Source organism: Lissotriton helveticus, chromosome 12 (genome assembly GCF_964261635.1).
Source record: "Lissotriton helveticus chromosome 12, aLisHel1.1, whole genome shotgun sequence".
In the NCBI taxonomy this organism is placed as follows: domain Eukaryota; kingdom Metazoa; phylum Chordata; class Amphibia; order Caudata; family Salamandridae; genus Lissotriton; species Lissotriton helveticus.
In genome coordinates, this window is record NC_136073.1 from 9,894,137 (window position 1) to 9,964,653 (window position 70,517).

Genomic DNA, 70,517 nt, shown 5'->3' on the forward strand with positions numbered 1-70,517 from the left:
GCTGCTGATTTTAACCATGTGACTTCTTTAAGGATGGCCCAATATGCGGATTTTGACCTCAAGAGTTCTCTTGCAATGACCCCTATGTTGACTTTGACCCCCAAGAGTTCCTCTGCAGTGACAGAGTTTTTGATTTTGACCCAAAGAGTAAGTAAGTAAGTAATCTCTTTATTGCATGATTAATAGAAAAACCTTTGCAATCAACCACATAGTAAAACACGTGTGCAAAATGCATAAATGCCCCTTTTTGTAATAGAAGAGTTAGTTAAAATTAATTTAGAAATCACAATATGTCCATAAAATTACAAGGGGAACGTAAAAACGGGCATACAGTTCAGGCAATAAGGTGCGATGGGTGTCATGAAAAAGTGCAAGGTGTCAGATTTAGGAACCATCCTCCTAAAGAGTTCCTAGGGCCTTGCGTATTTTTATAAAATTGGCTTTAAGAGTCATGACTGGACTAGCACGGAAGTCTAAAGATGCTCATCCAAAAGTGCATGTGCAGTAGGTACCACAGTAGGGTGCACAGACATAATATCGACTCCAAAATATCGTATGAACAGAATATCGAGGAAAAAATATCGTTTGGACAAAATATCGACTGGACAGAATATCGACAGCCAAAATATCGTTTTTAAGGTAAGTGCATTAATATCGACTGTAAATAATATAGAAAGTGAAAATATGTAAGTATATACTATAGATAGTAAAATAAATTGTTTTTATTTTTAGGGTTCAGGGTCAGTTTTGGGTTTTTGGGTAAAGGGGTATTTTTAGGGTTCAGGGTCAGTTTTGGGTTTTTGGGTAAAGGGGTATTTTTAGGGTTCAGGGTCAGTTTTCAGTTTTTGGGTAAAGGGGTATTTTTAGGGTTCAGGGTCAGTTTTCAGTTTTTGGGTAAAGGGGTATTTTTAGGGTTCAGGGTCAGTTTTCAGTTTTTGGGTATTATTTTATTATATTTTATTACTATATATATATGTTTAATAAATATGAAATAAAAAAATATTTATTTAACTTTCATTAATTATTTAATTATTATAAGTTAATTTAAGTAATTTTAAGTATATTTTAGTAATTAATTATTAATATTAATTTAATTTAACACTGTTTTTAGTAAATACGATATTTTTTACAACTATATTTTTGTAAACGATATTTTGTACTCGATATTTTTGTACTTACCTGTTTGTACATACAAACTCAATATTTTTGCTGTAGATATTTTTTCCTCGATATTTTGGGTAGTCGATATTTTGGTAGTCGATATTCTTTCAGTGATCCACCACAGTAGATCTCTTTTAAGAAAGATTCCAGCGAGTAACTCAGAAATCGATGGACCTGGATTGAGGACCGATTTATTCGAGTACTGCCGGGGTCAGCTTTGTTTTTTCTGCGCTCATAAAGCGGACGAAGCTGCAGGCCCACCGCACGTCACCTCCCTCGAAGCCGGCTTTCACCGCCTGTCTACATGTTCGTATCTGGCTTTCAATCAGGCGCGGCTTTAATAGCTGTCTTCGTTCCTCGTCTAAGCCCTTGCAGATTCACAGTAGGTGTAAGACATCCTCTTTGGTGTCGTCGCATAGTCTACAATGATTAGTTGTGCCTGTGCGTTTCCATGGAAGGAGGTGCCTCTTAACGGGTAAGATTCCCAACCGCAGAAGCAAAAAACTTTCCTTCATGCGTCTCGAGAAGCCTGTTCCTAGGAATGTTTGTGGCTTGCACCTCGAGTAACTCTGAATTACAAACCATCCGTGAGCCCTCCTGCTTTGTGCTGCTTTGTCTTCTTCAACGGATACAATCTTTACTAATTTATTTACAATATCCTTGAAGATTTTGTGGGGCATACTGGTTTTCCATATGTCCTGTAAAGCAAGAAGCCTAATTGCGACTGAAGGTAGGCCATGGCAAGACTGCCTTTTTTTCTTATTGTCTCCTTCCATAAGTATGAGCTCAATGTGCCGGGCTCGGCGCCCTTTATTTTGTGCCAGTATTTGGCGTAACCACCTTTCTGTATTATTTGCTGCTTTTGGATTCTGAACTCTAGCCTTATTTGTGCCGGCGAAGTGTATTGTGGGAGATTGAATATTATTCTCACGGCCTTGTTGACCACCTTATCCAAAGTGATCTCATCTCTCACTCTCATCGATTCACTACCATAAGTGATTGTAGGTAGAAGCCTAGCTCAAAGCACTTCTATTAGAGGGATAAGATTTGGGCCGGTTATTTTGTGCTTGACGTTTCTTAATGAAACTGCCAATGAGGTCCCTCTACCTTTGATAGCCGCCTTTTGTTTGAGGTACGTGCCATTCCTGTCAAAGATTATTCCCAGATATCTATATTCGTTGACCGTCTCCAACAGCCGGCCCCCGATCAACCATCGGGATTGATGTTTGTTGCTCCGCTGGTTTAATACCATGACTTTAGATTTTTCAAGGTTTATACTTAACCCGTTCATGTCTGCGAAGCTGCCTGTTGTGTTTATCAGGTGCTGCAGGCCGACTGGATTTTGGCTGATCAGTATAAGATCAACGGCATACAGTAAGTTTGAAAGTGTTAAGTCGCCCAGGTTCGGAGCATGATGGTTTCAGTTACCAGTTCAGTAGAGAGATCAGAGAAAAAGAGGTTTAAGAAGGTCAGGGCGAGGACGTAGCCCTGCTTCAACCCTTTGGTGGTTGGTATTCTCCTTGAGAGACAGTCCCCGACGCCCAGCTTAATTTGGACCCATGTCTTCGAGTGGAGTAGAATGAACTGATTCAGGAGGTTTGGAACTATTTCCCACCCGGATAGTTTAGCCCAGAGCTTCACCCTGTCAATACGTTGAAAGCAGCTTTGTAATCGATGAAGCAGACAAATAGTGAAATAGTGGCTTGTTGATGGTTGTGGTAGCGTCTATTGAAAGCGAAAGGGCAAGAATATTTGTCAATGTCCCCATGCTTTTTTGAAAGCCTGTTTGATTGATGGGGATTAGGGCTTTTTCCAGTACCCACGCCATGACTTCGTCCAATAAAAGGCCTGCATAATATTTGGCCTCGATGTCGATTAGTGTGATGAGCCTGTAATTCTTCGGCTCAGTCTTGCTGCCTTTCTTGTGGATCGGTGAAATAATTGATCCCTTCCAGGAATCTGGAATTCTTTCAGCGTCCATGATATTATTAAAAAGGGGTAGTAGAGCTTCAGCCCAGTAATTTGGATCCTGCTTATAAATAATTGGTGGTAAACCGTTGGGCCAAGGTGCTCCCTCCTTTCGGCTTTTCGAGATTCTATTCGCAATCTGTTTGTTTGAGAAGAGGGGAGCGAGTACCAGACCGTGATGTTCTGTAGGCTGCTGGTTGCGTTGGCGCACTAAAGTGGTGCTTGCAGGCCTTTAGCCTCCTTAGTTCAGACTGTCCATTATCGGCTGGACCATTGTGCCGGAGACTGCGCAGTGTTCTATTCATTTCGCTCTTTATTTGTCTCAGTTCGGCATTTAGAGTTGTCGAAAGATTGATTCGTGGATTTCTTGCCGGCCTGCAGAATGCTTCCCGTTTGCTTTTTGACCCCGTTTTTTCTTTCATTGACTCTGTTTTAAAGTTAGATGGATCAAAGCTTTTGGTACATTTTTCCCACAATATTATGCTGTTCCCACACGCCAGTGCGCTTTCCTCCCACCCTGTTTTGGTCCTGCCAAAAGTTTTCCTGGATCGCTCGTTTTACATTTGATTCTCCTGTGCTTTAGCGCGACATTTGAAGTTGCCTCAACAGTCGGATGGGTGAGTGCCGTTCCGTGAGCGGCGAGTATGAGCCCTTGTGGTTGATGGTCACTGTGATCCTGCGTCCCAATCCTGAAATCTTTTATTGAACTGAAGAGTGATAGAGATGAAAAGGTGTAGTCTATTGCAGTATTTGTGAAGGAGTTGTGGAAGGTTGCGGCTTGAGGGCGGTCCCCTGCAAATCGACAGTTTAATGCTACCAGGGACAGACTTTCTAGCTCATTCAACAGGTCTTTAGAGATCTTAGGGGCATATTACCAAGCAATAGCGATAATTATCGCTAAGCTTGGTTAGAGGCCATAATTATATCGCCGCGCTCCGACCATTTTTACCGTGAGATACCTTGATATTATCAAGGTTTATCTCAAAAGTGGTAAAAATCGTGCGAAATGCATGAATATCGCTGATAAATCAGCGATATTCATGCATTATCGTGACAATGCTCTCAGCCATGTAATCCACCTTCCATTGGATAACATGGCTAAGAACTGCTCTGGGCTGGCGTTAGCTTTTGGAGATAATCGCGCTTAGCGTGATTATTTCCAAAAGTTGGTAATAGGAGATAGCGATGTTAGCGACTGTTTCCAGTCGCTAACATCTTGGCACGCCCACTTTGCATGTCATTAGCGATAATTATCGCTGACATGCAAATTGGGCCCCTAAATGCCCGCTATCGCCTATTAGCTGTCGCTAACTGATGTTAGCGACAGCTAGGTAATAGGGCGATAAAATTATCGCCGCTTTAGCGGGAAAAATCCTCACTAAAGCAGCAATAAGGCCCTTGGTAATATGCCCCTTAGTTTGCTTGCCCCACTTGCACTCGTTTTGGAGTGGGACCCCCCATGCTGATTGTCGGTCTTCTGCCAAGTCGGCACATCCTGAAAGGAACATGTTAAAGTCTCCTGAGACGATGTAGTTTAAAGTTGCCTCTTCGATAATTAGTTTTGTTAGTTTGGCAACCAGGAGTTTTGCGCCGTTTTATTTTTTTTTGCGATGGTGTAGATAGATATTGACAAGTATTGACTGTTGATTGTCTTTGAGTCTTGCTATTTCCATCTGTATTGTCTTTATTCCGTTTGTTGGGGTGTTTTTACTTGTTACTTCCTTAACTGTCGCTATGGTTTTGATCGAGGCGTATGTCGTAAGGCCTCCTTTCAGATGGCCACATTTCTAGCTTCTGGTTGCTGGGGGATGATTTGCTTTGTAACCCTGTAGGTGAAATGGGTCTCCCAGCCACGTTTCTTGGAGGAGTATTAGAGCGAATTGTTGGAGGTACGTCAGTAGGGCCTTATCCCAGGTTTTGGTTCAAAGGCCATTTATATTCCAGGAGCATAGTTTTAGGTTTGGAATATTTTTTTCCTGAATTGCTCTCTGGCACGGATTCTTGGGTCTGGTGCTTATAGCTTTTGCTATTCAGGTCCAATCATTTGAAATATCTTTTCCACTGTTATCCCGTGAACTCAGGGTGTTAGAGATGTTGCTCTTCATGGCATCTACAGAGGTACTGCGTGCCCCTTTAGCACAGAGCTAGTAGGCCCGGAACTTCTCTTATTGCTTGACCTGCTGTCATTAGGCTCTTGTTGGAGTCGAAGTAGTGGTTCTGGATAACGGACTGCGTGGTGAAACATTTTCCGGATCCCCCAGGCTTCTAGTTGGTGCTCCTCCTTAAGAACTTTCTCCGCTATTTCCCGGGTTGCCCACGCTGTTTTAGTTATCTCTTGCTCCAACAGATGTTTAGACGTTTCAAATTCTACAGATTCCAGATCCAGTTTTTGATTTTTACCCCAATGGTTCTCTTGCAATTACCCCTATGTTGATTTTGACCCCCAAGAGTTCTCTTGCAATGACCCCTATGTTGACTTTGACCCCCAAGAGTTCTCTTGCAATAACCCCTATGTTGATTTTGACCCCAAGAGTTCTCTTGCAATTACCCCTATGTTGTCTTTGACCCCAAAGAGTTCTCTTGCAATGACCCCTATGTTGATTTTGACCCCAAAGAATTCTCTTGCAATGACCCCTATGTTGACTTTGACCCCAAGAGTTCTCTTGCAATTACCCCTATGTTGACTTTGACCCCAAAGAGTTCTTTTGCAATGACCCCTATGTTGATTTTGACCCCAAAGAATTCTCTTGCAATGACCCCTGTGTTGACTTTGACCCCAAGAGTTATCTTACAATAAATCCTATGTTGATTTTGACCCCAAGAGTTCTCTTACAATAAACCCCATGTTGATTTTGACCCCAAGCGTTCTCTTGCAATGACCTCTATGTTGATTTTGACCCCAAGAGTTCTCTTACAATAAACCCTATGTTGATTTTGACCCCAAGAGTTCTCTTACAATAAACCCTATGTTGATTTTGACCCCAAGCGTTCTCTTGCAATGACCTCTATGTTGATTTTGACCCAAAGAGTTCTCTTACAATAAACCCTATGTTGATTTTGACCCCCAAGAGTTCTCTTGCAATGACTCCTATGTTGATTTTGACCCCTAGAGTTCTATTGCAATGACCCTATGTTGATTTTGACCCCAAGAGTACTCTTGCAATGACTCCTATGTTGATTTTGACCCCAAGAGTTCTCTTGCAATGACCCCATGTTAATTTTGACCCCATGAGTTCTCTTGCAATGACCCCTATGTTGATTTTAACCCCCAAGAGTTCTCTTGCAATGACCCCATGTTGAATTTGACCACAAGAATTCTATTGCAATGACCCCTATGTTGATGATTTTGACCCCAAGAGTTCTCATGCAATGACCCTTATGTTGATTTTGACCCCAGGAGTTCTCTTGCAATGACCCCATGTTGATTTTGACCCCAGGAGTTCTCTTGCAATTACCTCTATGTTGATTTTGACCCCCAAGAGTTCTCTTGCAATGACCCCTATGTTGATTTTGACCCCAAGAGTTCTCTTGCAATGACCCCTATGTTGATTTTGACCCCAAGAGTTCTCTTGCAATGACCCCTATGTTGATTTTGACCCCCAAGAGTACTCTTGCAATGACCCCTATGTTGATTTTGACCCCAAGAGTTCTCTTGCAATGACCCCTATGTTGATTTTGACCCCAAGAGTTCTCTTGCAATGACCCCTATGTTGACTTTGACCCCCAAGAGTTCTCTTGCAATAACCCCTATGTTGATTTTGAACCCAAGAGTTCTCTTGCAATTACCCCTATGTTGACTTTGACCCCAAAGAGTTCTTTTGCAATGACCCCTATGTTGATTTTGACCCCAAAGAATTCTCTTGCAATGACCCCTGTGTTGACTTTGACCCCAAGAGTTATCTTACAATAAATCCTATGTTGATTTTGACCCCAAGAGTTCTCTTACAATAAACCCTATGTTGATTTTGACCCCAAGCGTTCTCTTGCAATGACCTCTATGTTGATTTTGACCCCAAGAGTTCTCTTACAATAAACCCTATGTTGATTTTGACCCCCAAGAGTTCTCTTGCAATGACTCCTATGTTGATTTTGACCCCTAGAGTTCTATTGCAATGACCCTATGTTGATTTTGACCCCAAGAGTTCTCTTGCAATGACTCCTATGTTGATTTTGACCCCAAGAGTTCTCTTGCAATGACCCCATGTTAATTTTGACCCCACAAGTTCTCTTGCAATGACCCCTATGTTGATTTTAACCCCCAAGAGTTCTCTTGCAATGACCCCATGTTGATTTTGACCTCAAGAGTTCTATTGCAATGACCCCTATGTTGATGATTTTGACCCCAAGAGTTCTCATGCAATGACCCCTATGTTGATTTTGACCCCAGGAGTTCTCTTGCAATGACCCCATGTTGATTTTGACCCCAGGAGTTCTCTTGCAATTACCTCTATGTTGATTTTGACCCCCAAGAGTTCTCTTGCAATGACCCCTATGTTGATTTTGACCCCAAGAGTTCTCTTGCAATGACCCCTATGTTGATTTTGACCCCAAGAGTTCTCTTGCAATGACCCCTATGTTGATTTTGACCCCCAAGAGTACTCTTGCAATGACCCCTATGTTGATTTTGACCCCAAGAGTTCTCTTGCAATGACCCCTATGTTGATTTTGACCCCAAGAGTTCTCTTGCAATGACCCCTATGTTGATGATTTTGACCCCAGGAGTTCTCTTGCAATGACCGTTATGTTGATTTTGACCCCTAAGAGTTCTCTTGCAATGACCCCTATGTTGATTTTGACCCCCAAGAGTTCTCTTGCAATGACCCCTGTGTTGTCTTTGACCCCAGGAGTTCTCTTGCAATGACCCCTATGTTGACTTTGACCCCAAGAGTTCTCTTACAATGACCCTATGTTGATTTTGACCCCCAAGAGTTCTCTTGCAATGACCCCTAGGTTGATTTTGACCCCAAGAGTTCTCTTGCAATGCCCGTATGTTGACTTTGACCCAAGAGTTCTCTTGCAATGACCCCTATGTTGAATTTGACCCCAAGAGTTCTCTTGCAATGACCCCTATGTTGATTTTAACTTCAAGAGTACTCTTGCAATGATCCCGATGTTGATTTTGACCCCAAGAGTACTATTGCACTGACCTCTATGTAGATTTTGACCCCAAGAGTTCTCTTGCAATGACCCCTATGTTGACTTTGACCCCCAAGAGTTCCCTTGCAATGACCCCTGTGTTGATTTTGACCCTAAGAGTTCTCTTGTAATTACCCCTATGTTGATTTTGACCCCAAGAGTTCTCTTGCAATGACCCCTATGTTGATGATTTTGACCCCAGGAGTTCTCTTGCAATGACCGCTATGTTGATTTTGACCCCTAAGAGTTCTCTTGCAATGACCCCTATGTTGATTTTGACCCCCAAGAGTTCTCTTGCAATGACCCCTGTGTTGTCTTTGACCCCAGGAGTTCTCTTGCAATGACCCCTATGTTGACTTTGACCCCAAGAGTTCTCTTACAATGACCCTATGTTGATTTTGACCCCCAAGAGTTCTCTTGCAATGACCCCTAGGTTGATTTTGACCCCAAGAGTTCTCTTGCAATGCCCGTATGTTGACTTTGACCCAAGAGTTCTCTTGCAATGACCCCTATGTTGAATTTGACCCCAAGAGTTCTCTTGCAATGACCCCTATGTTGATTTTAACTTCAAGAGTACTCTTGCAATGATCCCGATGTTGATTTTGACCCCAAGAGTACTATTGCACTGACCTCTATGTAGATTTTGACCCCAAGAGTTCTCTTGCAATGACCCCTATGTTGACTTTGACCCCCAAGAGTTCACTTGCAATGACCCCTGTGTTGATTTTGACCCTAAGAGTTCTCTTGTAATTACCCCTATGTTGATTTTGACCCCCAAGAGTTCTCTTGCAATGACCCTTATGTTGATTTTGACCCCCAAGAGTTCTCTTACAATGACCCCTATGTTGATTTTGACCCCCAAGAGTTCTCTTGCAATGACCCCTATGTTGATTTTGACCCCCAAGAATTCTCTTGCAATGACTCCTATGTTGATTTTGACCCCCAAGAGTTCTCTTGCAATTACCCCTATGTTGAATTTGACCCCTAAGAGTTCTCTCGCAATGACCCCTATGTTGATTTTGTCCCCCAAGAGTTCTCTTGCAATGACCCCTATGTTGATTTTGACCCCAAGATTGCTCTCACAGTGACCTCCATGTTGATTTTCACCCCCAAGAGTTCTCTTGCAATGACCCCTATGTTGATTTTGACCCCCAAGAGTTCTCTTTCAATGACCCCTATGTTGATTTTGACCCCCAAGAGTTCTCTTGCAATGACTCCTATGTTGATTTTGACCCCCAAGAGTTCTCTTGCAATGACCCCTATGTTTATTTTGACCCCGAGAGTTCTCTTGCAATTACCCCTATGTTGATTTTGACCCCAAGAGTTCTCTTGCAATGCCCCTATGTTGACTTTGACCCCAAGAGTTCTCTTGCAATGACCCCTATGTTGATTTTCACCCTCAAGAATTCTCTTACAATGACCCGTATGTTGACTTTGACCCCTAAGAGTTCTCTTGCAATTACCCCTATGTTGATTTTGACCCCAAGATTGCTCTCACAGTGACCTCTATGTTGATTTTCACCCCCAAGAGTTCTCTTGCAATGACCCCTATGTTGATTTTGACCCCAGACAGTTCTCTTGCAATGACTCCTATGTTGATTTTGACCCCCAAGAGTTCTCTTGCAATGACTCCTATGTTGATTTTGACCCCCAAGAGTTCTCTTGCAATGACCCCTATGTTGATTTTGACCCCGAGAGTTCTCTTGCAATTACCCCTATGTTGATTTTGACACCAAGAGTTCTCTTGCAATGCCCCTATGTTGACTTTGATCCCAAGAGTTGTCTTGCAATGACCCCTATGTTGATTTTCACCCTCAAGAATTCTCTTACAATGACCCGTATGTTGACTTTGACCCCTAAGAGTTCTCTTGCAATGACCCCTATGTTGATTTTGACCCCAAGATTGCTCTCACAGTGACCTCTATGTTGATTTTCACCCCCAAGAGTTCTCTTGCAATGACCCCTATGTTGATTTTGACCCCCAAGAGTTCTCTTGCAATGACTCCTATGTTGATTTTGACCCCCAAGAGTTCTCTTGCAATGACTCCTATGTTGATTTTGACCCCCAAGAGTTCTCTTGCAATGACTCCTATGTTGATTTTGACCCCCAAGAGTTCTCTTACAATTACTCCTATGTTGATTTTCACCCCCAAGAGTTCTCTTGCAATGACTCCTATGTTGATTTTCACCCCAAGAGTTCTCTTGCAATGACCCCTATGTTGATTTTGACCCCCAAGAGTTCTCTTGCAATGACTCCTATGTTGATTTTGACCCCCAAGAGTTCTCTTGCAATGACCTCTATGTTGACTTTGACCTCTAAGAGTTCTCTTGCAATTACCCCTATGTTCATTTGACCCCAAGAGTTCTCTTGCAATGACTCCTATGTTGATTTTGACCCCCAAGAGTTCTCTTGCAATGACCCCTATGTTGATTTTGACCCCGATTGCTCTTTTGATGACTCGATGTGGTGGCGCATGGACCGGAGGGGTCACTCAAGCACCGTGTTGATATTTCTGCAGATTCAGTGAGCAGAGACCCCCGGTACTCGCGGCTCGGGCGCCATGATCTCACCCAAGGAGAAAGCCAAGGGGAGCGCGCCGAAGGACAGCATGACGCTTCTACCCTGCTTCTACTTTGTGGAGGTAAGAGACCCCCATGGGGTCACCTACAAGGCGGGAGCCTGGCATCGGGGCAGAGCTGTGAAGGGTGAGGGGCGGGTCTACAGGGCAGGGCATGTGGGTGACCTCTAGAGGGTCCTGGGGATATTTAATGTGCTGGGATTTAAAAGGAAGAGTTGTAAAGGTGACGTGTTCAGCACCTAAGATACAGGGAAGGTGGATCAATGCAAATGTTTTGCATTAGGCTAGTTAAGGGGTTCGGGAACTTAGTATGAGAGAGTTCTGGGCAGATGTTTGCATAATTCAGTAAGATAGAGAGGGGAAGAGTCTCTATAAGTGCATAAGGGAGAGAGATAAGGTATCAGATGAGTCTAGGAAGAAGGACGTTTGTAGAAAGGCTTGTTTGAGTGGTAAACGAGGTTTGAGAGGGTTCAAGGAGGGGTAGAGGAGGGTAGAGTCTAGAAAGGGTTATTCTGGGGATAGTAGTAGAATGGGGGTTGAGATGAGTCAGAGGGTGGAAGTAGAGGATATACTGAGAGGGGTATAGGGTGAGAAATATGGTAGTGCAGTATAGTAGCAGATGTGTTATCTAACAAAGATCAAAGGGGCAGATGTTTTATCTAATAAAGATCAAAGGAGCAGATGTTGTATATATTAGAGAGCAGAGGGTTGAATGTTTTATCTAATAAAGATCAAAGGGGCAGATGTTTTATCTAATAAAGATCAAAGGGGCAGATGTTTTATCTAATAAAGATCAAAGGGGCAGATGTTTTATCTAATAAAGATCAAAGGGGCAGATGTTTTATCTAACAAAGATCAAAGGGGTACGTGTTTTATATACTAGAGAGCAGAGGGTTGAATGTTTTATCTAATAAAGATCAAAGGGGCAGATGTTTTATCTAATAAAGATCAACGGGGCAGATGTTTTATCTAACAAAGATCAAAGGGGTACGTGTTTTATATACTAGAGAGCAGAGGGTTGAATGTTTTATCTAATAAAGATCAAAGGGGCAGATGTTTTATCTAATAAAGATCAAAGGGGCAGATGTTTTATCTAACAAAGATCAAAGAGGTACGTGTTTTATATACTAGAGAGCAGAGGGTTGAATGTTTTATCTAATAAAGATCAAAGGGGCAGATGTTTTATCTAATAAAGATCAACGGGGCAGATGTTTTATCTAACAAAGATCAAAGAGGTACGTGTTTTATATACTAGAGAGCAGAGGGTTGAATGTTTTATCTAATAAAGATCAAAGAGGCAGATGTTTTATCTAATAAAGATCAAAGGGGCAGATGTTTTATCTAACAAAGATCAAAGGGGTACGTGTTTTATATACTAGAGAGCAGAGGGTTGAATGTTTTATCTAATAAAGATCAAAGGGGCAGATGTTTTATCTAATAAAGATCAAAGGGGCAGATGTTTTATCTAACAAAGATCAAAGGGGTACGTGTTTTATATACTAGAGAGCAGAGGGTTGAATGTTTTATCTAATAAAGATCAAAGGGGCAGATGTTTTATCTAATAAAGATCAAAGGGGCAGATGTTTTATCTAACAAAGATCAAAGGGGTACGTGTTTTATATACTAGAGAGCAGATGGGTTGAATGTTTTATCTAATAAAGATCAAAGGGGCAGATGTTTTATCTAATAAAGATCAAAGGGGCAGATGTTTTATCTAACAAAGATCAAAGGGGTACTTGTTTTATATACTAGAGAGCAGGGGGTTGAATGTTTTATCTAATAAAGATCAAAGGGGCAGATGTTTTATCTAATAAAGATCAAAGGGGCAGATGTTTTATCTAACAAAGATCAAAGGGGTAGGTGGTTTATCTACGAGAGAGCTGAGGTGCAGATGTTTTATCTACGAGAGAGCTGAGGGGCAGATGTTTGATCTAATACAGATATGAGGGGACAGATGTTTTATGTGAGAGATCAGACTAGCATCTGTTTCATCTAATAAATAATAGAAAGGCATATGTTTTATCTACTAGAGAGCAGAGGGTCAGATGTTTTATCTACTAGCGATCATAAGAGCAGATGTTTTATCTAATAGAAAGCTGAGGGGCAAATGGTCGATCTAATAAAGATCAGAAGGGCAGATGTTTTATGTACTAGAGTTCGGAGGGGCAGATGTTTTATGTACTAGAGTTCGGAGGGGAAGATGTTTTATGTACTAGAGTTCGGAGGGGCAGACGGTTTGTCTCCTAGAGAGCTGAGGGGCAGATGTTTTATGTACTAGAGTTCGGAGGGGCAGATGGTTTGTCTCCTAGAGATCAGAAGGGCAGATGTTTTATGTACTAGAGTTCGGGGGGGCAGATGTTTTATGTACTAGAGTTCGGAGGGGCAGATGTTTTATGTACTAGAGTTCGGAGGGGCAGATGTTTTATGTACTAGAGTTCGGAGGAGCAGATGTTTTATGTACTAGAGTTCGGAGAGGCAGATGGTTTGTGTCCAAGAGAGCTGAGGGGCAGATGTTTTATCTACTAAAGAGCTGAGGTCAGATATTTTACATGATGATCTGAGGAGACAGATGTGTTATGTGAGAGATCAGAGTAGCAGGTGTTTTATCAGAGATCAGAGTGGCAGGTGTTTTATCAGAGATCAGAGTGGCAGGTGTTTTATCAGAGATCAGAGTGGCAGGTGTTTTATCAGAGATCAGAGTAGCAGGTGTTTTATCAGAGATCAGAGTGGCAGGTGTTTTATCAGAGATCAGAGTAGCAGGTGTTTTATCAGAGATCAGAGTAGCAGGTGTTTTATCAGAGATCAGAGTGGCAGGTGTTTTATCAGAGATCAGAGTGGCAGGTGTTTTATCAGAGATCAGAGTAGCAGGTGTTTTATCAGAGATCAGAGTTGCAGGTGTTCTATCTACTACAGAGTGGAAGGCCATACATTTTATCTACTCAAGGTCTGTGGGGCAGGTATTTTATCTAATGATATGAGGGTCCAGAGGGGGCTCTTCCATTCTAAGTGCAGGGATTTTATATGCTGGAGTTCTGAGGTGCAAATATTTCATACATTATTCTGAGATTCTGATATTTTACAGGATACAGTTGTGTTGGGCCAGTGTTTTATAGGACAGCACTCTGAGGGGTACATTGTCGGCACTTTAGGGTTCCGGGGAGCACATCTTTGACAAGAGTGCGTCATGGTGGTTAGATGTACGCAAGTGAAAGTTCTAGGGCCAATTTGCGCTCTCCTCTCTTCCTGGTCGACTCCGCTGTTCTTCCTTTCATGGTCCATGCTCCCCTCCGTCCACATCCGCAGCCTGCCCCCTTTCTAATATTAGTCTTCCTGGTCCATGTCTGTTTGCATCAGCCCACGGCTCCCCTAGCTACTGTGGCCCCGGCTGGTCCAGGACCTGCTGCTCTTCCATCCATGGTCAATGACTCAATGGTCATTTCACTTCCTGGTCTTCGTCTCTGTGCCCTCCATCACTTTCCAATCCATGACTCTCCCTTCCTGCTCAATGTCCTGTCCTCCACACCGTCACTGCTTTTACTTTCTTCCTCATCACTCTCCCCATGTGCCCCTGTCTCATTACTCTTTGTCCCTTTCTGCCTCATGACTCTCTGGTCCCTTCTGCCTCACGACTCTCTGTTCCTTCCTGTCTCATGATGCTTTGTTCCTTCCTGCCTCACGACTCTCTGGGGCATATTATCAAGGGCCTTATCGCCGTTTCAGCTGGACTTTTTCCAGCGAAAGCGGCGATAATTTTATTGCCGTATTAGCAAGCTGTCGCTAACAACAGTTAGCGACAGTTTCTAGGCGATAGCGAGCGGTTTGGGGCCCGCTTTGCATGTCAGCGATATTTATCGCTAATATAATATATAATATAATATAATATATAATCAACATTAGTAAAGCGCGAACAATCACCCGTAAGGGTCTCCAAGCGCTGGGGGCCGTCAGGAAGATTAGGCTAGCTATTGCCGAGAGTCAAGTGGTGCTGGACTAATCTGCTGCTGGCCCCGGGGATCAAACCGTGATCCCCAGATTCCAGCGTCAGTCGCCCTGCCGCGGCGCCACACCTCTCTCTCCCTTTAATGACATGCAAAGTGGGCGTACCCAAACTGTTAGCGACTGAAAGCAGTTGCTAACATCGCTATTGCCTATTATCAACGCGGGCAAAGCGATAAAAAAATGCGTGCTAAGCGCGAATATCGCCAAAAACTAACGCCTGCTCAGACCACTTCTTAACCTGTATATCCAATGGAAGTTGGATATTCAGGTTAAGACCCTATTGGTGTTAATGCCTGAATATCGCTGGATTTGCAGCGATATTCACGCATTGAGCCGCTATCGCCGGATATGTTATCGCATTTGAGATAAACGTTGCTAATAGCACGTTATCTCTGCGATAAAAAAAATATCACTAAGCTCATTTAGCGATAAATATCGCTAGTTGTTGAGAATATGCCCCTCTGTTCCTTCCTGTCCCATGACTCCCTGTTCCTCCCTGCCTCATGACTCTCTGGGGCATATTACCAAGGCGGCAATATGAAATTTTCGTCGCTTTTGCGGCTGTTTTCGGCCGAAAAGCAGCGATAATTTCATCGCCTTATCAGCAAAGACACACTATCGCATGTTTTGCTGATTTTACGTCCTTTTCAACAACGCCCAGCTTTGCATCTCTAATGAGATGCAAAGTGGGCGTTCCAGGGCAAAATAATAGGAGAAATGTCGCTAAAGCTAAGCGACATTTCTCCAATTATCAAGCTGCACGCTCACAAGCAGAGCGTTAGGAAAAGTAGCGCTAACGACAGTTAACGCTCCTTTCCTAACGCTTCCTTGTGACCTGATTTAGCCATGTAATCCAATGGGAAGTGGATTACATGGCTAAGATTGTCCTGCCTTATCAACAAGGTCATCGCCATTTTCAATGGAATAACGCTGGAAAACCAGCTACATTCCATTGAAAACTGCGATAATCCGCGCTATCGCTGGGATTTTTATCTCCATGGCGTTAAGCGTTGTTAATACAACTCTAACATGGAGATTATCTCATTATTGTCCCATGCCTCTCTGTTCCTTCCTGTCTCATGACTCTCTGTTCCTCCCTGTCGAATGACTCTCTGGTCCCATCTGTCTCATGACTCTCAGCTCCTTTCTGTCTCATGACTCTCTGTTCCTTTTTGTCTCATGACTCTCTGTTCCTTTCCGTCCCATGACTCTCTGTTCCTTCCTGTCGAATGACTCTCTGTCCCTTCTGTCTCATGACTCTCTGTTCCTTCCTGCCCCATGACTCTCTGTCCCTTCCTGTCCCATGACTCTCTGTTCCTTTTTGTCTCATGACTCTCTGTTCCTTTTTGTCTCATGACTCTCTGTTCCTTTCCGTCCCATGACTCTCTGTTCCTTCCTGTCTCATGACTCTCTGGTCCCTTCTGTCCCATGACTCTCTGTTCCTTCCTGCCCCATGACTCTCTGTCCCTTCCTGTCCCATGACTCTCTTTCCTTTTTGTCTCATGACTCTCTGTTCCTTTTTGTCTCATGACTCTCTGTTCCTTTTTGTCTCATGACTCTCTGTTCCTTTCCGTCCCATGACTCTCTGTTCCTTCCTGTCTCATGACTCTCTGGTCCCTTCTGTCCCATGACTCTCTGTTCCTTTTTGTCTCATGACTCTCTGTTCCTTTCTGTCTCATGACTCTCTGTTCCCTCCTGTCTCATGACTCTCTGTTCCCTCCTGTCTCATGACACTCTGTTCCTTTCCGTCCTATGACTCTCTGGTCCATTCAGTCTCATGACTCTCTGTTCCTTCCTGTCGTATGACTCTCTGTTCCTCCCTGTCTCATGACTCTCTGTTCCTCCTTGTCTCATGGCTCTCTGTTCCTTCCTGTCTCATGACTCTTTGTTCCTTCCTGTCTCATGACTCTCTGGTCCCTTCTGTCCCATGACTCTCTGTTACTTTTTGTCTCATGACTCTCTGGTCCCTTCTGTCTGATGACTCTCTGTTCCTTTCTGTCTCATGACTCTCTGTTCCTTTTTGTCTCATGACTCTCTGTTCCTTCCTGTCTCATGACTCTCTGTTCCTTTCTGTCTCATGACTCTCTGTTCCTTCCTGTCTCATGACTCTCTGGTCCTTACTGTCTCATGACTCTCTGGTCCCTTCTGTCCCATGACTCTCTGTTCCTTTTTGTCTCATGACTCTCTGTTCCTTCCTGTCTCATGACTCTCTGGTCCCTTCTGTCTCATGACTCTCTGGTCCCTTCTGTCTCATGACTCTCTGTTCCTTCCTGTCTCATGACTCTCTGTCCCTTCCTGTTCCATGACTCTCTGTTCCTTCCTGTCTCAAGACTCTCTGTTCCTTCCTGTCGAATGACTCTCTGGTCCCTTCTGTCTCATGACTCTCTGTCCCTTCTGTCTCATGACTCTCTGTTCCTTTCGGTCTCATGACTCTCTGTTCCTTTCTGTCTCATGACTCTCTGTTCCTTTCTGTCTCATGACTCTCTGCTCCTTTCCGTCCCATGACTCTCTGTCCCTTCTGTCTCATGACTCTCTGTTCCTTTCTGTCTCATGACTCTCTGTTCCTTTCTGTCTCATGACTCTCTGTTCCTTTCGGTCTCATGACTCTCTGTTCCTCCCTGTCTCATGACTCTCTGTTCCTTTCGGTCTCATGACTCTCTGTTCCTTCCTGTCGAATGACTCTCTGGTCCCTTCTGTCTCATGACTCTCTGTTCCTTTTTGTCTCATGACTCTCTGTTCCTTTCTGTCTCATGACTCTCTGTTCCTTTCCGTCCCATGACTCTCTGTTCTTTTCTGTCTCATGACTCCCTGTTCCTTTCTGTCTCATGACTCTCTGTTCCTTCCTGTCTCACGACTCTCTGTTCCTTTCTGTCTCATGCCTCTCTGTTCCTTCCTGTCTCATGACTCTCTGTTCCTTCCTGTCTCCTGGCTCTCTGTTCCTCCCTGTCTCATGCCTCTCTGTTCCTTCTATCTATGCCTCTCTGTTCCTTCCTGTCTCATGGCTCTCTGTTCCTTCCTGTCTCATGCCTCTCTGTTCCTCCCTGTCTCATGCCTCTCTGTTCCTTCCTGTCTCATGCCTCTCTGTTCCTTTCTGTCTCATGACTCTCTGTTCCTTTCTGTCTCATGACTCTCTGTTCCTCCCTGTCTCATGACTCTCTGTTCCTTCCTGTCTCATGCCTCTCTGTTCCTTTCTGTCTCATGACTCTCTGTTCCTTTCTGTCTCATGACTCTCTGTTCCTCCCTGTCTCATGACTCTCTGTTTCTCCCTATCTCATGACTCTCTGTTCCTTTCTGTCTCATGACTCTCTGTTCCTTTCTGTCTCATGCCTCTCTGTTCCTTCCTGTCTCATGCCTCTCTGTTCCTTCCTGTCTCATAACTCTCTGTTCCTTCCTGCCTCACGACTCTTTGGTCCTTCCTGTCTCATGACTCTCTGGTCCCTTCTGTCTCATGACTCTCTGTTCCTTTCTGTTTCATGACTCTCTGTTCCTTTCTGCCTCATGACTCTCTGTTCCTTCCTGTCTCATGACTCTCTGTTCCTTCCAGCTACATGACTCTCTGGTCCTTTCCGTCTCATGACTCTCTGGTCCTCCCTGCCTCATGACTCTCTGTTCCTTCCTGTCTCATGACTCTCTGGTCCCTTCTGTCTCATGACTCTCTGTTCCTTCCTGCCCTATGACTCTCTATTCCTTTCTGTCTCATGACTCTCTGTTCCTTCCTGTCTCATGACTCTCTGTTCCTTCCTGTCTCATGACTCTCTGTTCCTTTTTGTCTCATGACTCTCTGTTACTTCCTGTCTCATGACTCTCTGTTCCTTCCTGCTACATGACTCTCTGTTCCTTTCCGTCTCATGACTCTCTGTGCCTCCCTGTCTCATGACTCTCTGTTCCTTTCTGTCTCATGACTCTCTGTTCCCTTCTGTCTCATGCCTCTCTGTTCCTTCCTGTCTCATGACTCTCTGGTCCCTTCTGTCTCATGACTCTCTGTTCCTTCCTGCCCCATGACACTCTATTCCTTTCTGTCTCATGACTCTCTGTTCCTTCCTGTCTCATGACTCTCTGTTCCTTCCTGTCTCATGACTCTCTGTTCCTTTCTGTCTCATTACTCTCTGTTCCTTCCTGTCTCACGACTCTCTGTTTCTTCCTGCCCCATGACTCTCTGTTCCTTTCTGTCTCATGACTCTCTGTTCCTTCCTGTCTCATGATGCGCTGTTCCTTCCTGTCGTATGACTCTCTGTTCCTTCCTGTCTCATGACTCTCTGGTCCCTTCTGTCTCATGACTCTCTGTTCCTTCCTGCCCCATGACTCTCTGTTCCTTTCTGTCCCATGACTCTCTGTTCCCTTCTGTCTCATGACTCTCTGTTCCTTCCTGTCTCATGATGCTCTGTTCCTTCCTGTCGTATGACTCTCTGTTCCTTCCTGCCTCATGACTCTGTTCCTTCCTGCCTCATGACTCTCTGTCCCTTCCTGTCCCATGACTCTCTGTTCCCTTCTGTCTCATGACTCTCTGTTCCTCCCTGTCTCATGACTCTCTGTTCCTTTCTGTTTCATGACTCTCTGTTCCTTCCTGCCGCATGACTCTCTGTTCCTTCCTGTCTCATGACTCTCTGTTCCCTCCTGTCCCATGACTCTCTGTTCCCTTCTGTCTCATGACTCTCTGTTCCTTCCTGTCTCATGACTCTCTGTTCCTTCCTGTCTCATGACTCTCTGTTCCTTTCTGTCTCATGACTCTCTGTTCCTTTCTGTCTCATGACTCTCTGTTCCTTCCTGTCTCATGACTCTCTGTTCCTTCCTGCCCCATGACTCTCTGTTCCTGCCTGTCTCATGACTCTCTGTTCCTTTCTGTCTCATGACTCTCTGTTCCTTTCTGTCTCATGACTCTCTGTTCCTTCCTGTCTCATGACTCTCTGTTCCTTCCTGCCCCATGACTCTCTGTTCCTTCCTGTCTCATGACTCTCTGTTCCTTACTGTCTCATGACTCTCTGTGCCTCCCTGTCTCATGACTCTCTGTTCCTTTCTGTCTCATTACTCTCTGTCCCTTCTGTATCACGACTCTCTGTTCCTTCCTGTCTCATGGCTCTCTGTTCCTTTCTGTCTCATGACTCTCTGTTTCTTTCTGTCTCATGACTCTCTGTTCCTTCCTGTCTCATGACTCTCTTTTCCTTCCTGCCCCATGACTCTCTGTTCCTTTCTGTCCCATGACTCTCTGTTCCTTTCTGTCTCATTACTCTCTGTCCCTTCTGTATCATGACTCTCTGTTCCCTTCTGTCTCATGACTCTCTGTTCCTCCCTGTCTCATGACTCTCTGTTCCTTTCTGTTTCATGACTCTCTGTTCCTTCCTGTCTCATGACTCTCTGTTCCTTTCTGTCTCATGACTCTCTGTTCCTTCCTGTCTCATGACTCTCTGTTCCTTCCTGCCCCATGACTCTCTGTTCCTTCCTGTCTCATGACTCTCTGTTCCTTACTGTCTCATGACTCTCTGTTCCTTCCTGTCTCATGACTCTCTGTTCCTGTCTGTCTCATTACTCTCTGTCCCTTCTGTATCATGACTCTCTGTTCCTTCCTGTCTCATGGCTCTCTGTTCCTTTCTGTCTCATGACTCTCTGTTTCTTTCTGTCTCATGACTCTCTGTTCCTTCCTGTCTCATGACTCTCTTTTCCTTCCTGCCCCATGACTCTCTGTTCCTTCCTGCCCCATGACTCTCTGTTCCTTTCTGTCCCATGACTCTCTGTTCCCTTCTGTCTCATGACTCTCTGTTCCTTCCTGTCTCATGATGCTCTGTTTCTTCCTGTCGTATGACTCTCTGTTCCCTCCTGTCTCATGACTCTCTGTTGCTTCCTGTCTCATGACTCTCTGTTCCTTCCTGTCTCATGACTCTCTGTTCCTTTCTGTCTCATGACTCTCTGTGCCTTCCTGTCTCATGACTCTCTGTTCCTTCTGTCTCATGACTCTCTGTTCCTTCCTGTCTCATGACTCTCTGTTCCTTTCTGTCTCATGACTCTCTGTTCCTTTCTGTCTCATGACTCTCTGGTCCCTTCTGTCTCATGACTCTCTGTTCCTTTCTGTCTCATGACTCTCTGTTTCTTCCTGCCCCATGACCCTCTGTTCGTTTCTGTCTCATGACTCTCTGTTCCTTTCTGTCTCATGACTCTCTGTTCCTTCCTGTCTCATGACTCTCTGTGCCTCCCTGTCTCATGACTCTCTGTTCCTTTCTGTCTCATGACTCTCTGTTCCCTTCTGTCTCATGACTCTCTGTTCCTTTCTGTCTCATGACTCTCTGTCCCTTCCTGTCCCATGACTCTCTCTTCCCTTCTGTCTCATGACTCTCTGTTCCTTTCTGTTTCATGACTCTCTGTTCCTTCCTGTCTCATGACTCTCTGTTCCTTTCTGTCTCATGACTCTCTGTTCCTTCCTGTCTCGTGACTCTCTGTTCCTTCCTGTCTCATGACTCTCTGTTCCTTCCTGTCTCGTGACTCTCTGTTCCTTCCTGTCTCGTGACTCTCTGTGCCTCCCTGTCTCATCACTCTCTGTTCCTTTCTGTCTCATGACTCTCTTGTCCCTTCTGTATCATGACTCTCTGTTCCTTCCTGTCTCATGACTCTCTGTTCCCTCCTGTCTCATGACTCTCTGTTCCTTACTGTCTCATGACTCTCTGTTTCTTCCTGCCCCATGACTCTCTGTTCCTTTCTGTCTCATGACTCTCTGTTCCTTCCTGTCTCATGATGCTCTGTTCCTTCCTGTCGTATGACTCTCTGTTCCTTCCTGTCTCATGACTCTCTTTTCCTTCCTGCCCCATGACTCTCTGTTCCTTTCTGTCCCATGACTCTCTGTTCCCTTCTGTCTCATGACTCTCTGTTCCTTTCTGTCTCATGCCTCTCTGTTCCTTCCTGTCTCATGACTCTCTGTTCCTTCCTGCCTCATGACTCTCTGTTCCTTCCTGTCGTATGACTCTCTGTTCCCTTCTGTCTCATGACTCTCTGTTCCTTTCTGCCTCATGACTCTCTGTCCCTTCCTGTCCCATGACTCTCTGGTCCCTTCTGTCTCATGACTCTCTGTTCCTTCCTGCCCCATGACTCTCTATTCCTTTCTGTCTCATGACTCTCTGTTCCTTCCCGTCTCATGACTCTCTGTTCCTTCCTGCCCCATGACTCTCTGTTCCTTTCTGTTTCATGACTCTCTGTTCCTTCCTGTCTCATGACTCTCTGTCCCTTTCTGTCTCATGACTCTCTGTTCCTTCCTGTCTCATGACTCTCTGTGCCTTTCTGCCTCATGACTCTCTGGTCCCTTCTGTCTCATGACTCTCTGTTCCTTTCTGTCTCATGACTCTCTGTTTCTTCCTGCCCCATGACCCTCTGTTCGTTTCTGTCTCATGACTCTCTGTTCCTTTCTGTTTCATGACTCTCTGTTCCTTCCTGTCTCATGACTCTCTGTTCCTTTCTGTCTCATGACTCTCTGTTCCTTCCTGTCTCATGACTCTCTGTTCCTTCCTGTCTCATGACTCTCTGCTCCTTCCTGTCTCATGACTCTATGTTCCTTCCTGTCTCATGACTCTCTGTTCCCTCCTGTCTCATGACTCTCTGTTCCTTACTGTCTCATGACTCTCTGTTCCCTCCTGTCTCATGACTCTCTGTTCCTTTTTGTCTCATGACTCTCTGTTCCTTCCTGTCTCATGGCTCTCTGTTCCTTTCTGTCTCATGACTCTCTGTTCCTTCCTGTCTCATGATGCTCTGGTCCCTTCTGTCTCATGACTCTCTGTTCCTTCCTGTCTCATGACTCTCTGTTCCTTCCTGTCTCATGACTCTCTGTTCCTTCCTGTCTCATGACTCTCTGTTCCTTTCTGTCTCATGACTCTCTGTGCCTTCCTGTCTCATGACTCTCTGTTCCTTCTGTCTCATGACTCTCTGTTCCTTCCTGTCTCATGACTCTCTGTTCCTTTCTGTCTCATGACTCTCTGTTCCTTTCTGTCTCATGACTCTCTGGTCCTTCTGTCTCATGACTCTCTGTTCCTTTCTGTCTCATGACTCTCTGTTCCTTTCTGTCTCATGACTCTCTGTTTCTTCCTGCCCCATGACCCTCTGTTCGTTTCTGTCTCATGACTCTCTGTTCCTTTCTGTCTCATGACTCTCTGTTCCTTCCTGTCTCATGACTCTCTGTGCCTCCCTGTCTCATGACTCTCTGTTCCTTTCTGTCTCATGACTCTCTGTTCCCTTCTGTCTCATGACTCTCTGTTCCTTTCTGTCTCATGACTCTCTGTCCCTTCCTGTCCCATGACTCTCTCTTCCCTTCTGTCTCATGACTCTCTGTTCCTTTCTGTTTCATGACTCTCTGTTCCTTCCTGTCTCATGACTCTCTGTTCCTTTCTGTCTCATGACTCTCTGTTCCTTCCTGTCTCATGACTCTCTGTTCCTTTCTGTCTCATGACTCTCTGTTCCTTCCTGTCTCATGACTCTCTGTTCCTTTCTGTCTCATGACTCTCTGTTCCTTTCTGTCTCATGACTCTCTTGTCCCTTCTGTATCATGACTCTCTGTTCCTTCCTGTCTCATGACTCTCTGTTCCCTCCTGTCTCATGACTCTCTGTTCCTTACTGTCTCATGACTCTCTGTTCCTTCCTGTCTCATGACTCTCTGTTCCTTTCTGTCTCATGACTCTCTATTCCTTCCTGTCTCAGGACTCTCTGTTTCTTCCTGCCCCATGACTCTCTGTTCCTTTCTGTCTCACGACTCTCTGTTCCTTCCTGTCTCATGATGCTCTGTTCCTTCCTGTCTCAGGACTCTCTGTTTCTTCCTGCCCCATGACTCTCTGTTCCTTTCTGTCTCATGACTCTCTGTTCCTTCCTGTCTCATGACTCTCTGTTCCTTTCTGTCTCATGACTCTCTGTTCCTTCCTGTCTCAGGACTCTCTGTTTCTTCCTGCCCCATGACTCTCTGTTCCTTTCTGTCTCATGACTCTCTGTTCCTTCCTGTCTCATGACTCTCTGTTCCTTTCTGTCTCATGACTCTCTGTGCCTTCCTGTCTCATGACTCTCTGTTCCTTCTGTCTCATGACTCTCTGTTCCTTCCTGTCTCATGACTCTCTGTTCCTTTCTGTCTCATGACTCTCTGTTCCTTTCTGTCTCATGACTCTCTGGTCCTTCTGTCTCATGACTCTCTGTTCCTTTCTGTCTCATGACTCTCTGTTCCTTTCTGTCTCATGACTCTCTGTTTCTTCCTGCCCCATGACCCTCTGTTCGTTTCTGTCTCATGACTCTCTGTTCCTTTCTGTCTCATGACTCTCTGTTCCTTCCTGTCTCATGACTCTCTGTGCCTCCCTGTCTCATGACTCTCTGTTCCTTTCTGTCTCATGACTCTCTGTTCCCTTCTGTCTCATGACTCTCTGTTCCTTTCTGTCTCATGACTCTCTGTCCCTTCCTGTCCCATGACTCTCTCTTCCCTTCTGTCTCATGACTCTCTGTTCCTTTCTGTTTCATGACTCTCTGTTCCTTCCTGTCTCATGACTCTCTGTTCCTTTCTGTCTCATGACTCTCTGTTCCTTCCTGTCTCATGACTCTCTGTTCCTTTCTGTCTCATGACTCTCTGTTCCTTCCTGTCTCATGACTCTCTGTTCCTTTCTGTCTCATGACTCTCTGTTCCTTTCTGTCTCATGACTCTCTTGTCCCTTCTGTATCATGACTCTCTGTTCCTTCCTGTCTCATGACTCTCTGTTCCCTCCTGTCTCATGACTCTCTGTTCCTTACTGTCTCATGACTCTCTGTTCCTTCCTGTCTCATGACTCTCTGTTCCTTTCTGTCTCATGACTCTCTGTTCCTTCCTGTCTCAGGACTCTCTGTTTCTTCCTGCCCCATGACTCTCTGTTCCTTTCTGTCTCACGACTCTCTGTTCCTTCCTGTCTCATGATGCTCTGTTCCTTCCTGTCTCAGGACTCTCTGTTTCTTCCTGCCCCATGACTCTCTGTTCCTTTCTGTCTCATGACTCTCTGTTCCTTCCTGTCTCATGACTCTCTGTTCCTTTCTGTCTCATGACTCTCTGTTCCTTCCTGTCTCAGGACTCTCTGTTTCTTCCTGCCCCATGACTCTCTGTTCCTTTCTGTCTCATGACTCTCTGTTCCTTCCTGTCTCATGACTCTCTGTTCCTTCCTGTCTCATGACTCTCTGTTCCTTCCTGCCTCATGACTCTCTGTCCCTTCCTGTCGTATGACTCTCTGTTCCCTTCTGTCTCATGACTCTCTGTTCCCTTCTGTCTCATGACTCTCTGTTCCTTTCTGTCTCATGACTCTCTGTCCCTTCCTGTCCCATGACTCTCTCTTCCCTTCTGTCTCATGACTCTCTGTTCCTTTCTGTTTCATGACTCTCTGTTCCTTCCTGTCTCATGACTCTCTGTTCCTTTCTGTCTCATGACTCTCTGTTCCTTCCTGTCTCGTGACTCTCTGTTCCTTCCTGTCTCATGACTCTCTGTTCCTTCCTGTCTCGTGACTCTCTGTTCCTTCCTGTCTCGTGACTCTCTGTGCCTCCCTGTCTCATCACTCTCTGTTCCTTTCTGTCTCATGACTCTCTTGTCCCTTCTGTATCATGACTCTCTGTTCCTTCCTGTCTCATGACTCTCTGTTCCCTCCTGTCTCATGACTCTCTGTTCCTTACTGTCTCATGACTCTCTGTTTCTTCCTGCCCCATGACTCTCTGTTCCTTTCTGTCTCATGACTCTCTGTTCCTTCCTGTCTCATGATGCTCTGTTCCTTCCTGTCGTATGACTCTCTGTTCCTTCCTGTCTCATGACTCTCTTTTCCTTCCTGCCCCATGACTCTCTGTTCCTTTCTGTCCCATGACTCTCTGTTCCCTTCTGTCTCATGACTCTCTGTTCCTTTCTGTCTCATGCCTCTCTGTTCCTTCCTGTCTCATGACTCTCTGTTCCTTCCTGCCTCATGACTCTCTGTTCCTTCCTGTCGTATGACTCTCTGTTCCCTTCTGTCTCATGACTCTCTGTTCCTTTTTGTCTCATGACTCTCTGTTCCTTCCTGTCTCATGGCTCTCTGTTCCTTTCTGTCTCATGACTCTCTGTTCCTTCCTGTCTCATGATGCTCTGGTCCCTTCTGTCTCATGACTCTCTGTTCCTTCCTGTCTCATGACTCTCTGTTCCTTCCTGTCTCATGACTCTCTGTTCCTTCCTGTCTCATGACTCTCTGTTCCTTCCTGTCTCATGACTCTCTGTTCCTTTCTGTCTCATGACTCTCTGGTCCTTCTGTCTCATGACTCTCTGTTCCTTTCTGTCTCATGACTCTCTGTTCCTTTCTGTCTCATGACTCTCTGTTTCTTCCTGCCCCATGACCCTCTGTTCGTTTCTGTCTCATGACTCTCTGTTCCTTTCTGTCTCATGACTCTCTGTTCCTTCCTGTCTCATGACTCTCTGTGCCTCCCTGTCTCATGACTCTCTGTTCCTTTCTGTCTCATGACTCTCTGTTCCCTTCTGTCTCATGACTCTCTGTTCCTTTCTGTCTCATGACTCTCTGTCCCTTCCTGTCCCATGACTCTCTCTTCCCTTCTGTCTCATGACTCTCTGTTCCTTTCTGTTTCATGACTCTCTGTTCCTTCCTGTCTCATGACTCTCTGTTCCTTTCTGTCTCATGACTCTCTGTTCCTTCCTGTCTCATGACTCTCTGTTCCTTTCTGTCTCATGACTCTCTGTTCCTTCCTGTCTCATGACTCTCTGTTCCTTTCTGTCTCATGACTCTCTGTTCCTTTCTGTCTCATGACTCTCTTGTCCCTTCTGTATCATGACTCTCTGTTCCTTCCTGTCTCATGACTCTCTGTTCCCTCCTGTCTCATGACTCTCTGTTCCTTACTGTCTCATGACTCTCTGTTCCTTCCTGTCTCATGACTCTCTGTTCCTTTCTGTCTCATGACTCTCTGTTCCTTCCTGTCTCAGGACTCTCTGTTTCTTCCTGCCCCATGACTCTCTGTTCCTTTCTGTCTCACGACTCTCTGTTCCTTCCTGTCTCATGATGCTCTGTTCCTTCCTGTCTCAGGACTCTCTGTTTCTTCCTGCCCCATGACTCTCTGTTCCTTTCTGTCTCATGACTCTCTGTTCCTTCCTGTCTCATGACTCTCTGTTCCTTTCTGTCTCATGACTCTCTGTTCCTTCCTGTCTCAGGACTCTCTGTTTCTTCCTGCCCCATGACTCTCTGTTCCTTTCTGTCTCATGACTCTCTGTTCCTTCCTGTCTCATGACTCTCTGTTCCTTCCTGTCTCATGACTCTCTGTTCCTTCCTGCCTCATGACTCTCTGTCCCTTCCTGTCGTATGACTCTCTGTTCCCTTCTGTCTCATGACTCTCTGTTCCCTTCTGTCTCATGACTCTCTGTTCCTTTCTGTCTCATGACTCTCTGTCCCTTCCTGTCCCATGACTCTCTCTTCCCTTCTGTCTCATGACTCTCTGTTCCTTTCTGTTTCATGACTCTCTGTTCCTTCCTGTCTCATGACTCTCTGTTCCTTTCTGTCTCATGACTCTCTGTTCCTTCCTGTCTCGTGACTCTCTGTTCCTTCCTGTCTCATGACTCTCTGTTCCTTCCTGTCTCGTGACTCTCTGTTCCTTCCTGTCTCGTGACTCTCTGTGCCTCCCTGTCTCATCACTCTCTGTTCCTTTCTGTCTCATGACTCTCTTGTCCCTTCTGTATCATGACTCTCTGTTCCTTCCTGTCTCATGACTCTCTGTTCCCTCCTGTCTCATGACTCTCTGTTCCTTACTGTCTCATGACTCTCTGTTTCTTCCTGCCCCATGACTCTCTGTTCCTTTCTGTCTCATGACTCTCTGTTCCTTCCTGTCTCATGATGCTCTGTTCCTTCCTGTCGTATGACTCTCTGTTCCTTCCTGTCTCATGACTCTCTTTTCCTTCCTGCCCCATGACTCTCTGTTCCTTTCTGTCCCATGACTCTCTGTTCCCTTCTGTCTCATGACTCTCTGTTCCTTTCTGTCTCATGCCTCTCTGTTCCTTCCTGTCTCATGACTCTCTGTTCCTTCCTGCCTCATGACTCTCTGTTCCTTCCTGTCGTATGACTCTCTGTTCCCTTCTGTCTCATGACTCTCTGTTCCTTTTTGTCTCATGACTCTCTGTTCCTTCCTGTCTCATGGCTCTCTGTTCCTTTCTGTCTCATGACTCTCTGTTCCTTCCTGTCTCATGATGCTCTGGTCCCTTCTGTCTCATGACTCTCTGTTCCTTCCTGTCTCATGACTCTCTGTTCCTTCCTGTCTCATGACTCTCTGTTCCTTCCTGTCTCATGACTCTCTGTTCCTTTCTGTCTCATGACTCTCTGTGCCTTCCTGTCTCATGACTCTCTGTTCCTTCTGTCTCATGACTCTCTGTTCCTTCCTGTCTCATGACTCTCTGTTCCTTTCTGTCTCATGACTCTCTGTTCCTTTCTGTCTCATGACTCTCTGGTCCTTCTGTCTCATGACTCTCTGTTCCTTTCTGTCTCATGACTCTCTGTTCCTTTCTGTCTCATGACTCTCTGTTTCTTCCTGCCCCATGACCCTCTGTTCGTTTCTGTCTCATGACTCTCTGTTCCTTCCTGTCTCATGACTCTCTGTTCCTTCCTGTCTCATGACTCTCTGTGCCTCCCTGTCTCATGACTCTCTGTTCCTTTCTGTCTCATGACTCTCTGTTCCCTTCTGTCTCATGACTCTCTGTTCCTTTCTGTCTCATGACTCTCTGTCCCTTCCTGTCCCATGACTCTCTCTTCCCTTCTGTCTCATGACTCTCTGTTCCTTTCTGTTTCATGACTCTCTGTTCCTTCCTGTCTCATGACTCTCTGTTCCTTTCTGTCTCATGACTCTCTGTTCCTTCCTGTCTCATGACTCTCTGTTCCTTCCTGTCTCATGACTCTCTGTTCCTTTCTGTCTCATTTTATTTATTTATTTATTTTTAAAATTTCTAGAGCGCGCAAATACCTTCCGGTGTCTCGGCGCTGGTGTGTACAGATTACAGGGTTGTGAGCAGATGTTACTGGTTAAAAAGCCATGTCTTGAGATGTTTTCGAAAGGAAAACAGCGAGGTATGTTCCTTGATTTGAGAGGGAATCTGATTCCACAGCTTAGATGCAGCCACTATAAATCGTCTGTCTCCCCAAGTTACCTTTTTTGTTGGGGGAATTTGGAGCTGTTGGGTTGTGGATGATCGCAGAGTTCGACTGGGTCTGTAAAATTTAAAGGCGCTTTTAAAGAAGTCGGGACCGGTATTGTTCAAAGCCTTGTAGGTAATACACATGGCCTTGAACTTTATCCTGCTTCTTATGGGAAGCCAATGAAGCTCTCTAATTATAGGAGAGATAGAGGCGTATTTTGGTATCCCCAGGAGGACCCTTGCAGCCGCATTTTGAACAAGCTGTAGCTTATTCACCACTTGTTCCTGTGCGTTAAGCAGTAGGCCATTGCAGTAGTCCACCTTGGATAATACCAGGGAGGACATCAGGGTTTTGCCAGCCGTGGGAGGAAGAAACGGGAGCAGTTTCTTCACCATTCTCAAGGTGAAAAAAGAGGCCAAGACCACGGCGTTAGCATGACCAAGGAACGTCAGCTTACTGTCGAAAAGCACGCCCAGGTTTTTCACCTTGGCAACTGGCAGTGGAGGCGTACCCAGTTCTGAAGGCCACCAGACCGGGGACCAAGACGGAGTTAGTTCGCCAAAAACCAGTACCTCCGTCTTGTCGGAGTTCAGCTTTAAACAGTTCCGGTTCATCCATGTACTGATCGCATTCATGCCTGCCTGAAAGTTGGCTGCCACAGCTTCTCCGTTTTTATGTATCTCCAGGATCAACTGTGTGTCATCGGCGTACGATGTAAGCCCTATGCCGAATGACTTTATTACCCTCGCCAAGTCCGACACATAGATGTTGAAAAGTGTCGGACTTAGCGAGGAGCCCTGGGGGACACCGCAAGGAAGAGAGAAGTCGGGGGAGCTAAAGTTTCCCATCTTCACGGATTGTATCCTGTTGGCCAGGAAGGATGCAAGCGTTGCTCTGGCCCTGCCCTGGATGCCGAGAGCTGCGACACGGTCGATCAGAATAGAATGATCGACCGTGTCGAAGGCGGCGGATAGATCCAGTAGTATTAAAATAGCAGTGCCACCCCTGTCCATGATAGTCCTGACCTCCTCAGCCGCTTTAATCAGGGCCGTCTCCGTCCCATGGCCCTTCCGGAATCCGAACTGTGTGTTATCCAGCAGGTCGTTCTGGTCAATAAAGGTTGACAGCTGTTGATTCATCGCCTTTTCGATAATTTTCGAAGGGTAGGGGAGGGAGGCAATTGGACGGTAGTTTTTGGGCTCTAAAGGATTTAGTGCGGGTTTTTTCAAGAGAGGTGTTACAGTTGATTTTTTCCAAATTACGGGAAATATACCTGTCTGAAATATGGCTCTACAGATGTTGGTGAGTACTGGGGCTATTAGGTCAGGGACTGATTTAATGATACGTGGGGGGCAGGGGTCCAAAGGGGATCCTGACTTTACCGTATTTATGAGCTCTATCATGGATGCCGGTGGTATGAAGGCCTCTAGGGTTGGTTTTGATGAGCAACGGGGAGTCTCCGGAGGGACTGTATTTGTAGTTGATGTTGTGGTGAATTCGTTGAAGATATCATTGACCTTGGCCTGAAAGAAGTCTGCCACCTTGTTGCAAAATGATTGAGATGGTTCAACAGAGGGTGGGGCAGGAGGATTGGCTAGGTCTTTTACCACCTGATACAGCTGCTTGTTTGAATTTAGAGCGTTTGCTATTTGTGTGCTGTAGAAGGAGCATTTCTCCGCAGTGATCATCTTTCTGTAACTAATCAATGCGTTCTTATATGTCTCTTTGTCGAGGTCGGCATAGTTCCTACACCAACGCCGCTCCAAATTTCTGCAGCGTTGCCTCTCGAGCCGTAATGACTCCGAGAACCAAGCCGCCGAAGGTTTGATGCGGTTAGGCTTCGTTTTTTTTAGAGGGGCTAGGCGATCTAGTGCCTTAAGTAGCCAGCATTGATAGTTTAGAGAGGCTTCGTGAGGATCGGACCTATCTTCGGGTGTCGAGGATTCCAAGATGTTATGTAGAGTAGTAACGTCAATATTTTTCCAGTCGCGACACAAGATCGGCGGACAGGTACTAGAGATCGTGAATTTGACAGCTAGGTGATCTGTCCAGGTGAGAGGGAGCACTGTGGGAACAGTAATGTGGGTATTGTTAGTAAATAAGGCATCTAAAGTATGCCCTGCTTGGTGGGTGGCTGAACTGACCTGCTGTTCTAAGCCAGCGGCCAAAAAGTCGGAAATCAGCGTGTGCGATTCCTTGTCTTTCTCATTCTCCAAGTGGAAGTTAAAATCTCCCAAAATAGTGTAGTCTTGATTGGCAGCTATTGGTTCTAGTAGCGGGTTGAGTGATTTTAGGAAGAGTGTGCGTGAAGTGGGTGGTCGGTAAAGGAGGACTCCTTTAAAGGTTTGTGTAGGAGAAAGAGAGATAGAAAAGGCGAGGGCTTCTGCACAGTTGTAATCGAGTGGTTCGGTTTTTATGGGGAGTTTAGTTCGATGTATGATGGCTAGCCCCCCCCTCTTTTCCCTGACGATCTATCTAATCTTATCGCTTGATAACCGGCTGGAGTGGCGATGTTGAAGTCTGGGCCAGATGCAGGGTCTGCCCAGGTCTCGGTGATAAACATGATGTCGGTATTTTGACTGGTTATCAGATCTGCAACGTCGTTCCTATGTTTTATGAGAGATCGTGCATTTATCAAAATGCAGTTTATATAGGTAGCGCTATCATCTCCTGGGCGTACAGCCGCGGGGTGCTGGGAGATGGATGGTATGATTGTGTAGTCGCAATTTGGGCAGATGGAGTGTGGAAAGTTGTACAGTGAACAAAAGTCGAAATGGGGGCAATCCCTGTCCTGTGTATTGTTTCCTATAGTCAGGAGCTGAGACCTGGAGTAAATGAGTACCTTAGAAGTTTGTTGGGCAGAGGGGGTGGCACACAGCGCGGACCCAGCGCGGACTGGCGCAGACTGGCGCGGCTTCGGCGCGGAGACGGCGCTCCCGCTACGCTCTACCGCTGCGCTGCCGGCAGGCCATTTGAAATCCTGAGCCCCACCCCCAGCTGAGACACTAGCTCCCTTGTGATTGGCGAGCCTGCGCTGAGGCGCGATGGAGCTGACCCTGCCCTCCACGCAAACGGCACAGAGCCGCGATGGAACGGGGCTAAGGGTGGGCACAATAATACAACACAAGGTGAGTTCAGCGAGTGGTTTAAAAAATACAATTATTAAATCAATTGCATGGGTGACATAACGTTTTTTAAAAGCTAGTGCATTCACGCGTTTTTCTATGGCCGATCACAAACAGAGGAGGATCCCCTTGCAATCTGTAGTAGCACAACAGACCAGACAGAGCGCTGCCACCACCCTGCTAGTTAGTCGAGCGGCTCGATGTTGCTTCGACTTAAATCCTGAGCCCCGCCCCCAGCTGAGACACTAGCTCCATTGTGATTGGCGAGCCAGCGCTGAGGCGCGATGGAGCTGACCCTGCCCTCCACGCAAACGGCACAGAGCCGCGATGGAACGGGGCTAAGGGTGGGCACAATAATACAACACAAGGTGAGTTCAGCGAGTGGTTTAAAAAATACAATTATTAAATCAATTGCATGGGTGACATAACGTTTTTTAAAAGCTAGTGCATTCACGCGTTTTTCTATGGCCGATCACACACAGAGGAGGATCCCCTCACAATCTGTAGTAGCACAACAGACCAGACAGAGCGCTGCCACCACCCTGCTAGTTAGTCGAGCGGCTCGATGTTGCTTCGACTTAAATCCTGAGCCCCGCCCCCAGCTGAGACACTAGCTCCCTTGTGATTGGCGAGCCAGCGCTGAGGCGCGATGGAGCTGACCCTGCCCTCCACGCAAACGGCACAGAGCCGCGATGGAACGGGGCTAAGGGTGGGCACAATAATACAACACAAGGTGAGTTCAGCGAGTGGTTTAAAAAATACAATTATTAAATCAATTGCATGGGTGACATAACGTTTTTTAAAAGCTAGTGCATTCACTCGTTTTTCTATGGCCGATCACAAACAGAGGAGGATCCCCTCGCAATCTGTAGTAGCACAACAGACCAGACAGAGCGCTGCCACCACCCTGCTAGTTAGTCCATTACTCTCTGTTCCTTCCTGTCTCATGACTCTCTGTTTCTTCCTGCCCCATGACTCTCTGTTCCTTTCTGTCTCATGCCTCTCTGTTCCTTCCTGCCTCATGACTCTCTGTTCCTTCCTGTCTCATGACTCTCTGTTCCTTTCTGTCTCATGACTCTCTGTTCCTTTCTGTCTCATGACTCTCTGTTCCTTCCTGTCTCATGACTCTCTGTTCCTTCCTGTCTCATGACTCTCTGTTCCTTTCTGTCACATGACTCTCTGTGCCTCCCTGTCTCATGACTCTCTGTTCCTTTCTGTCTCATGACTCTCTGTTCCTTCCTGTCTCATGACTCTCTGTTCCTTCCTGCCCCATGACTCTCTGTTCCTTTATGTCTCATGACTCTCTGTTCCTTTCTGTCTCATGACTCTCTGTTCCTTCCTGTCTCATGACTCTCTGTTCCTTTCTGTCTCATGACTCTCTGTGCCTCCCTGTCTCATGACTCTCTGTTCCTTTCTGTCTCATGACTCTCTGTTCCTTCCTGTCTCATGACTCTCTGTTCCTTCCTGCCCCATGACTCTCTGTTCCTCCCTGTCTCATGACTCTCTGTTCCTTTCTGTCTCATTACTCTCTGTTCCTTCCTGTCTCAGGACTCTCTGTTTCTTCCTGCCCCATGACTCTCTGTTCCTTTCTGTCTCATGCCTCTCTGTTCCTTCCTGCCTCATGACTCTCTGTTCCTTCCTGTCTCATGACTCTCTGTTCCTTTCTGTCTCATGACTCTCTGTTCCTTTCTGTCTCATGACTCTCTGTTCCTTTCTGTCTCATGACTCTCTGTTCCTTCCTGTCTCATGACTCTCTGTTCCTTTCTGTCTCATGACTCTCTGTGCCTCCCTGTCTCATGACTCTCTGTTCCTTTCTGTCTCATGACTCTATGTTCCTTCCTGTCTCATGACTCTCTGTTCCTTCCTGCCCCATGACTCTCTGTTCCTTCCTGCCCCATGACTCTCTGTTCCTTCCTGTCTCATGACTCTCTGTTTCTTCCTGCCCCATGACTCTCTGTTCCTTTCTGTCTCATGCCTCTCTGTTCCTTCCTGCCTCATGACTCTCTGTTCCTTCCTGCCCCATGACTCTCTGTTCCTTCCTGCCCCATGACTCTCTGTTCCTTTCTGTCTCATGACTCTCTGTTCCTTTCTGTCTCATGACTCTCTGTTCCTTCCTGTCTCATGACTCTCTGTTCCTTTCTGTCTCATGACTCTGTGTGCCTCCCTTTCTCATGACTCTCTGGTCCCTTCTGTCTCATGACTCTCTGTTCCTTCCTGTCTCATGACTCTCTGTGCCTCCCTGTCTCATGACTCTCTGTTGCTTTCTGTCTCATGCCTCTCTGTTTCTTCCTGTCTATGACTCTCGGTTCCTTCCTGTCTCATGACTCTCTGTTCCTCCCTGTCTCATGACTCTCTGTTCCTTCCTGTCTCGTGACTCTCTGTGCCTCCCTGTCTCATGACTCTCTGTTCCTCTCTGTCTCATGACTCTCTGTTCCTCCCTGTCTCATGACTCTCTGTTCCTTTCTGTCTCATCCCTCTCTGTTCCTTCCTGTCTCATGACTCCCTGTTCCTTACTGTCTCATGACTCTCTGTTCCTTCCTGTCTCATGAATCTCTGTTCCTCCCTGTCTCATGACTCTCTGTTCCTTCCTGTCTCATGACTCTCTGTGCCTCCCTGTCTCATGACTCTCTGTTCCTTTCTGTCTCATGCCTCTCTGTTCCTTCCTGTCTCATGACTCTCTGTTCCTTCCTGTCTCATGACTCTCTGTTCCCTCCTGTCTCATGACTCTCTGTTCCTTTCTGTCTCATGACTCTCTGTTCCTTCCTGTCTCATGACTCTCTGTTCCTCCCTGTCTCATGACTCTCTGTTCCTTCCTGTCTCATGACTCTCTGTTCCTTTCTGTCTCATGACTCTCTGTTCCTTCCTGTCTCATGACTCTCTGTGTCTCCCTGTCTCATGACTCTCTATTCCTTTCTGTTTCATGCCTCTCTGTTCCTTCCTGTCTCATGACTCTCTGTTCCTTACTGTCTCATGACTCTTTGTTCCCTCCTGTCTCATGACTCTCTGTTCCTCCCTGTCTCATGCCTCTCTGTTACTTCCTGTCTCATGACTCTCTGTTCCTTACTGTCTCATGACTCTCTGTTCCTTTCCGTCCCATGACTCTCTGTTCCTTCCTGTCTCATGACTCTCTGTTCCTTCCTGCCTCAGGACTCTCTGTTCCCTTCTGTCTCATGACTCTCTGTTCCCTCCTGTCTCATGACTCTCTGTTCCTTCCTGTCTCATGACTCTCTGTGCCTTCCTGTCTCATGACTCTCTGTTCCTTCCTGTCTCATGACTCTCTGTTCCCTTCTGTCTCATGACTCTCTGTTCCCTTCTGTCTCATTACTCTCTGTTCCTTTCTGTCTCATGACTCTCTGTTCCTCCCTGTCTCATGCCTCTCTGTTCCTTTCTGTCTCATGCCTCTCTGTTCCTCCCTGTCTCATGACTCTCTGTTCCCTTCTGTCTCATGACTCTCTGTTCCTTTCTGTCTCATGAGTCTCTGTTCCTTTCTGTCTCATGCCTCTCTGTTCCTTTCTGTCTCATGACTCTCTGTTCCTTTCTGTCTCATGACTCTCTGTGCCTCCCTGACCCATGGCTCTCTGTTCCTTTCTGTCTCATTCCTCTCTGTGCCTCCCTGACCCTTGGCTCTCTGTTCCTTCTGTCTCATGCCTCTCTGTTCCTTTCTGTCTCATGCCTCTCTGTGCCTCCCTGACCCATGGCTCTCTGTTCCTTCTGTCTCATGGCTCTCTGTTCCTTCTATCTCATGCCTCTCTGTTCCTTCTATCTCATGCCTCTCTGTTCCTTTCTGTCTCATTCCTCTCTGTGCCTCCCTGTCCAATGGCTCTCTGTTCCTTCTGTCCCATGGCTCTCTGTTCCTTCTGTCCCATGGCTCTCTGTTCCTCCCTGTCTCATGACTCTCTGTTCCTTCTGGATCACTGAAAGAATATCGACTACCAAAATATCGACTACCCAAAATATCGAGGAAAAAATATCTACAGCAAAAATATCGAGTGTGTATGTACAAACAGGTAAGTACAAAAATATCGAGTACAAAATATCGTTTACAAAAATATAGTTGTAAAAAATATCGTATTTACTAAAAACAGTGTTAAATTAAATTAATATTAATAATTAATTACTAAAATATACTTAAAATTACTTAAATTAACTTATAATAATTAAATAATTAATGAAAGTTAAATAAATATTTTTTTATTTCATATTTATTAAACATATATATATAGTAATAAAATATAATAAAATAATACCCAATAACTGAAAACTGACCCTGAACCCTAAAAATACCCCTTTACCCAAAAACTGAAAACTGACCCTGAACCCTAAAAATACCCCTTTACCCAAAAACTGAAAACTGACCCTGAACCCTAAAAATACCCCTTTACCCAAAAACTGAAAACTGACCCTGAACCCTAAAAATACCCCTTTACCCAAAAACTGAAAACTGACCCTGAACCCTAAAACTACCCCTTTACCCAAAAACTGAAAACTGACCCTAAACCCTAAAAATACCCCTTTACCCAAAAACTGAAAACTGACCCTGAACCCTTAAAATACCCCTTTACCCAAAAACCCAAAACTGACCCTGAACCCTAAAAATACCCCTTTACCCAAAAACCCAAAACTGACCCTGAACCCTAAAAATAAAAACGATATTACTTCACTTACCTTAAAAACGATATTACTTCACTTACCTTAAAAACGATATTTTGGCTGTCGATATTCTGTCCTGTCGATATTTTCTCCAAACGATATTTTGGAGTCGATATTATGTCCAAACGATATTTTGGAGTCGATATTATGTCTGTGTACCGTTCCTTCTATCTCATGCCTCTCTGTTCCTTTCTGTCTCATGCCTCTCTGTTCCTTTCTGTCTCATGACTCTCTGTTCCTTTCTGTCTCATGACTCTCTGTTCCTTTCTGTCTCATGCCTCTCTGTTCCTTTCTGTCTCATGACTCTCTGTTCGTTCTATCTCATGCCTCTCTGTTCCTTTCTGTCTCATGCTTCTCTGTTCCTTTCTGTCTCATGACTCTCTGTTCCTTTCTGTCTCATGACTCTCTGTTCCTTTCTGTCTCATGCCTCTCTGTTCCTCCCTGTCTCATGACTCTCTGTTCCTTCTATCTCATGCCTCTCTGTTCCTTTCTGTCTCATCACTCTCTGTTCTTTCCTGTCTCATGACTCTCTGTTCCTCCCTGTCTCATGACTCTCTGTTCCTTCTATCTCATGCCTCTCTGTTCCTTTCTGTCTCATGACTCTCTGTTCCTCCCTGTCTCATGACTCTCTGTTCCTTTCTGTCTCATGACTCTCTGTTCCTTTCTGTCTCATCACTCTCTGTTCCTTCCTGTCTCATGACTCTCTGTTCCTCCCTGTCTCATGACTCTCTGTTCCTTCTATCTCATGCCTCTCTGTTCCTTTCTGTCTCATGACTCTCTGTTCCTCCCTGTCTCATGACTCTCTGTTCCTTTCTATCTCATGACTCTCTGTTCCTCCATGTCTCGTGCCTCTCTGTTCCTTTCTGTCTCATGGCTCTCTGTTCCTTTCTGTCTCATGCCTCTCTGTTCCTTACTGTCTCATGACTCTCTGTTCCTTTCTGTCTCATGACTCTCTGTTCCTTCTATCTCATGACTCTCTGTTCCTTTCTATCTCATGCCTCTCTGTTCCTTTCTGTCTCATGCCTCTCTGTTCCTTTCTGTCTCATGACTCTCTGTTCCTTTCTGTCTCATAACTCTCTGTTCCTTCCTGTCTCATGACTCTCTGTTCCTTACTGTCTCATGACTCTCTGTGCCTCCCTGTCTCATGACTCTCTGTTCCTTCCTGTCTCATGACTCTCTGTTCCTTTATGTCTCATGACTCTCTGTTCCTTTCTGTCTCATGCCTCTCTGTTCCTCCCTGTCTCATGACTCTCTGTTCCTTCCTGTCTCATGACTCTCTGTGCCTCCCTGTCTCATGACTCTCTGTTCCTTTCTGTCTCATGCCTCTCTGTTCCCTCCTGTCTCATGACTCTCTGTTCCTCCCTGTCTCATGACTCTATGTTCCTTCCTGTCTCAGGACTCTCTGTGCCTCCCTGTCTCATGACTCTCTGTTCCTTTCTGTCTCATGCCTCTCTGTTCCTTCCTGTCTCATGACTCTCTGTTCCTTACTGTCTCATGACTCTCTGTTCCCACCTGTCTCATCACTCTCTGTTCCTTCCTGTCTCATGACTCTCTGTTCCTTACTGTCTCATGCCTCTCTGTTCCTTTCCGTCTCATGACTCTCTGTTCCTTTCTGTCTCATCACTCTCTGTTCCTTTCTGTCTCATGACTCTCTGCTCCTTCCTGTCTCATGACTCTCTGTTCCTTCCTGTCTCATGACTCTCTGTTCCCTCCTGTCCCATGACTCTCTGTTCCCTTCTGTCTCATGACTCTCTGTTCCTTCCTGCCTCATAACTCTCTGTCCCTTCCTGTCCCATGACTCTCTGGTCCCTTCTGTCTCATGACTCTCTGTTCCTTCCTGTCTCATGACTCTCTGTTCCTTCCTGTCTCATGACTCTCTGTGCCTCCCTGTCTCATGACTCTCTGTTCCTTTCTGTCTCATGCCTCTCTGTTCCTTCCTGTCTCATGACTCTCTGTTCCTTACTGTCTCATGACTCTCTGTTCCTTCCTGTCTCATGACTCTCTGTTCCTCCCTGTCTCATGACTCTCTGTTCCTTCCTGTCTCATGACTCTCTGTTCCGCCCTGTCTCATGACTCTCTGTTCCTTCCTGTCTCATGACTCTCTGTTCCTCCCTGTCTCATGACTCTCTGTTCCTTCTATCTCATGCCTCTCTGTTCCTTTCTGTCTCATGACTCTCTGTTCCTTCCTGTCTCATGACTCTCTGTTCCTTCCTGTCTCATGACTCTCTGTTCCTTTCTGTCTCATGACTCTCTGTTCCTCCCTGTCTCATGACTCTCTGTTCCTTCTATCTCATGCCTCTCTGTTCCTTCCTGTCTCATGACTCTCTGTGCCTCCCTGTCTCATGACTCTCTGTTCCTTTCTGTCTCATGCCTCTCTGTTCCTTCCTGTCTCATGACTCTCTGTTCCTTACTGTCTCATGACTCTCTGTTCCTTCCTGTCTCATGACTCTCTGTTCCTTCCTGTCTCATGACTCTCTGTTCCTTCCTGCCTCATGACTCTCTGTTCCCTTCTGTCTCATGACTCTCTGTTCCTTCCTGCCTCATAACTCTCTGTCCCTTCCTGTCCCATGACTCTCTGGTCCCTTCTGTCTCATGACTCTCTGTTCCTTCCTGTCTCATGACTCTCTGTTCCTTCCTGTCTCATGACTCTCTGTGCCTCCCTGTCTCATGACTCTCTGTTCCTTTCTGTCTCATGCCTCTCTGTTCCTTCCTGTCTCATGACTCTCTGTTCCTTACTGTCTCATGACTCTCTGTTCCTTCCTGTCTCATGACTCTCTGTTCCTCCCTGTCTCATGACTCTCTGTTCCTTCCTGTCTCATGACTCTCTGTTCCGCCCTGTCTCATGACTCTCTGTTCCTTCCTGTCTCATGACTCTCTGTTCCTCCCTGTCTCATGACTCTCTGTTCCTTCTATCTCATGCCTCTCTGTTCCTTTCTGTCTCATGACTCTCTGTTCCTTCCTGTCTCATGACTCTCTGTTCCTTCCTGTCTCATGACTCTCTGTTCCTTTCTGTCTCATGACTCTCTGTTCCTCCCTGTCTCATGACTCTCTGTTCCTTCTATCTCATGCCTCTCTGTTCCTTCCTGTCTCATGACTCTCTGTGCCTCCCTGTCTCATGACTCTCTGTTCCTTTCTGTCTCATGCCTCTCTGTTCCTTCCTGTCTCATGACTCTCTGTTCCTTACTGTCTCATGACTCTCTGTTCCTTCCTGTCTCATGACTCTCTGTTCCTTCCTGTCTCATGACTCTCTGTTCCTTCCTGCCTCATGACTCTCTGTTCCGCCCTGTCTCATGACTCTCTGTTCCTTCCTGTCTCATGACTCTCTGTTCCTCCCTGTCTCATGACTCTCTGTTCCTTCCGGCCTCATGACTCTCTGTTCCCTTCTGTCTCAGACTCTCTTTTCCTTCCTGTCTCATGACTCTCCGTGCCTCCCTGTCTCATGACTCTCTGTTCCTTTCGGTCTCATGACTCTCTTTTCCTTACTGTCTCATGACTCTCTGTGCCTCCCTGTCTCATGCCTCTCTGTTCCTTTCTGTCTCATGTCTCTCTGTTCCCTTTTGTCTCATGACTCTCTGTTCCCTTCTGTCTCATGACTCTCTGTTCCTTTCTGTCTCATGACTCTCTGTTCCTCCCTGTCTCATGACTCTCTGTTCCTCCCTGACCCATGGCTCTCTGTTCCTTCTATCTATGCCTCTCTGTTCCTTTCTGTCTCATGCCTCTCTGTTCCCTTTTGTCTCATGACTCTCTGTTCCTTTCTGTCTCATTCCTCTCTGTGCCTCCCTGACCCATGGCTCTCTGTTCCTTCTATCTATGCCTCTCTGTTCCTTTCTGTCTCATGACTCTCTGTTCCTTCCTGCCTCATGACTCTCTGTCCCTTCCTGTCGAATGACTCTCTGTTCCCTTCTGTCTCATGCCTCTCTGTTCCTTTCTGGCTCATGACTCTCTGTTCCTTTTTGTCTCATGACTCTCTGTTCCTTCCTGTCTCATGACTCTCTGTTCCTTTCTGTCTCATGACTCTCTGTTCCTTCCTGTCTCATGACTCTCTGTTCCTTTCTGTCTCATGACTCTCTGTTCCTTCCTGTCTCATGACTCTCTGTTCCTTCCGGCCTCATGACTCTCTGTTCCTTTCCGTCCCATGACTCTCTGGTCCCTTCAGTCTCATGACTCTCTGTTCCTTTCTGTCCCATGACTCTCTGTTCCTTCCTGTCTCATGACTCTCCGTGCCTCCCTGTCTCATGACTCTCTGTTCCTTTCGGTCTCATGACTCTCTGTTCCTTACTGTCTCATGACTCTCTGTGCCTCCCTGTCTCATGCCTCTCTGTTCCTTTCTGTCTCATGCCTCTCTGTTCCCTTTTGTCTCATGACTCTCTGTTCCCTTCTGTCTCATGACTCTCTGTTCCTTTATGTCTCATGACTCTCTGTTCCTCCCTGTCTCATGACTCTCTGTTCCTCCCTGACCCATGGCTCTCTGTTCCTTCTATCTATGCCTCTCTGTTCCTTTCTGTCCCATGCCTCTCTGTTCCCTTTTGTCTCATGACTCTCTGTTCCTTTCTGTCTCATGCCTCTCTGTGCCTCCCTGACCCATGGCTCTCTGTTCCTTCTGTCTCATGACTCTCTGTTCCTTCCTGCCTCATAACTCTCTGTTCCTTTCTGTCTCATGCCTCTCTGTGCCTCCCTGTCTCATGCCTCTCTGTTCCTTTCTGTCTCATGCCTCTCTGTTCCTTTCTGTCTCATGACTCTCTGTTCCTTTTTGTCTCATGACTCTCTGTTCCTTTCTGTCTCATGACTCTCTGTTCCTTTCTGTCTCATGACTCTCTGTTCCTCCTTGTCTCATGCCTCTCTGTGCCTCCCTGTCCCATGACTCTCTGTTCCCTTCTGTCTCATGACTCTCTGTTCCTTCCTGTCTCATGACTCTCTGTGCCTCCCTGTCTCATGACTCTCTGTTCCTCCCTGTCTCATGACTCTCTGTTCCTTCCTGCCTCATGACTCTCTGTTCCCTTCTGTCTCATGACTCTCTGGTCCCTTCTGTCTCATGACTCTCTGTTCCTTCCTGCCCCATGACTCTCTGTTCCTTTCCGTCCCATGACTCTCTGTTCCTTCCTGTCTCATGACTCTCTGTTCCTTTCTGTCTCATGCCTCTCTATTTCTTCCTGTCTATGACTCTCGGTTCCTTCCTGTCTCATGACTCTCTGTTCCTCCCTGTCTCATGACTCTCTGTTCCTCCCTGTCTCATGACTCTCTGTTCCTTCCTGTCTCATGACTCTCTGTTCCTCCCTGTCTCATGACTCTCTGTTCCTTTCTGTCTCATGACTCTCTGTTCCTCCTTGTCTCATGACTCTCTGTTCCTTTCTATCTCATGACTCTCTGTTCCTTCTATCTCATGACTCTCTGTTCCTTCTATCTCATGACTCTCTGTTCCTTCTATCTCATGACTCTCTGTTCCTTTCTGTCTCATGACTCTCTGTTCCTTTCTGTCTCATGACTCTCTGTTCCTCCCTGTCTCATGACTCTCTGTTCCTTTCTGTCTCATGACTCTCTGTTCCTTTCTGTCTCATGACTCTCTGTTCTTTTCTGTCTCATGACTCTCTGTTCCTTCCTGTCTCATGACTCTCTGTTCTTTTCTGTCTCATGACTCTCTGTTCCTTCCTGCCCTATGACTCTCTGTTCCTCTCTGTCTCATGACTCTCTGTTCCTTTCTGTCTCATGACTCTCTGTTCTTTTCTGTCTCATGACTCTCTGTTCCTTCCTGTCTCATGACTCTCTGTTCCTTTCTGTCTCATGCCTCTCTGTTCCTTTCTATCTCATGACTCTCTGTTCCTTCTATCTCATGACTCTCTGTTCCTTCTATCTCATGACTCTCTGTTCCTTTCTGTCCCATGACTCTGTTCCTTTCTGTCTCATGACTCTCTGTTCCTTTCTGTCTCATGACTCTCTGTTCCTCCCTGTCTCATGACTCTCTGTTCCTTTCTGTCTCATGACTCTCTGTTCCTTTCTGTCTCATGACTCTCTGTTCTTTTCTGTCTCATGACTCTCTGTTCCTTCCTGTCTCATGATGCTCTGTTCCTTTCTGTCTCATGACTCTCTGTTCCTTCCTGTCTCATGACTCTCTGGTCCCTTCTGTCTCATAACTCTCTGTTCCTTCCTGTCTCATGACTCTCTGTTCCTTCCTGTCTCATGACTCTCTGTTCCTTTCTGTCTCATGACTCTCTGTTCCTTCCTGTCTCATGACTCTCTGTTCCTCCCTGTCTCATGACTCTCTGTTCCTTTCTGTCTCATGACTCTCTGTTCCTTTCTGTCTCATGACTCTCTGTTCTTTTCTGTCTCATGACTCTCTGTTCCTTCCTGTCTCATGATGCTCTGTTCCTTTCTGTCTCATGACTCTCTGTTCCTTTCTGTCTCATGACTCTCTGTTCCTCCCTGTCTCATGACTTTCTGTTCCTTTCTGTCTCATGACTCTCTGTTCCTTTCTGTCTCATGACTCTCTGTTCTTTTCTGTCTCATGACTCTCTGTTCCTTCCTGTCTCATGATGCTCTGTTCCTTTCTGTCTCATGACTCTCTGTTCCTTCCTGTCTCATGACTCTCTGGTCCCTTCTGTCTCATGACTCTCTGTTCCTTCCTGTCTCATGACTCTCTGTTCCTTCCTGTCTCATGACTCTCTGTTCCTTCCTGTCTCATGGCTCTCTTTTCCTTCCTGGTCGATGGCTCTCCCTAAACCTCGCTTGTGTCTTGCAGCTGCCCATAGTGGCCTCCTCCATTGTGACCCTCTACTTCCTGGAGCTGACAGACCTCTTCAAGCCGGCCAAGGTGGGCTTCCAGTGCTATGACCGTGCCCTCTCCATGCCCTTCGTGGAGACCAATGAGGAGATGATCCCGCTGCTGATGCTGCTCAGCCTGGCCTTCGCGGGTCCTGCGGCCTCGGTGAGTACCAGGGGGTCTGTGAGTGCTCGCAGCCTCGGTGAGTATCGGGGTGTCTGTGAGTGCCCGCAGCCTCTGTGAGTACCTAGGGTGTCTGTGAGTGCCCGCAGCCTCTGTGAGTACCTAGGGTGTCTGTGAGTGCCCGCAGCCTCTGTGAGTACCTAGGGTGTCTGTGAGTGTCTGCGGCCTCTCCGAGTACCAGGGAGTCTGTGAGTGCCCGTGGCCTCCGTGAGTACCAGGGTGTCTGTGTGTGCCTGTGGCCTCCGTGAGTACCAGGGTGTCTGTGTGTGCCCATGGCTTCTTTGAGTACCAGGGTGTCTGTGAGTGCCCGTGGCCTCTGTGAGTACCAGGGTGTCTGTGAGTGCCCGTGGCCTCTGTGAGTACCAGGGTTCTGTGAGTGCCCGTGGCCTCTGTGAGTACCAGGGTGTCTGTGAGTGCCCATGGCCTCTATGAGTACTAGGGTGTCTGTGAGTGCCCGTGGCCTCTGTGAGTACCAGGGTGTCTGTGGGTCCCCGCAGGCTTGGTGAGCACTGGGGTGTCTGTGACTGTCAGTAGCCTCTGTGATTACCAGGGGGTCTGTGAGTGACCATGGCCTCGGTGACTACCAGGGTGTCTGTGAGTGCCCGCGGCCTCTGTGAGTACCAGGGTGTCTGTGAGTGCCCGCGGCCTCTGTGAGTACCAGGGTGTCTGTGAGTGCCCGCGGCCTCCGTGAGTACCAGGGTGTCTGTGAGTGCCAGTGTCGTCGGTTATTACCAGGGTGTATTGCGAGGAAATGGCGTTGGTGATAACCAGCGCGTGACAGAATCCTGGGACGTATAAGAGCATCCACAGTTATGTGACAGTCTAAGATGTCTGTGAGTACCAAGGGTACCGGTGAGTACTGTGAACTATGGTGTACTACAGAGACAATGCCATGAGGGACTGGCGTTTTGTATCAACCTGTCCAACTGATTACATCAATATTGTAATATCAAGGAATGCCATGGAAACTTAATCAATCAGTTTTATTCAGTTTTTATTCACATTATTTCCATGAGTGACAGTTCTATTTTGTTTGTTAATGGGGCAGTTGGAGGCACTTGAAACCTGCTAAAAAGACATGAATGGCCCTGGAAATTTCTTTAGCCAATTAAACATTGCCCAGTGGTTACTTAAAGGGTCGAATGACCTGGAAGTCCACTCAACTCCATTTTTTACGCCAATGTCTCTTCTCGCGCGTTTTTCCGCAGATCATGGTGGGCGAGGGCATCGTGTACTGCATCCAGTCGAAGATCAAGGGGCGCAGTGGGTCGGAGGGAAGCATCAACGCCGGCGGCTGCAACTTCAACTCCTTCCTGCGACGGACCGTGCGATTCGTGGGTAGGTGGACACCCTGTAGAACGGGGTACGAGGCTCAGAAATGGGGAGCAGAAACACCCGTAAGCGTACATTTCAAGCATTCGCGGGGGTATCTCACCAGCCAACCCTGAGGGTTACGAGGAGTGGCAGAGAGGTACAGGCGTGAGGGAATGAGGTATGTTCACTGGTCCTCACAGTCAGCGCCATGTTGACTCAACACTCAACGCACCCTACAGTGTTACTTCCAGCAAACGTCATGCAACCAGGAGGTTGTACGTCACAGTAGGGAGTGACACAACAATCAATCAGGGAATTGTAAGCGAGCTACTCACCTGTGAGGGTCTCAAAGCGCTGGGTGGGGGGCGGGGGGGTCAGCAGCAAAAGAACCAGGTCTTGAGGGTCTTCCTGGAGGTGTTCAGGGAGGGGGCGCGTCTGATGTCTGTCGGGAGCTCGTCTAGCCAGGATATCGACTACCATAATATAGTGAAGGTAAGTAGAGATGACGAAACTCCACTTTCTCATACTGCGATGAGCATATCGTCGAGGTACATACATGTGGTGTTCAGTGTAGGAACTCTATCATTGCCTACATACGCTTAACTTGACAATGGTGTGGTAGCGAATAGTCTGATAATATTTTGGAAGGACCATATTTAAAACTCGGTATGTGGTGGAAGGCCACCCCACCGTCCAAGGGGCAGTGCCAGTCTAGAATGGCTCTTCCCTTTCAAAATACCAGGAGGTGGTAGATTTCTACCACCTCTTTGCTTCCTTTCATTATATTCCCCTCTGATCTGAGACATTATCTAAGAAGAAGATGCAGAGAAGGGAAGGCTACACTTTCCTTGTGAGCTTTGTTTTGAATTTGTGAATTTGAGCAGCGTTGTATACAGAGTGCCGATACCCACAGGGTGTCCTGGCGCTGGACGCAACACTAACATGTCAGACTCCACAGTGGTGCATCAGCAGATGACTCTCTGTTGGAACTACTATGAGATGCGAAGAGTCCCACAACATTGAAGGGTGAGGTGATAGTTGGAAAGCCACAGATGTTCAAGATCATTGAAACTAAAGAAACAATCCTTGGTCAAAGCGCCCACCTGCTGGTAGATGAATCTCTAACTGTACCTTTCTTTCCCCTTCTAGGAGTCCATGTCTTTGGTCTCTGCTCCACTGCATTGGTCACGGACGTCATCCAGTTGGCTACAGGATACCATGCCCCGTTCTTTCTGACTGTCTGCAAACCCAACTACACCATGTTGGGCATTCCATGCGATGCCAATCCGTATATCACCCAGGACATCTGCTCCGGCCCTGACCGGCACGCTATCATCTCAGCCAGGTAAGTACCATCTGCTTGACGTTTGGTGCATGCCACCGAGCACGCCACAAGTGTGTCACCTAACAGCTAGCGGTCAGTACAGCACTTCTGCACCAGTCTCAGACTGTCCCCCCTTTCCACTCTTTTAGGAAGACTTTTCCCTCCCAGCATGCAACGTTGTCTGCGTTTGCAGCAGTCTATGTGTCGGTGAGTTCTTTGTCCAAGTTTTTTTACTCCACCACATGGGACTTTGGAAAGCTCTGCTTGACTCTCATCTTCCTCTCCTAGATGTACTTTAACTCCATCATCAGCGACACCACCAAGCTGGTCAAGCCCGTCCTCGTCTTCGCCTTCGCCATTGCTGCCGGCATCTGTGGCCTGACGCAGATCACGCAGTATCGAAGCCACCCCATTGATGTCTATGTGGGCTTTCTGATTGGCTCAGGAATCGCTGCTTACCTGGTGAGTTGGCAGAGCCACGCCCAACCTCAGTCCCTCATGGGAGGCAGTCCAATCCTTGGAACTCCAGGAAAGGGGTCTTGGGCACTACAGGTGGCACAAGAGGTGGTACACGAGGCCCGGGCTGGCATTAGTTGGTTCTCAGTCCAATCCTTGTAACTCCACGGAAGGGGTCTCGGGTACGACAGGTGGCACAAGAGGTGGTACACGAGGCCCGGGCTGCCATTAGTTGGTTCTCAGTCCAATCCTTGTAACTCCACGGAAGGGGTCTCGGGTACTGTAGGTGGCACATGGGGTGGTACACGAAGTCCCGGATGGTATTAGTTGGCGCTCATTCCTGCCCATGGAACCCCATGAAAGTGGTCTTGTGTACCAAGGTGGTAGTATGGCTGGTATAAGAGGGTCAGGCTGGCATTTTGTACCACTCAATGGAACTCCCTTCACAGAGACTTTCTCTATATGGCTGCAAGAAGGTCGTAGTTCGCAAAACATCGTAGACTATGGACCTGATTCACAAACCTAAACTATTACAATTTGTATAAGATTACGATTGTTTGCTATTCACAAAGGTGTTTCACTAGTACTATCTTTATGACTGTGAAGTCTCCACACACAAAAAGATAGGACTGAAAACATAGGGGTATATCATCAAGCAACTTTTCGCCACTTTAGCTGCACTTTTCGGCTGAAAAGCGGTGATTTAATTATCGCACTATTAGCAAGGCCGCGCTAAGATGATGTAGCTCTAGTTTACTTGCGATAGCAGCCGCTTTGTTAACGCTTTGCATGTCAGCGATAATTATCGCTAATGACATGCAAAGTGGACGTTCCTTACAATGACTGCATGAAAAACGCCACAAGCACAACTTCGCACTATTAACAATGTAGCACCAGCGATAAATAAAGTAGCGCTAACCGCGAGTATCGCAGGGATTGTACGAATAATCAAAACTTGACTAAACCATCCTTACAATGGGAGGTGGATTCTAAGTTTAAGTCTGCACTTGTGTATTAGCGAGATTTTCCATTATCGCCAAAAATCATCGCATGATTCATTCCGCTATTAATGCCTTGCCCCACTATCGCTGGATTTCACATCACCTCTGCGCAACGCGCTGATGATACGCCACTAACAGGACGAGAAAATCCAGTGGGCGATATGAAAAAATGCTCTAAGTGCGATTTGCGATACTTATCACATTTTATTGATGATATGCCCCATGGCTTCATTAACTTCTCTGAAGTAATCTCGGACACCTTGAGTTTGCTATAGAACAAGGGGTCAAAAAGCTGATGTATATACCCGTTGAGATTCAAAGAGACCCTACCACCTCTCGGGTGGACATGGGGCTGGCGGTCAAAGATGCAGTTACACCCTGAAGTGCCAGTCCACACATTCTGGCACACCATGTCTCATACACAATGTCAGTCGGGGAAACATCCTTTACAACGCAACTTTTACCACGCAGTGCCTTTACGACGCAACTTTTACAACGCAAACCATTACAACGCATTGCGCTGGGGGGCGGTCTAGGATAGGGAATGTGTTTAATGTACTATCCAACACCTTCCCTACTATCCACGGGGACTGGAGTTGGAATAGTAAATTAAACAATTCACTATCCAGCACCCCAAAGCGCTATGCGTTGTAATGGTATGCGTTGTAAAAACAGCGTTGTAAAAGCATGTGATGTAAAAGCATGCGTAGTAATGTCATACATCCTGTCAGTCGATGTCCACCTCTGGCCTATTGACTGCGGAGCGCTCTGCCCGCCAGGGCACCCGCGCTCCTCGCTCACCCCCCGCTCGGTTGTTGCATGAGATGATCCAGCAGTGACCATGTTGTGAATTACTTGAAGATCTGTAGAGCTTGCCTCACCCACAGGTCTATTAATTATGTTTTTGCACCCCCTAGGCTTACCACGCGGTGGGAAACTTCCAGGCACCAACGGAAAAGGAGCAGGTGAACCCTCCCCACAAGGACGCGCTGCGAGCCCTCACGCAGCGCGGCCACGACTCCGTTTACCACCGGAACAAGTCCATGAGCACCGACGAGCTGACCCATCAGCAGCAAATGGAGGTGATGAACCGCCAGGTGCAGCGCGAGAAGAACTCCATGGGAAGCCTGAAGCGGGCAAGTGTCGACGTAGACCTCCTGGTGCCACGCAGCCCGATGGCCAAGGAGAACATGGTGACCTTCAGCAACACCCTGCCCAGGGTGAACACCCCCTCCATGGATGACCCCGCTCGGCGCCACATGACCATCCACGTGCCCGTAGACGCCTCGCGCTCCAAGCAGCTCATCACCGAGTGGAAACAGAAGTCACTGGAAGGCCGAAGCCTTACACTGGGTGAGGAGGTGGCCCTAGCCCAGACACACCGCCGGGCGGCGTCAGAGTCAGCCGGCCTCAGCCTGGACGAAGAAGAGCCCATTCCACCATCTCTGTACCCAACCGTGCAAGCGCGGAACGCTGAGCGCAGCGCCATGGGGCCCCGTGTTTTGATCCAGCCCAGGCCTGGGGCCAGCCAACTTGTCCACATTCCGGAGGAAAACCAGGGGCCGGCCAACATTTCCCCCAAGAGCAGCTCTGCCGTGAGGGCCAAGTGGATGATGATGGCTGAGAAAGGCTCAGGCCAGCGGCCGGCCAACACGCCGCGTCTCATGCAAGTGATCGCCATGTCCAAGCAGCAGGGCCTGGTGCCCGTCACCCCCAAGCACTCAGAGACCTCCTCGTCCTCCACGGCAAGCTCAGACTCCTCCTCCCAGTACCGCTCACCCTCCGACAGGGACAGCTCCAGCATCGTCACCATCGATGCCCACGCTCCTCACCACCCCGTGGTGCACCTGTCGTCGGGCAACGGGCCGTGGGAGTGGAAGACCGCCCAGAAGAGCGTGGACTCGCCCGATGTGTATGAGATGAACGAGATGCGCGGCTTCCGGGCCGGTAAGAGCGCTGGGGTCTCGCCGGGCTCCTCCATCAGCGACATGGACCAAGAAGAACCTCGCTTTGGCGGGGCAACGGTCAACCTTGCTTCTGGAGACCGAGGGGAGGCGGCCCCCGAGAACATGATGAGCACGTCCAGCAGAGAGTCCACCCTGAGAAGGAAGCCCCCCGTCTTGGCCGCCCTGGACAAGGAACTGCATGCGGAGATCGAAGAGAACTTCTACAAGAAGCTGCAGGCCAACCGGAGGTTCAAGGAGTAGAGCCGCCGAGGAGCGCATGCGCTGTAAATACCTTCAGGAAGTGGGGGGAGCTGTGACCTCAGCCGGAAGCAGGAGAGCCCAGCATCCGGCCAGGGTGGGACTGCACGGTTTGCACGCGTGCAGGGGCTCGCGTGGATCCTTGGATGTTTGTAGCAACAAAGACACTGAACACTTGTGTTAAACATTCCTGGAGACGCCTACCCACGTGCCCCGGCGCCGCCGAGCTCCAGGACTTGTGGGGTCCCTGTTTTTGGGGCCTTAAAGGGACAGACACAGACCTGCATGGTGCAGGGACTGGCCGGATTCTTTCTTGGAGCCCCAAAGCCTGTGGGGTGGGAAGACAGGGGAAAGGAGCTGGTGTTGAGGGGTGAGGCTTCTAATGGGGTGAAGGAAGAGGGGTACACTCTGGTGGAAGCAGACAGGGCAGCTTTGTAGAAATCAAACTGAAAATGCTTTGGGGCCCAATGAACACCACTTGACACCCAAAGGGCCAGTCCCACCGGAGTCGCCCACATGCGCTGGGCATGTGTGATTTTTGAAGAGTCACAAAAACAAGAGCTGGTGTGAAAGGAAATGTTTGCTTTGGTCCATTTTGATGAGGACACATAAGGATGGGATGGAGAGAAGGGGCCGGTTGGTCAAGGGGGACATTGAGAGATTTATCAGATGTAGGTTCCTCTTTCAGGCCGGAAGGAGCGGGGGTGAGAGTCGGACCTTACTGGCTCTGGCCCAGTGCTCCTGGTCTTTAAGTGGTGCCGGCCTGCCAGAAATGCACCCGGTCTGGCTTGGGCCAAACCACCTCCGGAGCGAGTCCTACAAACTCAAGTTTACAAGTGTGTAGCTGTGGCCTACAAGGCTGTCTCCTTATTGTAAATTGAATGACTGAAAAATAAATTAAAATGACTTAAAGGGAAAAAAACAAAAAGTGGTGAGTCAATAGCTCATGTATGACCTCTGAAGGTATGTGACTTCTCTGATTCAGAGCCCCCCCTCTTTTAGCACTGCACTGTCACATGGACTCCCTTCGGCTCTTAGAACCTCAATGATACACCTGTCCATGGCCACCCACCCTGCTGCCCAAGCCCAAGCACCCTGCTGCCCAGGCCCAAGCACCCTGCTGCACAGGCCCAAACCCCCTGCTGCCCAGGGCCAAGCACCCTGCTGCCCAGGTCCAAGCACCCTGCTGCCCAGGCCCAAGCACCCTGCTGCCCAGAACCAAGCACCCTGCTGCCCAGAGCCAAGCACCCTGCTGTCCTGGCCCAAGCACCCTGCTGCCCAGGCCCAAGCACCCTGCTGCCCTGGACAAAGCACCCTGCTGCCCAGGCCCAAGCACCCTGCTGCCCAGGTCCAAGCACCCTGCTGCCCAGGCCCAAGCACCCTGCTGCACAGGCCCAAACCCCCTGCTGCCCAGCCCAAGCACCCTGCTGTCCTGGCCCAAGCACCCTGCTGCCCAGGTCCAAGCACCCTGCTGCCCAGAGCCAAGCACCCTGCTGCCCACACACATACATTGTTCTGGTGATGTCCAGCCACTTTACTGGCCTGATCCCAAGAGTGCGCCCCCTCCTGTTCAAACACTGCTCTATCTCTCTACACCTAGACGCTGCGCTGTCCATGCCGGCAGCCGTGCCTCCAGGGCCAGCCTTTGGCAGGGGAGAGCAGGGCGCTGGCACAGGGCACCAACCTTCAGAGGGCTCATGTATAAAGGTCCTGTAACCGGAAGCGCCTCTCGCTCTTGGCTGTGGCGCTTCACTTTAAACTGGTGCATTCCCACCAGGCCTGTGTGTAGTTTGTGGAGTTTTGTGCAAAACTCCGCGAAATTACAAAAAAACTCTGCGAAGTTCCGCGAGTGGTGGAGTGCAGTGCACTCCACCACTCGCGGAACTTCGCAGAGTTTTTTTGTAATTTAGTAATTTAATAAAAAAGTATTCCTGCTGCTCGGGTAGAAATTCTATCTGAGCGGTAGCTCACGAACTTACCGTTTGCGATCGCGAGCGGGGAAAAACTCCGCTGCACATCGCGAAATGGAGTTTTCTGCACTTCGCGAACTCCACGGAGTGCGAAGTGCATAAAAGTCTGCAAACTCCACGAACGGAGCAAAGTTCACCGCCCAGGCTTAAAGGCCACTAACACAGTCTAGGGCTCCGAAAATTATTCCCATGCTCAACCCTTGGTAGCTTGGCTGCGAGCAGGCAGGCTTAACTTCGAAGACGGGTATGTAAACATTTAAAAACACCAATTCAATAAATAACACAACACACAATAGAAATCCAACACCATTTTATAAAAATAGGAAATATTTTTTTCTCTTAAATGACACCAAAATTCAAAAATATCTACTGTAGGGGACCAGAGATATGCATTTTTTAAGAGTAAACACTTTCTAGTGCTTAGAAACAGATAGTGCCACTTCTGGACATTTGGTCGCCTCTGACTGAGACAAAATCAAAGTTTGAGACTGACCGCTCTGGTCGGACATGCTAAGCGGGAGGCCCCGGTCAAGCCTTTACCTTCACACTTTCAAGTTTTTCTGTAGGATTTCTCATCAGACGTCGTGCAGCCTCCTCCAGCAGGCCGGAATCAGTGAGGGTTCCCCCGATTGCCTTTCTGTGAGGGTATGGTCACCCTCTGGAACTTTTTCACAAAAGCTCACCAAGCCCTCCCAAACGTCTGGGACTTCGTCCTAAAGTTCCTCTTGAGGGTCCAAAGTGTCCAAAACACAATCCAAAAGTTTGGAATCTCCAAGATGGTCCTTGAAATGCTGGTACCACAATTCCCACAATGCACCTTGAAAATACCCTTGAAGGTCCACTGAATGCACTCCAGGCAGGGCACTCTTGGTAGAGTTGATGCCGGTGAGCTTTGTCAACCTGTAGCTTGCAGGGAGCCCACTCTATATTCCTCTTGAAACAAGGTGCATCCAGAGGGCTGTAGTTCCAGATAATGCAGCCGGCGCAGTCAGTCGGAATGCAGGGCCTGGTGGTGCAAATCAAGTTTCCAGTTTGGCAATCTTTCTTCTGCTTTCAGTTTCAAGCAGCAGAGCTGAGAGGCTCTGCCCCACTCAGATACGTATTCAGGGGCAGATTTACAATTACTGGCGCATCCCTGCATATCGGCAGGGATGCGCCAGTTATTGTGCGCCGCAGCTCCGCCAACCAAGATGCGCCGCATTTACAATGCGGCGCACCATGGGGAAAAACCGGCAAGGATGCGTCACGCATCTGTGCCGTAAAAGCAGCGCATTGCTGGAGTTGCGTCACAAGCGCGCGCAGCTCCAGCAATGATCAGGGGGGCCCTATGTGCACAATGCTGCGTCAATCCTTACGCCTGCTTCAAGCAGGTGCAGTGTTTTGATGCAGCAAGGGCCCAAAAGAGACTGAGTGAAATCTTGTAGATTTCACTCAGCCACTTTTGGGGGGCGTTCCTGCGCCGGAACGCCTCCCCCTGCGATGGTACGCCTCTTCTGGCGCAGGGCTTTACACCGTGACGCATCTGGGAGATGCGTCACATTGTAAATACCCTGCACCATGGTGCATCTTTTGCGCCGCCGCTGCGTCACAAAAGTGACGCAACGCCGGCATAAAAGCAGCGCAAGGGGCTTGTAAATCTGCCCCACAGTGTGCGCTGGGGTCACACAGGAGCGCACTTCTGTCCAATGAGGTGCAGGGCAACACACCAGAGCATGACCATTTCCTCCAAAATGTGGCACAATGGTCTCCTAGCAAGCACTATATCGTCAAAATTCAGTATGGCTGAAGTCTCAGCAGAGGGTCAAGAGCTGGCCAAACTAACCTCCAGGATGGCTCATCTCCATGGACTTCCTCCCCCTGACATCTGCACATTCCTTCCTTGACCTGCCATCTGGCTGGGTTCAGAGGGTAGGGGGTATAAGAAACTGGGGGGCATATTTACAGGGAAAGTGAATGCTAAGGGCGCTTAGTGTTAATTTTTTTAACGCCAGCTATCGCTGGATAATATCGCCTGGTTATCACGTTATTAACAACGCTATCCGCGTAGGCGATCAAAAATCCAGCGATAGCGGCATTTTGGGAGGTTATCGCTGGTAATGCAGCGATAAAACTACAAGGATAGGGATATCCTTGTTGCTAGCCCATGGTGGACTTACCCATGTAATCCACCTCCCTTTGGATAACATGGCTAAATCTGAAAATTAGCAGACGTAAAAAAGCAGCGTTGACCGTGGTTAGCGCTGCTTTTTTTGTCTCTAACAGGGTTAGCGTAAAGCTTGATAATACGAGAAATGTCGCTTAGCGATATTTCTCCTATTATTTTTCTCTGGAATGCCACTTTGCATCTCATTAGAGACGCAAGCGAAGCGTAGTGCAAAAGGGTGCTAACATGCGATTTTGCATGTTAGCACCCTGTTGTTGATAGGGCGATATTTTTATCTCCGCTGCTTTAGCTTTTAAAGCCAAAAAGCGGAGATAAAGCCCTTGGTAATATGCCCCTGGTGCCTTCTGCCGGTACCCTCTCTCTTTTGAAGATTATGGCTTACAACCCCTCCCCCTTGCTCTGGCATTCCTGTGTAGCAGATCCTCCCAGAATGTCTTTTTCACCCCAGGGGCTACTTAGCACCTCATCAAAGCAGCCTCGCGAATCCACTTAACTCTGACCAATCACTGGAAGACTGCATTTTGGCTTACCCTTTTTCATGCAGCGGACGGCCCCGGGACGTCCGACGTCACGGTGGGCGTGTGCGTCGGACGGCCGGGGGCCGTCTGATCTGCGCACGCATCAAATTCCACCGCACCGCGGCAGAAGTGCGCCACAGCGAAGCGGCTAACAGACAAGAAGGTCTTATAACTTCTTGTCTGTACATTTTAGGAAAAGTCCACAATAGCATATTGTTGTATTTATCAATACCATTCTACTAAATCCTTGGATGATATTTTTTGTGTTTCCTGGCTGGAGTTATTATTTAATAACTTCACCATGTTAACCTATAGGGCTGGGTGTCTGCAATGGAGAAAATTAACTTGTCAATGTTTCCAACATCAGGACTTCTAAAACACCTTTTATATGGTCCCTGCCTATATCTACTGGACCCCCCAAAACAACCTGGGGAGACTTTAGGGGCTCTGAATATGTAAAAATATTGCATATCCCCACTCCACAGGACTCCTAGCACAAAAGTCGATTTTGGGAAGCACTTTACTACAATGAGGGAAGTGAAATGTGCAATTTCACTAGCCCCAGGGCATATAAAACCTATTTTATAAGGATCCTGCAACGCAGGGCTGCTTTTAAACTGACCTCAGACCTCAGCAGTGCACACATGCAAGTGCGAAAGAGCTGCTGGCCTTTAAACTGCCATGCCCTATTATATACTAGGGATTTTAAGGTAGTTTTGACCCCCCAACCCTATTATATACTAGGGCCTTTATAGGGGAGGTCATGCCAATCATAGGGGTACTGTAAGCCATAGTCTACCCTAGTGTATGTAGGTGTTTTCACCGTATTCTAGGTGTGGTTTCAGCAGAGCACTGGCCCTGGGCCTGGTTAGCCAGAGCCCACAGACCGTTGGAGTCAGTTACCACCAGCACCAGCCTGCAGAAAATGGGGGTGCCCAGGGCACAGTATGAGTTTGCAACAACGACCCCCAAAATCACGCACGCTGGAAGTCTTGAATATATCCAGACTGGACACAGAGTCCACCGCAACGAGCCAGTGTCATTTTAAAGATTTGGGGGGCCCCAGACAAGAAATATTTTGTGGGTCCCTGCTTGGAACAATTTGCAAGCTTATTACCCATTTTTGGCTAATTTGAGCCCTATATTGGTAAAAAATACTGACATATGTTAACGGTTAAGAAACTGTACAGAAGTGAGATAGGGAGTAACCTCACTTTCCTAGGGGGCCCTTAGAAGGTGGGGCCCTGAGCGATGCCTACTTTGCCATCATGCAGACAGTTTGTAATTTGGGGCTTTGCCCTAGATATGGCTCAGAATGCCATGGAGACAGAGGGGCTGGGGTGAGTAGAGGGGCAGGGTCTTCCGGCTGGTGGCCCCCGCTGCAGTGGACATGTGTGAATTAACTTGGGCCCTGGCATTTATTTTTGTTTTACAAATGAAAGACTGGGTTACAGATGCGTGCCCCGTGCATACACGAGCCTTTGCTCACGAGTCGAGCATTGCACAGTGTGCGTGCGTGCGTGCCCCGCCGGAGGGCAGTGCGTGCTCATCGCAGGCCTGGTGGTAACAGGACCCCCCCCTGGAGACGGACATTTCATCAGATGGACCGGCGGCCGAATATATGACGTTACAACGAATTCCGTTGCAACGCATGCCTTTACCACGCATGCGTTACAACGGAAATCGTTTACCACGCATTGCATTTACCACAATTACTAGCGTGGTGACGTCATACGTCGTTAAGAGAAAACGGAAGTTTATTTTCCGTTTTCTCTTAAACGACGCTGATACCCGACGTGACTTCAGGTGAGTTTCTTTTTTGGGGGGGAGACCCCCCCAAGCCCCCCCCTTTTTTTTTTTTTACCTTTACCACATATACCTTTACTACAAACCTCGTAGTAAAGGTATGCGTGGTAAAGGCTTTCGTGTTAACCACGCATGCGTTGAACTGCATGCGTGGTTAACGATTTCGTTGTAAAGGCTTCGTTGTAATGGCCGTTTCCCCCGGCGACCGAGGACAGTTGCTTCATCTCATTGTCGCTGAAGTGAGTGAGTGAAAGCACCCCTCCTCCCCCCATGGAAGACCCGTGACATTCCTCACTCGTCACCCCCTGCCCATGCCTTCCGGCTTCTAGGCGCCAACCCACCCCCCCCCCTCTCTCTGCAACACTTGGTTGCATCATCCCACTTCCGGCAGCGCGCAGCCCATGTGTCGTGTCGGGCAGCGGGTCTTAAGGTCTTCACGTCACTGGAAGCCGGGGACTGGCTTAAGCATCTGCAGAGATTTGAACCACAAAAATTACAGAAACAAACACGCATTGAACAAATATACAAGTGAGGGAAAAATTCAGAAACAAATTGTCAAATAAAGATTCCCTTTTGGGTGCAACTTTATATATTAAACACAATTTCTGACCATACAACTCGTTCATACAGGAGCATAAAGGAAAAATTGATTAAAAAACACAATTTATTAAATCACAGATATGTTAAAAGATGCTTATCTTCTCTTGACATCAGATACAATAAAATATTAAACAGAATTCTTCATTAACAACATTTTTACACAGTAAAAACTCATTACAGTACACAAGTGGGAAACAAAAGCCAAAGGAGTTTATGAATCCAATTAGCATGAGGTAAGTACATTAGTAACACATATAATCCTACTCTGATATTCAGTTTAATTTTTTCCACCAGAGTTGTTATCACCAGAACTTAAAGTACTTCAACTCAAACAAAAAAAAGGGCATCGACGCGTTTCGGTGGGCACAATGTTTGGAAGCCAACACCTTCTTCAGGATACAATAGTTGAATCCCACAAAACATTTAAAATATCTCATACGGGAACAACAAACACTTTCTATAAATCCAGATATACGTGTAGATGCCACAACGGTGGCTATCTTACTTTCTATAGAGCGTGGTCCTGACTTAACGTTTCTTTAAGGACCACTCTAGCTTCAGTCTAGCATCAGTCAAAAAGTGTCTTCATATGTTCTTTTATATAGCGCAAAAACGTTCAGGCGCTTAGTCAAACTAGTTTTAGTTGTAAGGACCATGTAAAGCCTGCTTCACGTGATATCGAGCTACTTTGTAGTCCCTCTGTCACAGCCGTCAGCTGGTATCTAGTTCTGCTCTTAACCCGACATAGTTGCAATGTACTCCCAGCGTCACTACATGAAAACCTCCGACAAAAATGCTGGAGTCTGCCACAGGGCCCCGATGAATTAATGTGGGGTCCCTAGCACAGAGCGGGGTCCCAGGGTACCTAGCACAGAGCGGGGTCCCTGGCACAGAGCAGGGTCCCACGGTCCCTAGCACAGAGCGGGGCCCAGGGGTCCCTAGCACAGAGCGGGGTCCCACGGTCCCTAGCACAGAGCAGGGTCCCAGGGCCCCTAGCACAGAGCGGGGTCCCTGGCACAGAGCAGGGTCCCACCCCCTAGCACAGAGCAGGGTCCCAGGGCCCCTAGCACAGAGCGGGGTCCCTGGCACAGAGCGGGGTCCCAGGGTCCCTAGCACAGAGCGGGGCCCAGGTCCCTAGCACAGAGCGGGGTCCCAGGGTCCCTAGCACAGAGCGGGATCCAGGGCCCCTAGCACAGAGCGGGATCCAGGGCCCCTAGCACAGAGCGGGGTCCCAGTGTCCCTAGCACAGAGCGGGGTCCTAGTGTCCCTAGCACAGAGCGGGGTCCCAGGGTCCCTAGCACAGAGTGGGATCTCTAGCACAGAGCAGGGCCCCAGGGTCCCTAGCACAGAGCGGGATCCAGGGCCCCTAGCACAGAGCGGGGTCCCAGTGTCCCTAGCACAGAGCGGGGTCCCAGTGTCCCTAGCACAGAGCGGGGTCCCAGGGTCCCTAGCACAGAGTGGGATCTCTAGCACAGAGCAGGGCCCCAGGGTCCCTAGCACAGAGCGGGGTTCCTAGCACAGAGCGGGGTCCCTAGCACAGAGCGGGGTCCCAGGGTCCCTAGCACAGAGCGGGGCTCAGGTCCCTAGCACAGAGCGGGGTCCCAGTGTCCCTAGCACAGAGCGGGGTCCCAGGGCCCCTAGCACAGAGCGGGATCCAGGGCCCCTAGCACAGAGCGGGATCCAGGGCCCCTAGCACAGAGCGGGGTCCCAGGGCCCCTAGCACAGAGCGGGATCCAGGGCCCCTAGCACAGAGCGGGGTCCCAGGGTCCCTAGCACAGAGCGGGGTCCCAGGGTCCCTAGCACAGAGCGGGGTCCCAGGGTCCCTAGCACAGAGCGGGGTCCCAGGGTCCCTAGCACAGAGCGGGGTCCCAGTGTCCCTAGCACAGAGCGGGGTCCCTGGCACAGAGCAGGGTCCCACGGTCCCTAGCACAGAGCGGGGTCCCAGGGTCCCTAGCACAGAGCGGGGTCCCAGGGTCCCTAGCACAGAGCGGGATCCAGGGCCCCTAGCACAGAGCGGGATCCAGGGCCCCTAGCACAGAGCGGGATCCAGGGCCCCTAGCACAGAGCGGGGTCCCAGGGTCCCTAGCACAGAGCGGGGTCCCTGGCACAGAGGAGGGTCCCACGGTCCCTAGCACAGAGCAGGGTCCCAGGGCCCCTAGCACAGAGCGGGGTCCCAGGGCCCCTAGCACAGAGCGGGGCCCCAGGGTCCCTGGCACAGAGGAGGGTCCCACGGTCCCTAGCACAGAGCAGGGTCCCAGGGCCCCTAGCACAGAGCGGGGCCCAGGGTCCCTAGCACAGATCGGGGTCCCTGGCACAGAGCGGGGTCCAAGGGCCCCTAGCACAGAGCGGGGTCCCAGGGCCCCTAGCACAGAGCGGGGTCCCTGGCACAGAGCGGGGTTCCAGGGCACAGAACGGGGTCCCAGTGCCCCTAGCACAGAGCGGGGTCCCTGGCACAGAGCGGGGTCCTAGGGTCCCTAGCACAGAGCGGGGTCCCACGGTCCCTAGCACAGAGCGGGGTCCCAGGGCCCCTAGCACAGAGCGGGATCCAGGGCCCCTAGCACAGAGCGGGATCCAGGGCCCCTAGCACAGAGCAGGGCCCCAGGGCCCCTAGCACAGAGCGGGGTCCCACGGTCCCTAGCACAGAGCGGGGTCCTAGTGTCCCTAGCACAGAGCGGGGTCCCAGTGTCCCTAGCACAGAGCGGGGTCCCAGGGCCCCTAGCACAGAGCGGGGTCCCAGGGTCCCTAACACAGAGCGGGATCTCTAGCACAGAGCAGGGCCCCAGGGTCCCTAGCACAGAGCGGGGCCCCAGGGGTCCCTAGCACAGAGCGGGGTCCCTGGCACAGAGCAGGGTCCCAGGGTCCCTAGCACAGAGCGGGGTCCCTGGCACAGAGCGGGGTCCAAGGGCCCCTAGCACAGAGCGGGGTCCCAGGGCCCCTAGCACAGAGCGGGGTCCCTGGCACAGAGCGGGGTTCCAGGGCACAGAGCGGGGTCCCAGTGCCCCTAGCACAGAGCGGGGTCCCAGGGCCCCTAGCACAGAGCGGGGTCCTAGTGTCCCTAGCACAGAGCCGGGTCCCAGTGTCCATAGCACAGAGCGGGGTCCCAGGGCCCCTAGCACAGAGCGGGATCCAGGGCCCCTAGCACAGAGCGGGATCCAGGGCCCCTAGCACAGAGCGGGGTCCCAGGGTCCCTAGCACAGAGCGGGGTCCAGGGTCCCTAGCACAGAGCGGGGTCCCAGGGTCCCTAGCACAGAGCGGGGTCCAGGGTCCCTAGCACAGAGCGGGGTCCCAGGGTCCCTAGCACAGAGCGGGGTCCCTGGCACAGAGCAGGGTCCCAGGGTCCCTAGCACAGAGCGGGGTCCCTGGCACAGAGCGGGGTCCAAGGGCCCCTAGCACAGAGCGGGGTCCCAGGGCCCCTAGCACAGAGCGGGGTCCCTGGCACAGAGCGGGGTTCCAGGGCACAGAGCGGGGTCCCAGTGCCCCTAGCACAGAGCGGGGTCCCTGGCACAGAGCGGGGTCCCAGGGCCCCTAGCACAGAGCGGGGTCCTAGTGTCCCTAGCACAGAGCGGGGTCCCAGTGTCCATAGCACAGAGCGGGGTCCCAGGGCCCCTAGCACAGAGCGGGATCCAGGGCCCCTAGCACAGAGCGGGGTCCCAGGGTCCCTAGCACAGAGCGGGGTCCAGGGTCCCTAGCACAGAGCGGGGTCCCAGGGTCCCTAGCACAGAGCGGGGTCCCTAGCACAGAGCGGGGTCCCAGGGTCCCTAGCACAGAGCGGGGTCCCTAGCACAGAGCGGGGTCCCTAGCACAGAGCGGGGTCCCAGGGTCCCTAGCACAGAGCGGGGTCTCAGGGTCCCTAGCACAGAGCGGGGTCCAGGGTCCCTAGCACAGAGCGGGGTCCCAGGGTCCCTAGCACAGAGCGGGGTCCCTGGCACAGAGCAGGGTCCCAGGGTCCCTAGCACAGAGCGGGGTCCCTGGCACAGAGCGGGGTCCAAGGGCCCCTAGCACAGAGCGGGGTCCCAGGGCCCCTAGCACAGAGCGGGGTCCCTGGCACAGAGCGGGGTCCCAGGGCCCCTAGCACAGAGCGGGGTCCCAGGGTCCCTAGCACAGAGCGGGGTCCCAGGGTCCCTAGCACAGAGCGGGATCCAGGGTCCCTAGCACAGAGCGGGATCCCTGGCACAGAGCGGGGTCCCACGGTCCCTAGCACAGAGCGGGGTCCCAGGGTCCCTAGCACAGAGCGGGGTCCCTGGCACAGAGCAGGGTCCCACGGTCCCTAGCACAGAGCGGGGTCCCTAGCACAGAGCGGGGTCCCAGGGTCCCTAGCACAGAGCGGGGTCCCAGGGTCCCTAGCACAGAGCGGGGTCCCAGGGTCCCTAGCACAGAGCGGGATCCAGGGTCCCTAGCACAGAGCGGGGTCCCTGGCACAGAGCGGGGTCCCAGGGCCCCTAGCACAGAGCGGGGTCCCTGGCACAGAGCGGGGTCCCTGGCACAGAGCGGGGTCCCTGGCACAGAGCAGGGTCCCACGGTCCCTAGCACAGAGCAGGGTCCCAGGGCCCCTAGCACAGAGCGGGGTCCCAGGGCCCCTAGCACAGAGCGGGGCCCCAGGGTCCCTGGCACAGAGGAGGGTCCCACGGTCCCTAGCACAGAGCAGGGTCCCAGGGCCCCTAGCACAGAGCGGGATCCAGGGCCCCTAGCACAGAGCGGGATCCAGGGTCCCTAGCACAGAGCGGGATCCAGGGCCCCTAGCACAGAGCGGGATCCAGGGCCCCTAGCACAGAGCGGGATCCAGGGCCCCTAGCACAGAGCGGGGTCCCTAGCACAGAGCGGGGTCCCTGGCACAGAGGAGGGTCCCACGGTCCCTAGCACAGAGCAGGGTCCCAGGGCCCCTAGCACAGAGCGGGGTCCCAGGGCCCCTAGCACAGAGCGGGGCCCCAGGGTCCCTGGCACAGAGGAGGGTCCCACGGTCCCTAGCACAGAGCGGGGTCCCAGTGTCCCTAGCACAGAGCGGGGTCCCAGGGCCCCTAGCACAGAGCGGGGTCCCAGGGTCCCTAGCACAGAGCGGGATCTCTAGCACAGAGCAGGGCCCCAGGGTCCCTAGCACAGAGCGGGGCCCCAGGGGTCCCTAGCACAGAGCGGGGTCCCTGGCACAGAGCAGGGTCCCAGGGTCCCTAGCACAGAGCGGGGTCCCTGGCACAGAGCGGGGTCCAAGGGCCCCTAGCACAGAGCGGGGTCCCAGGGCCCCTAGCACAGAGCGGGGTCCCTGGCACAGAGCGGGGTTCCAGGGCACAGAGCGGGGTCCCAGTGCCCCTAGCACAGAGCGGGGTCCCTGGCACAGAGCGGGGTCCCAGGGCCCCTAGCACAGAGCGGGGTCCTAGTGTCCATAGCACAGAGCGGGATCCAGGGCCCCTAGCACAGAGCGGGGTCCCTGGCACAGAGGAGGGTCCCAGGGCCCCTAGCACAGAGCGGGATCCAGGGCCCCTAGCACAGAGCGGGATCCAGGGCCCCTAGCACAGAGCGGGGTCCCAGGGTCCCTAGCACAGAGCGGGGTCCAGGGTCCCTAGCACAGAGCGGGGTCCCAGGGTCCCTAGCACAGAGCGGGGTCCAGGGTCCCTAGCACAGAGCGGGGTCCCAGGGTCCCTAGCACAGAGCGGGGTCCCTGGCACAGAGCAGGGTCCCAGGGTCCCTAGCACAGAGCGGGGTCCCTGGCACAGAGCGGGGTCCAAGGGCACCTAGCACAGAGCGGGGTCCCAGGGCCCCTAGCACAGAGCGGGGTCCCTGGCACAGAGCGGGGTTCCAGGGCACAGAGCGGGGTCCCAGTGCCCCTAGCACAGAGCGGGGTCCCTGGCACAGAGCGGGGTCCCAGGGCCCCTAGCACAGAGCGGGGTCCTAGTGTCCCTAGCACAGAGCGGGGTCCCAGTGTCCATAGCACAGAGCGGGGTCCCAGGGCCCCTAGCACAGAGCGGGATCCAGGGCCCCTAGCACAGAGCGGGGTCCCAGGGTCCCTAGCACAGAGCGGGGTCCAGGGTCCCTAGCACAGAGCGGGGTCCCAGGGTCCCTAGCACAGAGCGGGGTCCCTAGCACAGAGCGGGGTCCCAGGGTCCCTAGCACAGAGCGGGGTCCCTAGCACAGAGCGGGGTCCCAGGGTCCCTAGCACAGAGCGGGGTCTCAGGGTCCCTAGCACAGAGCGGGGTCCAGGGTCCCTAGCACAGAGCGGGGTCCCAGGGTCCCTAGCACAGAGCGGGGTCCCTGGCACAGAGCAGGGTCCCAGGGTCCCTAGCACAGAGCGGGGTCCCTGGCACAGAGCGGGGTCCAAGGGCCCCTAGCACAGAGCGGGGTCCCAGGGCCCCTAGCACAGAGCGGGGTCCCTGGCACAGAGCGGGGTCCCAGGGCCCCTAGCACAGAGCGGGGTTCCAGTGCCCCTAGCACAGAGCGGGGTCCCTGGCACAGAGCGGGGTCCCAGGGCCCCTAGCACAGAGCGGGGTCCTAGTGTCCCTAGCACAGAGCGGGGTCCCAGTGTCCATAGCACAGAGCGGGGTCCCAGGGCCCCTAGCACAGAGTGGGGTCCCCCAGGGCCCCTAGCACAGAGCGGGGTCCCAGGGCCCCTAGCACAGAGCGGGGTCCCAGGGCCCCTAGCACAGAGCGGGGTCCCAGGGCCCCTAGCACAGAGCGGGATCCAGGGTCCCTAGCACAGAGCGGGGTCCCAGTGTCCCTAGCACAGAGCGGGGTCCCAGGGTCCCTAGCACAGAGCGGGGTCCCAGTGTCCCTAGCACAGAGCGGGGTCCCAGTGTCCCTAGCACAGAGCGGGGTCCCAGGGTCCCTAGCACAGAGCGGGGTCCCAGGGTCCCTAGCACAGAGCGGGATCCAGGGTCCCTAGCACAGAGCGGGGTCCCAGGGTCCCTAGCACAGAGCGGGGTCCCAGTGTCCCTAGCACAGAGCGGGGTCCCAGGGTCCCTAGCACAGAGCGGGATCCAGGGTCCCTAGCACAGAGCGGGGTCCCTGGCACAGAGCAGGGTCCCACGGTCCCTAGCACAGAGCGGGGTCCCAGTGTCCCTAGCACAGAGCGGGGTCCCTGGCACAGAGCGGGGTCCCAGGGCCCCTAGCACAGAGCGGGGTCCCAGGGTCCCTAGCACAGAGCGGGGCCCCAGGGTCCCTAGCACAGAGCGGGGTCCCAGGGTCCCTAGCACAGAGCGGGGTCCAGGGTCCCTAGCACAGAGCGGGGTCCCAGGGTCCCTAGCACAGAGCGGGGTCCCTAGCACAGAGCGGGGGCCCAGGGTCCCGAGCACAGAGCGGGGTCCCTGGCACAGAGCGGGGTCCCACGGTCCCTAGCACAGAGCGGGGTCCCTGGCACAGAGCGGGGTCCCAGGGTCCCTAGCACAGAGCGGGGTCCCTAGCACAGAGCGGGGTCCCAGGGTCCCTAGCACAGAGCGGGGTCCAGGGTCCCTAGCACAGAGCGGGGTCCCAGGGTCCCTAGCACAGAGCGGGGTCCAGGGTCCCTAGCACAGAGCGGGGTCCCTAGCACAGAGCGGGGTCCCAGGGTCCCTAGCACAGAGCGGGGTCCCTAGCACAGAGCGGGGTCCCAGGGTCCCTAGCACAGAGCGGGGTCCCTGGCACAGAGCGGGGTCCCAGTGTCCCTAGCACAGAGCGGGGTCCCAGTGCCCCTAGCACAGAGCGGGGTCCCAGGGTCCCTAGCACAGAGCGGGGTCCCTGGCACAGAGCAGGGCCCCTAGCACAGAGCGGGGTCCCAGTGTCCCTAGCACAGAGCGGGGTCCCTGGCACAGAGCGGGGTCCCAGGGCCCCTAGCACAGAGCGGGGTCCCAGGGTCCCTAGCACAGAGCGGGGTCCCAGGGTCCCTAGCACAGAGCGGGGTCCTAGTGTCCCTAGCACAGAGCGGGCCCCAGGGTCCCTAGCACAGAGCGGGGTCCCTGGCACAGAGCGGGGTCCCAGGGCCCCTAGCACAGAGCGGGGTCCCAGGGCCCCTAGCACAGAGCGGGGTCCCAGGGCCCCTAGCACAGAGTGGGGTCCCCCAGGGCCCCTAGCACAGAGCGGGGTCCCAGGGCCCCTAGCACAGAGCGGGATCCAGGGTCCCTAGCACAGAGCGGGGTCCCAGTGTCCCTAGCACAGAGCGGGGTCCCTAGCACAGAGCGGGGGCCCCAGGGTCCCTAGCACAGAGCGGGGTCCCACGGTCCCTAGCACAGAGCGGGGTCCCAGGGCCCCTAGCACAGAGCGGGGTCCCTGGCACAGAGCGGGGTCCAAGGGCCCCTAGCACAGAGCGGGGTCCCAGGGCCCCTAGCACAGAGCGGGGTCCCAGGGCCCCTAGCACAGAGCGGGGTCCCTGGCACAGAGCGGGGTTCCAGGGCACAGAGCGGGGTCCCAGTGTCCCTAGCACAGGGCGGGGTCCCTGGCACAGAGCGGGGTCCCAGGGTCCCTAGCACAGAGCGGGGGCCCCAGGGTCCCTAGCACAGAGCGGGGTCCCACGGTCCCTAGCACAGAGCGGGGTCCCAGGGCCCCTAGCACAGAGCGGGGTCCCAGGGCCCCTAGCACAGAGCGGGGTCCCAGGGCCCCTAGCACAGAGCGGGGTCCCAGGGCCCCTAGCACAGAGCGGGGTCCCTGGCACAGAGCGGGGTCCCAGGGCCCCTAGCACAGAGCGGGGTCCCAGGGCCCCTAGCACAGAGCGGGGTCCCTGGCACAGAGCGGGGTCCCAGGGTCCCTAGCACAGAGCGGGGTCCCTGGCACAGAGCAGGGCCCCTAGCACAGAGCGGGGTCCCAGTGTCCCTAGCACAGAGCGGGGTCCCTGGCACAGAGCGGGGTCCCAGGGCCCCTAGCACAGAGCGGGGTCCCAGGGTCCCTAGCACAGAGCGGGGTCCCAGGGTCCCTAGCACAGAGCGGGGTCCTAGTGTCCCTAGCACAGAGCGGGCCCCAGGGTCCCTAGCACAGAGCGGGGTCCCTGGCACAGAGCGGGGTCCCAGGGCCCCTAGCACAGAGCGGGGTCCCAGGGCCCCTAGCACAGAGCGGGGTCCCAGGGCCCCTAGCACAGAGTGGGGTCCCCCAGGGCCCCTAGCACAGAGCGGGGTCCCAGGGCCCCTAGCACAGAGCGGGATCCAGGGTCCCTAGCACAGAGCGGGGTCCCAGTGTCCCTAGCACAGAGCGGGGTCCCTAGCACAGAGCGGGGGCCCCAGGGTCCCTAGCACAGAGCGGGGTCCCACGGTCCCTAGCACAGAGCGGGGTCCCTGGCACAGAGCGGGGTCCAAGGGCCCCTAGCACAGAGCGGGGTCCCAGGGCCCCTAGCACAGAGCGGGGTCCCTGGCACAGAGCGGGGTCCCTGGCACAGAGCGGGGTCCCAGGGCCCCTAGCACAGAGCGGGGTCCCTGGCACAGAGCGGGGTCCCTGGCACAGAGCGGGGTCCCAGGGTCCCTAGCACAGAGCGGGGTCCCTGGCACAGAGCGGGGTCCCAGGGCCCCTAGCACAGAGCGGGGTCCCAGGGTCCCTAGCACAGAGCGGGGTCCCAGGGTCCCTAGCACAGAGCGGGGTCCTAGTGTCCCTAGCACAGAGCGGGCCCCAGGGTCCCTAGCACAGAGCGGGGTCCCTGGCACAGAGCGGGGTCCCAGGGCCCCTAGCACAGAGCGGGGTCCCAGGGCCCCTAGCACAGAGCGGGGTCCCAGGGCCCCTAGCACAGAGTGGGGTCCCCCAGGGCCCCTAGCACAGAGCGGGGTCCCAGGGCCCCTAGCACAGAGCGGGATCCAGGGTCCCTAGCACAGAGCGGGGTCCCAGTGTCCCTAGCACAGAGCGGGGTCCCTAGCACAGAGCGGGGGCCCCAGGGTCCCTAGCACAGAGCGGGGTCCCACGGTCCCTAGCACAGAGCGGGGTCCCTGGCACAGAGCGGGGTCCCAGGGCCCCTAGCACAGAGCGGGGTCCCAGGGCCCCTAGCACAGAGCGGGGTCCCTGGCACAGAGCGGGGTTCCAGGGCACAGAGCGGGGTCCCAGTGTCCCTAGCACAGGGCGGGGCCCCAGGGTCCCTAGGGCAGAGTTGGGCCCTATGACCCCCATCACAGAGCTGCATCTTAGTACAGAGAAGGGGCCCCTCGGCTGGCGGTGGTAGATGGCTGCATCTCAGCCCAGTCTATGTTTACTCTCTCAGAAGAGGGGGGGCTGGGAGGTGGGGGCACAGACATCGAGTGCTGTAAATCCACCCCCACCCCCAAACCAAGCAGAAAGAGAATAAAAGTATAAATCGAGCCCTGGCAGCTCATTAAAATGATTAATGGTGCCCTCATGGGCTGCGGATGTTTCTGGCCCAGCTGTTACCATGGCGACGCTGGAGGTCCCTCACTGAGGGGCGAGGAGCAGACAGATCCGCTGCAGCATCTCACGCACCGCGCGGGGGGAGGGGAGAGGGTACCAAAGGTGGGAGAAGGAATAGAAGTGACAAAAAACACTGGGGCATATTATCAACAACTAGTGATATTTATCGCTAAATGAGCTTAGAGACATTTTTTTTATCGCCGCGCATCGCCGGATTTTATCGCAGAGATAACGTGCTATTAGCAACGTTTATCTCCAATGCGATGAAATATCCGGTGATAGCGGCGAAATGCGTGAATATGGCTGGGAATCCAGCGATATTCAGGCATTAACGAAAATAGGGACTTAACCGGAATATCCACCTCCCATTGGATATACAGGTTAAGAAGTGGTCTGAGCAGGCGTTAGTTTTCAGCGATCTTCGCGCTTAGCGCGTATTTTTTAATCGCTACGCTTGCGTTGATAATAGGCGATAGCGATGTTAGCAACTGTTTTTAGTCGCTAACAGGTTGGGTACGCCCACTTTGCATGTCATTAGCGATAAATATGGCTGACATGCAAAGCGGGCCCCAAACCGCTCGATATCACCTAAAAACTGATGTTAGCGACAGCTTGCTGATAGGGCGATGAAAGCGGCAATAATTTCATTTCGCATGCCTTGGTAATATGCCCCACTGAACTACCAGGCGGCGCTGCCCTGGGGACGAGGGGTCACTCTAGTAAATGCTGTGCTCCAATGGCGCGTGAGTGTGAGTGTAGTAGTTTGAGGGATACCCGAGGGTTTGGAGTCTTCATGTACGTGTGCCACTCTTGGAAGGGGGCAATGGAGGAGCAGAGGGCCCTGTGTGTGGCTGTCACCTGTACCCCCTACATGTCCTGAGGAAGCCCCCAGTGCTTAATTTGTAAAATATTAAGTGCCAGGGCTCTAACCAGGAGGCCACTGCAGCTTGCACCACCCATCGCCCTTGTCATCGCTGTCAAAACAACTACTAACCATCTCTCTTGCATGTAAATGTGACAGTTTGAATTATTCCAGGTCCCCAAAGCTAAAGGAATGGCTGGGGAGGTAGGTGTTAGCAATGTTTTAAGGTATATTGTATTTCTAAACAACCCTTGTTCTGCTCATCACTAAATTAGATGAGCAGCACCACCATGTGGTAGACTATTGGAAGTATGGTGTTGACAAATAGGTGCCGAGCACCAGAAAGCACTGGCTCAAATTAAGCACTGGAAGCCGCCCCTCTGCACAGGCCATGGCACACAGGTGGATGTCTGTCTGGTTCTAATACGCAGCTGCCTTGGACCAGAAAAGAACACCCCCGGGGGAGCTAGTGTCAAGCACCGCTGCCGCTTTTGTTACACTGCCGTAAAAGCGGCCCCCAGAAACAAAACCAGCCCCCACTACTCAAAATTGGACCCCCCCACCCTTCCGGTCCACTGGTAAAACACCCGGTGTCCGCTTCGGCCAGTAGGGCCCTGCCCCAGGGGATTCCACTCCCGCGGCAGCTTACCGTCGCCCCGGGGTCTCCCGACACCCACCAATGCTTTGCAACATCTTTGGTCGTTAGCTGACGGTATCAGGCGTCCGGGCAAAACTTCATTTGCAGCGGCCTAATCTTGTGTTATTTCTGCCATTTTGCAGAACGATTATTATGCAAAGTGCCAGAGATTACACCATTTGTCACGTCGCATAATTGAGATTTCTGGTAAAAATCCTATCACAGGAGCAGAGAGCGGCTGTAAATTAACTGAGCGGCTCTTAAGCATTATGTGTCTTTTTCCACTATTAGTGGGAAATGCGTCCTCACGTAAAAAACAGATGGAAGAACCCATTTTGTACGAAAAATAGTGTAAAATGTCGAAGATGTGAGAAAGAATAATTTGCATTGTGTTTTGGGGATTTCCACAAGGAAGCGATGAACAAGTTACTTACCTTCAGTAACGTTCTTTCTGCAAGATACTCAACTAACTGCAGGGGCGATAATGGGCTTGATAATTTGCCCTTGTAAATTCCCATAGAAGCCCAGGTTCTGGTGTTAACCTGGGCTGCTACGGGAATTTACAAGGGCATATTATCAAGACCATTATCGCCGCATTAGCGGCAGTTTCCTGCCGCTACAAGCGGCGATAATGTATCGCCCTTTCTTGATAATATGGCCCCAGATTCCCACCTTGTGAACACCCCCAGGCGCCAGACTGGGTCTGGCGATTCTAAGCACTGATGCATCGACTTCATCAGGCCCCGGAAATGGCATCGGAGCCACATATATGCACCACACCAGCGCGTTGCCGTCAGTTTCTTTCAGGACTCTCTCTACGCCATTGGACGTGAAGCTTAATTGATCAGACGTGACATGTGAAGGTTCTTAGATTGGAAAGAGACTGCTCCACAGGACGGGGAGGTGGGAGGGCGGTGCGGAACTTGCAGGTCCTGGGCCTGTGGAGTGGCTCAAATCGAAAAGTCCTGCAGGACCGAACAGGTAAAGTGCCCATCTCGACGGACCTGACTATCAAGGCGAAAGTGCTTTGTGAATGTGTGAACTGACTCATACAAAGATTTATTTATTTATGTATTTATTTATTCAACGTTTTATATAGCGCGAACAAGATCTTTGCAGATATCAGAGCGCTTTACAGAGACAACCGGAGGGTGATTAGATACACTATTGGTTTCTCTGTGGAAACTGCATTAAACTTTGCTCAAGGCCTGACAGATGTCCAAAACCAGGTTCTCCGCGTGCCAATGTTGTGGTAGCGACCGTAGCTCTGGTGAAATCAGCCCTCAGACCGTTCCGGAGGCTGCTTCTTGGTTAATGCGTAGCAGATCTTACAAATGGCTGTTCACCGTGATAGGGTCCTTCTCTGCGCTTCTTTGCTCCACGGCATCTTACAAAGAGCTGGTCACCCACCTGATGGACCTTGGTATAATCAACATGGAAACTCAAGGCTCTTTTGGAGTGTCAGCGGGGGAGCCTCTCCTTCTCTTTCGAGAAGTGAGGCAGAGCAAAGGATGCCAGAGGAGTGATGGACTGGCCAACATGGAAAGGAGTCACAAAAGTTCTTCCAACTTCCTGATTAAAACAGGTTTGTAGATGGGTGTCTGGCCGCCAAAATAACACCCACCACTTCCAAAGGTGGGTCAGAAGCGGCTAACTGTTGTTGTTCAGTCTCCTAACATGGAGGTGTGTATTGCGCAGGGGGGGGGGG

At 50.4% G+C, this 70,517-nt stretch overlaps 1 protein-coding gene across 1 annotated transcript; it reads left to right on the forward strand.

Annotated features, from left to right (window-relative positions):
* Positions 1–10,815: 10,815 nt before the first annotated feature.
* On the forward strand, positions 10,816–50,354 carry PLPPR3 (phospholipid phosphatase related 3). The gene is made up of 7 exons (XM_078668311.1): positions 10,816–10,907; positions 43,457–43,642; positions 44,869–44,998; positions 46,124–46,319; positions 46,448–46,505; positions 46,587–46,760; positions 48,673–50,354. The coding sequence occupies exons 1-7, from the start codon at positions 10,827–10,829 to the stop codon at positions 49,960–49,962; spliced, it is 2,115 nt and encodes a 704-aa protein (XP_078524437.1). The 5' UTR covers positions 10,816–10,826; the 3' UTR covers positions 49,963–50,354.
* The last annotated feature ends 20,163 nt before the right edge of the window (positions 50,355–70,517 follow it).

What these genes read in the sequence shown, in the direction of transcription:
- PLPPR3 (XM_078668311.1), top strand. Translation starts at nt 10,827, where the DNA reads ATGATCTCACCCAAGGAGAAAGCCAAGGGGAGCGCGCCGAAGGACAGC. An exon ending in TTGCAGCAGTCTATGTGTCG is followed by an intron (nt 46,506 to 46,586) that starts GTGAGTTCTTTG and finishes TTCCTCTCCTAG; the next exon opens with ATGTACTTTAACTCCATCAT. An exon ending in CAGGAATCGCTGCTTACCTG is followed by an intron (nt 46,761 to 48,672) that starts GTGAGTTGGCAG and finishes TGCACCCCCTAG; the next exon opens with GCTTACCACGCGGTGGGAAA.